Source organism: Perognathus longimembris, chromosome 14 (assembly GCF_023159225.1).
Source record: "Perognathus longimembris pacificus isolate PPM17 chromosome 14, ASM2315922v1, whole genome shotgun sequence".
NCBI lineage: Eukaryota > Metazoa > Chordata > Mammalia > Rodentia > Heteromyidae > Perognathus > Perognathus longimembris.
Window position 1 is genome coordinate 21,924,412 of NC_063174.1, and position 72,089 is coordinate 21,996,500.

A 72,089-nucleotide genomic window follows, 5' to 3' on the forward strand; every position below is an offset into this window, starting at 1 on the left:
ATAAACACATAAAACTTTTATGTCATTAAGGAATTTAGAAAAATGTCTCTTTATCTTTGAACTGAATATTTAACTGCCTTACATAATCTACTAATACCAATGAGTTCTTGATACCAAAGAAACAATGTTGAATATGATATATACAGTTATAATCTAGAATCACACATGTGAGGAATATACCAAAATGCAGGCAAATATATTATTATAAGTGTGTGGTTAGAATTCTGTGTTTAATGGAGGTACTACAAAACAAAATTTATCTCCCAAATTTGGCTCAGAATATTACTTCCTGAAGGAATATGTAGGTAAAATCTGAAGATGATATAGGTAGTTATATGGAGATGTAACAGGGTAGTTGGAGTGAGGGACACAGTAAAAGGGGTTTGTACTGTAAGAAACCAGTATAACTTCATCAAAGAGTATGAAAGGGGAGGGTAAAAAGTATGACTAGGCCAGGAGCCAGTGGCTCATGCCTGTAAACCCAACTCATTGGAAGGTGGAGATAGGGAAGATCATGGTTCCAGATCAAACCAGGTGAAAATGCTTAAAAACCTTCCATCTCAGTGAGAAAAGCAAAACAAAACAAAAAATACCCTGGGACTGGTGGCACAAACTTCTCTGCTCAGGTACAATGGAAAACTTAAATAGGGGGGCTGCTGTCCAGACTGTAAGGTTCGGGAAAGGAAAGGAAACCTGACACATGGTCCAGGAGAAAGGAGTTTATTGGGGGGAGAGAAAACTGCTAGCCCACGCAAGATGGAGGCGTGGGGAGACATGGGGGGAAGGAAGAAGAGAAAAGGAAAGAGTGAAAGGGAGCAAGAGAGAGTAAGACAGGAAAGGAAATACAGCGAAAAGGAAAGAGAATGGGGGCTTGTGTTGACCCAAATTATATAGGGAAAGGTGGGTGGTATGGCCAGTTGGATTGGATATGAGCTCAGAGATGCAGGAGGTAACTACCTCCAGGTGTGCCAGTTACCTAGGTAACACAGGTACTGAGCACAGACTTAAACAGGTTGGGGGGCATCTGCATGGAGCCTTTCTAGAGGTGGACCTTACACAGGTCAGTCTAGGGGCAAGGGAAAACAAAGTAAAAAAAGGTGAGAGGCATGGCTCAAACAGTAGAGTGCCTGCTTTGCAAGTGTGAAGCCCAGTACTGCCAAAAAACCAAACAAGAAAAACAAAGAAATAAATGTTCTTTAAAAGGCCTAAATTATGAGAAATGCTGAAATGCCTTTGAGCTGAATATTTTAACTGCCTTACATAATCTACTAATACCAATGAGTTCTTGATACCAAAGAAACAATGCTGAATATGATATATACAGTTATAATTTAGAATCACACATGTGAGGAATATACCAGAATGCAGGCAAATATATTACTATAAGTGTGTGGTTAGAATTCTGTGTTTAATGAGGGTACTACAAAACAGGGCACTGGAGACTATATAATTTATGCTGAAATAATGAAAAGCATGTTACTCATTCATTGAACGTCTTTAATGGTAATGATCATGATCAGTCTTGTGTTCTAGAACTAAGTTTTCGGTAGAAAATAGATTGAGTAGCAGGGGAGACTTTACATGATATAATAAATCTCATGTTACAAGAATTGTACTGTAGCTAAACTGACTGTAGTCTTTGTGTCTGGTAAGACTCCAACATAGTAAAGTGTAAAGTTTATTAGAAAAAAAATATGTCAGAGCAAGAGAGCATGTGGCAGAGACAAGCCATGAGAAGACAGCACTTCAGCTTGCCACCGCCATCTGGCTCTGCTTTTCCTATTACAACTGGCCTTGGGTTAAATAAGGAGAATTTGAATCCTTGAAAACAGCTCTATTATTGGTAGATTTCCTTTTTGTTTCCTGTAAGATCAGAATGCCAATGATTTAGTGCTCAATCCTTATTTCCTCATTCCTTTGTCCTTCTTCTTCATTTTTTGTAGTCCATTTGTCACCTAAGTTTTGGTTTGTCAGTTTATTCTATAGACTACAACTACGTGCGGAATGGGCCTCACCTTCCTGACTGCCTGGACACTATGATGGCTTGGGTTGGACTTTCAGATGGTAGTATCAATCCCTCTGAGGCCTTAGTGCTCACTCAGCAAAACAAGCATAACTGGTTGTTTTAGTTTCCCAGGCTGCCAGAACAAAGTAGCAAAGACTGGGTGGGTGGCTGTTAAACATCAGAATAATTTCCTCACAGTTTGGGAGGCTAGAAGTCTTAGTTTCTTTTAGGAACTCTTTCCTTGACTTATAGATGACCCTCTTCTTCCAGGGTCTTGACAGGACGAAAACACGCCTTTTGTATTATGTCTGTGTCATAATTTCTTCTTTTACTTTTTCCTTAGGTGATACTGGGGTTCAAAGTCAGGGCCTCGCCCTTGCTAGGCAGGCATTCTACCAACTTGAGCCACACGTCCAGCTTTTTCAGTTCTAGTTATTTTTCAGGTAGCGTCTCCTTTTTTTTTTTGGCCTGAGATGGGCTTTAGGCAGTGATTCTTCAACCTATGCCTCCCGCATAACTAGAACTACAGGTGCATGTTGCCATGTCCACATTATTAGTTGCTAAGTTTTTGCTCATGTGAGCTTGGAACTGTAATCCTCCCAATCTATCTCTCAAGGCATAGGCCACTGTGCCCCACCTCCTCTTCTTATAAGGAGCCTCACAGTGGGTTAAGACCTAATGACGCATTTTAATTTAACCACCTCTCTAAAGACCCCATTTCAAAATATAGTCATGTGTTAAGTTACTAGGGGTTAGGATATAAACATATGAATTTAAGGGGATACAATTCACTCTCAAACACCATAGGAAACCAAAACAATCATAAAGTCTCTGGAAATGGTCCTAGATTATATAGAAATGACTAATATTTTCCCCAAGAAACCTGCTAAACTTTAGAAAGAACAATGAGAATCTGTGCTATCTGAGCAACCACAAACTCTTATTTGTCTTCCTTTTCCCACAGCTCATTTTCGGCCAAAGCTCGGTTTCAGGAAGGTGTAAACAAGAACACAGGGCTCCCTCTATCTCAGCTTCTAATCAAGAGGCAGAGTACCTCAACAAAAAGTCAAGGCCATCAGCATTTTTATACCCATCAAATCGGATTCACATAGTCCAAATTCCTGGTGCATGTAACCCCACACACAGGATGAAAAGCTCTCCCTCAGGGGCAGCAGACTGAAACTACTCAGGCTCCATCACCCTTACCAGACACCTTGCTCAGGTGGCAAAGGTCACACTTTAGGTGAAACAAATGCAGAACACTGTTGCATCACAGTCACCAAGGTGGGACTCTAACCCACGGCCAGACAGGCAGGGTTTTATCCCGAACTCAAAGGAGATTCCAAGACACTCAGCTAATTGGGCTAGGATTTTATTATCCCCATGGTGTCTGCACTTCACCACTCGGGCAGCGAAGTGCAGCCCTGAACTTCCATATGCCTGGGTTTTTAAGGTGAAAACCACACACAGGTGGTCAAGCAAGTTAGGCAAAACAAGTAAACATAATAGTTACAGAGGATTACAATTCTGGTTAAAGAAGGTAATATTGACCAGAACATATTCCAGATTTCCCTTTTCATATCTAAGGCCAGACCACCACATTCCAGGTTTTTCTTTTTGTATCTAAGACCAGACCACATTCCAGGTTTTAGCACTCTTCCAAGGTAATTTCTCCCCACCCCCCCCCACCCTACCCTGGGCCTTTTGTGGAGAGTCATCATAGTCTGGATGTCACAACCACCAGAGCCTGCTGCTCCCCCCAGAGCCCAGGGCAGTAGTTGAACTGGGTCCAGGGATACCAGGGAGGCTATCCACAAAAAATGGAGAACTCTGCACTCTCACCAAAAGAACTGACTGTATTTGAAACAGAGCATGAGAGATGTGTCAAGAAGCTAATCTATAAGCTATCTAGTTCACCAGAATCAATCAATCAATCAATCAATCAAACAAACAAACAGGAAAGGAGACTGCTAAGATGAACCCCTCACGGGTGAAAAGAAGAAAAAAAGTCAAGGGCTGACCTAACAAACTATCTCTATCTGAATTGTATTGGGTCAGACAGCAGAGCATAACAGGAAGCAAAACAAACAACAAAAATGAAAGAAAAACTGAGCAATTAATCAGCATTCAGCCCAACAGAACAGCCAGATGTGATACCAAAGGAGGCAGATAGCTTAACAAGGACATCCAGAAAAGAGATTGCTGGAGACATACAGTCCTGCTGACACCCTTATCAGCCTGATGACTTGTGGGCAGGTCCAAGGCTCACTAGAAGTGACAGAAGTGGCTTTTCACTTGGAGAGAAATGAATTTAACTAAAATAGCCAAGTCACTAAACAATCAAGCAACAACAACAAAATGCTGAGGTGGGGGAGGGGTGAGGGGGCACCAGTATACAGTTGTTACAAAATTACTTAAATTGTCTGGATTTCAACAAAAAAATATGAGTCATGCATAGAAACAGGAAGTATAACCCACACAACACAGGAAGACAAGAAGCAAGCAACAGAAATTACCTGTGAAAGGGCCAAGATGTCAGATTTAATAGACACTTCAAAGCATTTATTATAAATACATTCAAGGAATGTAAATAAATCATTATTAGAGTTTAAATATGTTAGTCACAAAGGACTATGTACAGCATGATTCAATTATAGGAAAAATTCAGAGAATACAAAAACCAGAGATACAGAAAATAACTAGTTTTTTTGCCTAGGGCTAACAAGAGTGGAATTGACTATGGGGTTTCTTTTGGGGAGTGATGATAATGTTCTAAATTTGATTGTGGTGATAGTTGCATATCTCTGTGAATATATTAAAGACCATTACATCGTATATTTAAAATAGTAACTGCATGATATGTGAATTATATAGATACACATACATATATATATAATTATATTAAAAAATAAACACTACAGACTCCAGACAGGAAAAAAAGTCTATGTGAATAGTATGACAGTAGAATAAAGATATGGATTTGAGATCAGTTTAAGAGAGAATCAGTCTAGTTTGAATAATTCAAATTTAATATCATTTCCTTGAGAGCTTTCATAGCAAAAAACTAGTGAAGTTAAGTCATAAGCAGCTCTTTACCCTAAACCTAAAGAAATATATCAAAACAAGGGGGAAAAAAGTTATCGGAGGAAGGTCTAGGATGAATATTCAGTCACACTGTGGTAGTAAAATCACACCAGTTAAAATATTAAAATACTTCCAAGATGGTCGGTAAATAGATGCCTTCTGGAACCATCTCTATCTTCCTACTTCAGGAAACCCCCAGCTGCCATGGACATCCTGGCATCTCTGGCCAACCCCTACTTCCTTCTACAGAGACTTCTTCAGAAAATAAAAGGCTGGTTTCTGGCATGGGTGGCCATTAGGATACTGTTGGGGGCACTATGGCCTATAGTTGTTGTAACTGCTGATCCTTTGAAAAGGGAAAGCTGCTATGATCATCTTTCTAGCAGCTAGTGGTGGGCACAGATTTGTCCCCATACAAGCTAACCATTATACAATTCTACCTCAAGTTTCTGGAATTTTTTTTGAGTTTTCTTCTCCACAGTATACAAGTGAATTTTAGTAACAGTTTGTTACTCTGAGTAACTGAAAATGATTAAACGTTAAAGTTTGTATTGCGAGATGGATCTTTTCCAGTATATATAATCTATAATATATATTATTTTAATATATTTAAAAATTTCACTTTTGGAAGTTTACTAGAGAATTAAAAATCATATATAGGATCCTCATCATATTTCTAGTGCCCACCATTGACTCCTAACCTTATTCCTGTAGTCATTTATCAAATGTGTATTAGTACATACGACTTGCAATTGTGATGGTCATGGAGATGTACTGCTCAAGATTGCTGGGAGCTTGCTGTCGTCCAGAGCTGCCACTGTCAGTGCTGAAGTTTTAATCTTCCCCCCAGCTGCTGCCTTCCCCTTGAGCCAATGGCTAAGCGACAGATGTATGAGGGCCAGATTTTCCTACCTGATATCGGATTCCTCAAATGTGTAATTCTGACTCCTGCTACAACATTATAAGGACAGTGATCTAAGCTCCTCTCAGCCTCTTTCTTGTTCCATGGGTGTCAGACTGATAATTTAGTCTGAATGATCCCCTGCCTGCTCCTAACCTTCATTTCTGATTTTATGTAAGTCCTTCTCCCAATAAATCCCTTATTTTTTTATTTTGTTTTTGTTTTTTTGCCAGTTCTGGGGCTGGTATTCAGGGCCTGAGCACTGTCCTGGCTTCTTTCTGCTGCTCAAAGCTAGCACTCTACCACTTGAGTCACAATGCTACTTCCAGTTTTTTCTATATAAGTGGTGCTGAGGAATCAAACCCAGTGCATCATGCTACCACTAGGCAATATTTCCAGCCCTCCCCCCACCACATAAATCTCTTATGTATCTCATTCTATTCTAACTAGAAAACTAGCAGAGGGGAGAATCAAGAAGTGTGTGTGTGTGTGTGTGTGTGTGTGTGTGTGTGTGTGTGTGTGTGTTATCTAAGCTGCCTATTAGATTTCCAAAAGCTGACCAGCAGAGTTAGTATATGTTGGTAGTTCCCAGAAGGGTCAGACCTGTAATGACAGTCATTAATTAATGACTTTCCAGGTCAGGATTAAATTAATTGGAGGAATACGGTGATATGAAGAGAAATGGAGGACCAGTATATCATCCTGAGACATGACAATGTCTGGAAATCAGGGAGAGACAACCAGTCAAGAAATCTGAGAAAGAGCAGCTAATGAGGAAGGAGAAAAATACAGAGCTGTCATGTAAGGCAAGACAGCAAAGCCTTTCAAGAGATTTGTGGCAACTGTAGAATGCTGTATCCTTACAAGGATACAGCCATTTTGTGGAGTGGAGGGAAGTGGGTCAATTAGAGGGAGTTGGGAGGAGAAGGTGAGGTAAGGACAATGGCAATTACTTTCATTTAGTGATGGGGTAGTTCACATTTTGGTTTGAATTTCTACTTAAAATCAGCAAAATTGGCAAACATGTCTTACAAGCCTGTATGCATTGTTCTATTTTGAAATTATACTTCTACTAGGATTTCTGTACCTGCTGTGTTTTTTAAAAAAGAAAGATAAAGTGCACAAAACACAGTTAAAATGTATGTCCTGATGGGTTTTTAACTATTTGTTCACTCAGTTAATCACTGTTCATGCCAAGATACAAGAAATGAGTACCCATAAGATTCTTGGTGCACCGTCTATAAACCTTCTGAGCTGAACCATTCATTCATTATTTGGCCTAACAAACCATTAACACAATCCATTAAGGGCGGGGGGGGGGGGCAGGGGTACTGGGGCTTGAACTCCAGAACTGAGTGCTCTCCCCTAGATGTTTCAATCCAGTTTGGTTCACAACCATTGAGTCACACTTTCACTTTCGGCCTTTTGGTGGTTAATTGGAGATAAGAGTCTCAGACTTCCCTGGCTTCCAACTGGGATCCTCAGATCCCACTGAAGCATGTCTTCCATAAAATTTATTACAGAAAATTTCAAATAAATGTTTTCTGAAAGACACAGGAAACTTTTAGGATAAATATAAACTTACCAACTGGATCGGACAGAAGTACAAATGCAAAACGCTTGGCACCAAAATACAGGCAGAGACCCCCAAAGCCCCGCCCCTTTCTGGGCCACGCCCCCTTCCGCACCACGCCCCTTTCCGCGTTTTTCGTGCGCTCCGATTGCTCGGCTCCGCCGACTGAGGAGGCATCCTTTGTGGCCTGCGCCAGCGCGCTTCTCCCTTCGCTCCAGCATCCACTGGGCCCAGACGTGCGCAATGAGTTTGCTCCCTAGGAGCATGCGCAGAGCGGCGAACGAGGCCGGAAGCGGGAGCTTCTGCGGGGAGGTGGGGCTGCCGCGCGGTCTGAGGGGTGGGCGAGCCGCCGACATGTCGCTCCCGGGCCGTCTCGTAGTTCCCCTGATAGTCTCAGTGCTGTTGCTCTGTGGGGCTCCGTGGGCCTACGGACGGCGGAGCGACGTGCGCATCATCACGGACGAGAACTGGACGGAGTTGCTGGAAGGGGAGTGGATGGTGGAATTGTGAGTACGGGGTGGCTGTGGTCGGCGCGGGCCGGGCTCCAGGCCGCGGGCCTGCTCCCCTGAGCTCACCCCAGCTTCCCGTCCCTCAGGCCGGTGCCCCTGGGACTGCCCCTCCAGTCACGGAGCGGGCGCCCGGCACCTCGTCCCCACCTGCACAGGGTCCCCCGTCCCCGTTAGCGTCCAGTTCCAAGTCCTCCCTGGAGTTTCGGGCCGCGGTGCCCGCGGTGAGTGCGCCCCAAGAAGTGCGAGCCGCCTCCAGTCCCCCAACTTCCTCCATGGATTTGCGGGTGGGGTGGGTGTGCACCCGTTACCATTCACAGTGTCGTATATAATTAATTTTACAGTGATCTCTTCGCAGATAGGTTTGTCGACTTAATTTCCGCCAGACTTTTCAGAAGCGAAGATTTAATAAAATCTTCCCGCGCCTTTGGTCTATCTTTAAGAAATACGTCGGCCCATTTGCAGTGTTAGCATTTGGAGCTAGTTGTGTATTTTATGAATTGGGTACTTTAAAAAAATTGTGCCTGGTTGAAATTGGTTTGCTTTTCAATCTTCTGTTTCTTTGTTTTCTCCCCGCTATTTGCTTTCTTTTTCTTTTGTCCGTCGGGTGTGTGCCCTTTGCAGTGTGGAGAATAGCTTTGAATTGTTACTCGTGGGCCATTGCAAGTGATATTGTATTAAGAGATTAAATGAATATATTAGCATAATTATGATAAGCTCTTTAAGAGCACCAGATCATCATTTCCTTTTCGAGCAAGAAAAGCATGTGTCTTGTTTGACAATCTACTGTCTTTCTACTGTGGGAGGAAATATATAGTATAGTATATATGTAGATGTAGTAAAAGCACCATTATTGGATATTAACTGTGTACTGGACACTGTCAAGCACCCTTACATTATTGCATATCCTATAAATTCTCCCTGTATATTAGTTATTTCCTCCCTTTTACAGATGGGAGAAATAGATGTCTAAATACTTAACTGACCTGTTCGGATATTACTATACTGGCTCTCTTTGGGCTTGCACTGTAAGCATGCAATTATTGTGTGATATAACACACCCTTTAACAAGGCTTAGGTATTTTCTTGTATTGTAGGTACAGTTGGGCAAATGTAAGTAGACATTCTCCAAGGAAGAACTCAGAAGATTAAATGGGAACTCCTGAGTAATTAACCTCCCCTCCATACTTAGCACATATAGATAGAAGAAGTAAGATAGAAGAAAATGCTTATTATTATGCATATAGTCTGCAACTCCTGAAATAAGTTTACATGTTGTGTTGAAGGGGCTAGGAAGAGGAAATAAAAATTAGTAACAGCATTTTTTTCCCCAGTCATGGGGCTTGAGTTTAGGGCCTGGGTGCTGTCTCTGAGCTCTTTGACCCAAGGGTAGAGCTCCACCACTTTGAATCACAGCTCCACTTCCGCTTTCTGATGCCTACTTTCAGTTTTCTGATGGTTAATTGGAGTTAAGACTCTCAGGGAGTTTCCTGCTTGGGCTGGCTTTGAACTTCCATCCTCCTATCTCAGCCTCCTGAGTTGTCAGGATTACAGGTGTGAGCAATCAACGCCAGGCAGTGGCAGCATTTTTTTCAGTCGTGTGTTACTTGTATTTAGATTGTGCCCATAAAGTATGTAGTTAAAAACAATATGTTAAGGAATTGTGACTATAAATGTATATATAAGTACAGAGAAATATTATTCATTTTAAGTTCTTTCAGTCAAACTAAATGCAGCATTCATGTACTAAGGGGAGTAAAACTAACAATCCAAATTAGACCATCTAACCTAAAATTGTAATCCAGGATATTTTTCTTTTTCCGTGGCTACAGATTCTGACTTGTAAAGAAGTTTTTAAAACACTAAGAAACAATTTGAAAAGAAAGGATATAGTATCCCTAATCATCTGTTTTATTTATTTTGGTTTTTTTGCCAGCCATGGGCCTTGAACTCAGGGCCTAAGCACTGTCCCTGGCTTTTTTACTCAAGGCTAGCACTCTGCCACTTGAGCCACAGTGCCACTTCTGTGTATGTGGGGCTGAGGAATCCAACCCAGGGCTTCATGTATACGAGGAAAGCACTCTTGCCACTAGGCCATATCCCCAGCCCTAATCTGTTTTAAATTACCAATAAGTTCTTTTTAGAAGAATCTATTTCTGCTTAGTTTTATTAGAGATATGTTTTCATTGTAATACAACTTGCTGTTAAGGAATTTGACTTGCAATACAAGTTTGTCTTGTTTTACATGCCTTTTTTTAGTACAGACACTTTTTTTATTTGTTTATTAATTGAACACAAATTTTTTTACAAGGTGTTGTGCAAAAAGGGTACAGTTACATAGTAGAGCAGTGTGTACATTTCTTGTGGTATCTTACATCCTGTTTTTCTATCCCTTCTCTAGGTCAGATAGACATATATACAATATACAATGTATCAAGAACATATACAGTGTTCACAGACTTGGTCTCTACTGTCTCTCCGTCTCCCTTTGTTAACAGTCATATATCAGGGAGATCATGCCCCTTTGTTTTCTGTGTTCTAGGCTTGTCTCACTCAACATTATTTGTTCGAGTTCTGACCATTTCCCTGCGAATAACAATATTTCACCATTCCTAATCGCTATGTAGTATTCCATTGTGTATAAGTACCATATTTTTTGGATCCATTCGTCTGTGGAGGGGCATCTGGGTTGTTTCCATATTTTGGCTATTGTGAATTGTGCCGCGATAAACATGGAGGTACAAATGTCTTTTTGATATCTTGGGTTTTGCTGTTTAGGATAGATGCCTAGGAGTGGTATGGCTGGGTCATAGGGTAGGTCTATATTGAGCTTTTTGAGAAACCTCCATACTGTTCTCCAAAGTGGTTGTACTAATTTGCACTCCCACCAACAATGGAGAAGGGTTCCTCTTTCCCCACAGCCCCTCCAGCATTTGTTGTTTCCTGAGTTCAGAGTATAGGCCATTCTAACTGGGGTGAGGTGGTATCTCAGGGTTGTTTTTATTTGCATTTCCTTTACTAGCAGGGATGTTGAGCATTTCCTCATGTGTTTCTTTGCCATTTTTATATCTTCTCTTGTGAAGTCTCTCTTTAGCTCTTTTGCCCATTTCCTAATAGGTTTATTGGGCTTGGAGGGGCTTAGTTTTTTGAGTTCTCTGTAGATGACAGAGGCCTTTGTCTGTTGCTGTGCTGGTAAATATCCTTTCCCATATCGTTGGCTGTCTTTCTATTTTGGTGGCTATGTCCTTAGCTGTGCAGAAACTTTTTAATTTGTGGTAGTCCCATTTGTTGAGTCTTTCCCCTATTTGTTGTGCCCCTGGGACTCTATTCAGGAACAGACACATTTTTTGTGTGTGATTTAGCAGGTATAGACTTCATTCTTTCTGGTCCCATGTGCTATGCAAATTATAAGATAATATAAAATAAAGTGGAAAAATAAAATCCAAAGAAGAAATTAGGACCTGGGAAGATAACAAATTTCAGTGAAGTAATTAGAATGCTAGTATGATTGACATAGAATTTTTAAGCTTAAGGTCTTGAAAACTGGTCCAAAGTTTTGTTTGGGGGTTAGGTTATGAAATAATATTCTTACATTTAAAAATTTTACATTTTTAGCTGTTCTTTGTATGAATAGTCTTCCGTCATAAGTCAACTTTGTCTTGTGGCAATCTTTCTCAGAAGCAATGGTTGCTTTAAGTTGAACATTTTATTTATCAAACCCCTGGCACCTTATATTTTTCTAGTACCTTGATGGAAATAGAAAAATAAAATTGGTGCTGATACTGATGGTTCATGCCTATAATCCTAGCTACTCAGCAGGCTAAAATATGAGGATTGTGATTTAGCAACAGCTCGGTAGACAAATCCTAGAAACTTACCTTCTAATTAACCAGCAAAAAACAAAACTATAGAGGTGTGGCTCAAGTAATAGAGATCCAGCCATTAACAGGAAGAACCCACTGAGAGTGCAAGCCTTCTAGCCTCAGTATGAGCACACTGATACACAATAAAAAATAAAGTAGGTGAACTCCAAAAGAGTCTTGATTTTTTTGGTGTCCATATCCTTTTTTTTTTTTTCTCAGTTCTGGGACTTGAACTCAGGGCCTAAGCACTGTCCCAGAACTTATTTTTCTGAAGGCTAGCACTCTATCATTTGAGCTACATACCTCACTTCCAGCCTTTTCTGTTTATGTGGTACTGAAGAATGGAACTCAGGGCTTTATGCATGCTATGCCAGCACTCAATCACTAAGCCACATTCCCAGCCCTGGTGTCTATATCTTAATAGAAAAATCTGTGGAAAACTTGTATCTGTAAGTTTTCTCTAAATTACTTTTTTGAAGTTAACATCATATTTCTTGATATCCAGATCATTAAACCACTTGCAACTTTTTTCATCTGCATAAAATTACTATTATTTTCAGTGCTTTTATGTAAAAAGTTCTCCATGAATTGTTTACAGTATTCTTTACTATTTTATATTTTATTCTAAGTTAAATGAACATTAGAGGACTTAACTTTTTTTTTATAACTATATTTCTTAGCTATGCTCCGTGGTGTCCTGCTTGTCAAAATCTTCAACCAGAATGGGAAAGTTTTGCTGAATGGGGAGAAGATCTTGAGGTTAATGTTGGAAAAGTAGATGTCACAGAGCAGACAGGTACTGTAAATATGGTTGGTTCTGCTTCCTTGACAGTTCTGTTTGTATTTACCTTATTTGCTACATTGCATGGATTTTACTTTCATTAGGTTTTTGTAAACATAATGGTCTGTAGCTAGTAAAGCTAATATGCAATTCGTTAAGCCTATCACATTCCTGATGGACACCTAGTATGCATTGGCTGCGAAAAGTAGATTCCTTAGTAGTTGTATACTGCTCATTTCTTGTATGTGTTGCTGTAAGAGACTGGGGAAATATTATCCTCCCCCCATTCTTACCCATGTAACTTTGTGTGTGTGTGTGTGTGTGTGTGTGTGTGTGTGTGTGTGTGTGTGTGTGTTTTCTGCCCCAGACCAGCTTAAAGATACCTTTGAGAAGTCCCAGAAAATGGTGGTTCAAATGGACTTTGACTAAAACATCATTTCTGTCCACACTCATCTTCAGAATAAGGACTGTATGGTTGAGTTTCCTTATAGAGTTAAGATCACATTCTATAATGATGAGAATTGAATCTTTAGATATGAATTTCAGATTTATTAATACCTATGAGTTGAAGATATTTAAGTCTTCTTAATTACAAAGCTTTCAGGGTGTGGGGTCAAGTACACTATTGACTTAGTTCCTTGCACAAGTGGTTTACTTTGCCCTTAAGGCTGTTTCTTTCTCAGACTAGTCAGTTTTGTTCTTGGTAGTTATAGTAAAACTGGGTTCCTGACAGCCTTCTCCCAAGTGGCAGTAGTAACTACTGTGCTTACCACTTTTTTTTTTTTTTGGCCAGTCCTGGGCCTTGGACTCAGGGCCTGAGCACTGTCCCTGGCTTCTTCCCGCTCAAGGCTAGCACTCTGCCACTTGAGCCACAGCGCCGCTTCTGGCCGTTTTCTGTATATGTGGTGCTGGGGAATCGAACCTAGGGCCTCGTGTATCCGAGGCAGGCACTTTTGCCACTAGGCTATATCCCCAGCCCTGTGCTTACCTCTTGCAACATTTGTGGTTATTTAATTTAATCCTTAACTTTGTGAGCTATCCCCATTTTGTAGTTAGGAAAACTGAAGTATCAAGAGATTAATCCTCTGTCATCAGTACCACCCAGTAATATAACTAATCAAGTGCTTATATATGTCTACAAATGTCTTCAATAGTTTGGTTTTACAAACTTATAAATTAGTATGCATGCAGTGTTTTTTTAAAGTTATTTTTAAATGTATAGTCATTATTACAAAGTCCAACTCTTAGCTATTTTCATGTTCTCGTTAGCATTTTAATAATTCATAATAAACTTTTAAGTAGTCAATGATTGATCCATATAAAACCTGCTGTGTATTCATTTGTAGGACTGAGTGGACGATTTATCATAACTGCTCTTCCTAGTATTTATCAGTAAGTATTTGAAGATTCAGTTACAGGAATGGATGTAGCATAATATAATTAGAATAGCTGGTCAAACTTGAATCATGTTGAAGAGCTGAAGTAATCTCAGTAATAGTCTTAGAAAGCGTGTTTTGCTCTTAGTGGTTTGCACCTTTTTATGGGTAAGTAATATCCAGGTCGCAGGGTATATGAGGGCTGTATGATGGGGCGAACATATGTTTCTCACAAACATATGTTTTTTGTCAGTTGCTTTCCCTGTTAGAGATTTGCAGTTGGTTTAGAAGTTGGTGCTCGTGTGAAATGGTGTGATTGATCCCTTTGAGTATAGTAAAGTCTGTGAGCCCAGGGTGGTAGTGAGTCCTATAGTACTGAGTGCAGGGGAGAAATAACTGTGAGGTAGTACAGTTTGTAGAACACATGGGTTTAAGTAAGTAGAGTTTTCAAGAGTGCAGGGTAAGCATCCCATTCTGAGAACCAGCTCATAAACAGTAGGAATGCAGTAGATACATTCAAAAAGTGGGTAAGAAGGTACTGTTGCACTTGTAGATTCAGTTGTGTAAGTCCGATTGAACAAGATTATATAGTAATACCTACTGCATCAACTCATTTAGTTTGTCTTAATCTTCTACACTGGAGATAGGAACTGTCAAATCTGTCGTTTCTTCTGTACATTAATGTAAGTAGCTAGTAGGCTTAAGACCAGGATGTTTCTCATTTAAAGTTACAAAACCCAAGTCAGCTTTTGGTTACATCTATATCTTGCTTTCCTTCTACTCTATGTGTGTGGTATGTGCATGCATGTGCATGTATGTGCATGGGTATGTGTGTGTCAGTTCTGAGGTTTGAACTCAGGGGCTGGGTGCTGTCCCTGAACTTTTTTTGTTCAAAGCTAGCTAGCACTTTGACACTTGAGCCTCAGCTCCACTTTTACCTTTTTCATTGTTTAATGCCTCTGAACTTGTCCGTAACTTCTTGCCCTTATTATTTTCAAGTTTTTTTTTTATATATCTTTCCTTAAACTCTCCCTTTTGAAATCTTAGTCATCCACTCATGAACAACTCAACTGTCACTCTTCAATTTATTTATTTATTTTTGCCGGTTCTGGGGCTTGAACTCTGGGGTCAGGGCACTGTCCCTGGGCTCCTTTTGTTCAAGGCTAGTGTTCTACAACTTGAGCCACAGAGCCACTTCCAGCTTATTCTGTGATTAATTAGAGATAAGAATCTCATAGCCTTTTACTGCCCAGGCTGGCTTCGAACTGTGATCCTCAGATCTCGCCTCCAGAGTAGCTAGCATTACCGGTGTGAGCCACTGGGCCTGGCTGAATATTTGTTTTTGAATAGAGGCTTCCTTGTCTTTTTCTAGATGGATCTCCCACCCTGCTGTAGGTAGTAGGGAGTTATTGACTTTGTATACTTGCAAGATGTGGGAGCTAAGAAGCATTTGTAACTGTGATAGAACTCATATACTGGAAATGGAAAAGAGGTGTGGATGGAGGGGAGAACGCAGAGTTAATTGAGTAGATACACTGAAATGCCTGGGAGGGAAGAGTGGCACCAGGTGGCTGGCAGTTTAAAGTAGGATAGCTGAGATGATAGGATTATAACTGAAAGTACCAGAAAAGTACCATAAAAGCTTAAAAGCAGCTTAAAAATATCTAGTAATTATCAAGAATTATTCTAGTAACTTTTCAAATCGTCATTCCATGAGTATGCTATAACATATAAGGCTTGAGGGATTTACTATACTAGTTAGATTATTTGAAGGGATAGAGTACAATCAGGCTCATGATGGTAGTTTGGGCCTTGATATGTTTATAGTTTGGGTCAAGATGGTAATAGTAGATAACACATTCTTGGGCAGTAACATTAGGTGAAGAAATAGTAAACATGTTAATTAATATTTTATTCTTATTTTCTTTAGTTGTAAAGATGGTGAATTTAGGCGCTATCAGGGTCCAAGGACTAAGAAGGACTTCATAAACTTTATAAGTGAGAAGGAGTGGAAGAATATTGAACCTGTTTCCTCATGGTTTGGTCCAGGTTCTGTTCTGTAAGTATGAGGGATTTTTTATTTTCTTATTTTACTTCAAAATTAATTAGAATAGATAATTGTATCTCATGTTAATACAGTATGGGTACTAAGTTGTTTCTTGGGTTCTTAAGTTATAGTCAGGGTTTTATCTGTTCTAAATCACACAGATACTTTTATGTTTGTTAAACTAGGACAAAGCCGTCTATAAAATTAGCTTGAATGCTTTTTAAGGAATTAGAGTCATTAAAAACTTAATTTTCCAGAGACTGAACAAAGTAGTGGGTATGCTTTCAGAAATGAGCCTAAGAATTTCCTTATCCGTACTCTCTTTAGACCTCAATTTGTATGTAGAGTGATTGAATTATTATGTTTGGCTGGTTATTCCACCTGTTTGATAACTTGGATTAATAGTCTGTCTGAATAGTAACTAATGGCATGATTAACCACTAGGCTTACAGATAGGGTAGGATTGGGAATGGCCAGCATGTCTTTTGCTACTCAGCTTGCATATAAGACCTACCTGGTTGAGAGTTTGGGGAATTTGGAGTTTTACTGAGGTTTTATCCTCGTGTAAGGAATTATTCCTATCCCCTCACTATACTTGTCCTTGGAAGATGGAGAGCATAAATATAAAGTAAAAAAAGAAAGCACTTTGGCTACTAGGAGTGAGGGAAAGATTATCCCGATATGCTATTTTAAAGTAAGTATCTTGTTCATTTGTGACTGACAAAACCTGAGCTGTCAAAACTCACCTACTGAACATCCCATGTCTAGCTATAGAACCTCATTTTTTTTTTTTTTTTTGGCCTGTCCTGGGCCTGAATTGAGGGCCTGAGCTCTGTCCTTGAGCCTCTCTATGCTCAAGGCTAGCGCTTTACTATTTGAGCCACAGCACCACTTCTGGCCTTTTCTTTTTATGTGCTACTGAGGAATCAAACCCAGGGGCTTCATGCATGCAAGGCAAGCACTCTACCACTAAGCCACATTTCCAGCAACCCCCCCTCCTCTGCCCCCCCACTTGACTTTTAAAAAGCAGTAGCATCATGATTAAAGTAGACTTTCTGTGTTGAGCTTAAGAAAAACCCAATTTTTGTTCTTTAATGTCTAGTAAATTAATCTTAACATTTTCTTTTTTTTTTTGGCCAGTCCTGGGCCTTGGACTCAGGGCCTGAGCACCATCCCTGGCTTCTTCCCGCTCAAGGCTAGCACTCTGCCACCTGAGCCACAGCGCCCCTTCTGGCCGTTTTCCATATATGTGGTGCTGGGGAATTGAACCGAGAGCTTCATGTGTAGGAGGCAAGCACTCTTGCCACTAGGCCATATTCCCAGCCCCTTAACATTTTCTGATAGCAAGTGGTTGCTTCAAAGTTTCTCTTGAGTCCTCAGATTAGTAGCTTATCCTTTTTTAATAGGTAGACTAAATAAGGAACATTCCAGTGTCAGATCAGCAGGGTCACCCACCCACTGTGATTGGCAATCAGCTCTTGTAAAGAAAAACCTGTTGGTAATGCCATTTGTGCTTACTAGAGGAGAAATGGTTAGAAACTCCAAAACATCTTATTTATAGAACATTTTTTTTTTTTTTTTTGGCCAGTCCTGGGCCTTGGACTCAGGGCCTGAGCACTGTCCCTGGCTTCTTTTTGCTCAAGGCTAGCACTCCGCCACTTGAGCCACAGCGCCGCTTCTGGCCGTTTTCTGTATATGTGGTGCTGGGGAATCAAACCTAGGGCCTCGTGTATCCGAGGCAGGCACTCTTGCCACTAGGCTATATCCCCAGCCCTTATAGAACATAAACTATATCTGCATTTGATTGTGTGAAAGTTAATTTTTACTTATGTAGTGACTCAGCATTTATTTCCTTCAATCATTTGTATATCACTGAAAGATACTAAATTAATACTGTTGGAAATTACAGTTAAAAAATGGTTTTGTACATGTACTAGAACTTGAATTCAGGTCCTTGCTTCTCTTTTTTGTCACAGCTGGAACTCTAGCACTTTTTTTTTCTCACAGCTGGCACTGCAGTTCTAGTTTTTGCTGGTTCATTGGCGATAAGTCTTAGGGATTTCTCTGCCCTGCTTGGCTTTAATCCCTTACTCTCAGACCTCAGCCTCCTGAATAGCTAGGATTAGAGATGTGAGCCTTCAATGCCCACCCAATAGGAAGGGCAGATGTTAAGGACCAGACTTAAGGCTTCCAATATATTAAATATAGACAAGTGCTCTACTACCTCAAGAGATAATTTTTGTGTGTGTGTGTGCTAGTCCTGGGGCTTGAACTCAGAGCCTGTGTGCCGTTCCTGAACTTTTTCTGCTCAAGGCTAGGACTCTGCTTACCACTTGAGTCACAGCTCCACTTCCAGCTTTTTGGTGCTTAATTGGAGATAAAAGTGTCAAGGACTTTTCTGCCTGATCTGGATTTGAAACTCTATCCTCAGATTTTAGCCTCCTGAGTAGATAGGATTACAGGCATGAGCTACTGGCACTCGACTTCTGAGCTTTTTCTGTGCAAGGCTAGATCTCTTCCACTTGACCCACAGTTCTACTTCTGGCTGTTTTTGGTAGTTTATTGGAGATAAGAATCTCACTAACTTTTCTGCCTGGACTGCTTTTGAAGTGTGTTCCTCAGATATCAGCCTCCTGAGTAGTTAGGCTACATACAGACTTGATCCACTGGTAACCCAGGAGGTAATTCTTAATTGGGAAGGTGAACAACTTGTTCCATTAAGCTCCCTTCTCTGCTCAGGTTTTGGAGGATTTCCAGGGTGAGTTTTGCTATTAGCAACCAACGTATAGAGCTTGTTACTCAGTTATTGAAAATTTATCCAATGAGGGCTGGGGATATAGCCTAGTGGCAAGAGTGCCTGCCTCGGATACACGAGGCCCTAGGTTCGATTCCCCAGCACCACATATACAGAAAACGGCCAGAAGCGGCGCTGTGGCTCAAGTGGCAGAGTGCTAGCCTTGAGCGGGAAGAAGCCAGGGACAGTGCTCAGGCCCTGAGTCTAAGGCCCAGGACTGGCAAAAAAAAAAATTTATCCGATGAAAGTTAAAAAGAATGTCAAAGTAGTAAGAGGAAAGGAAAAGAAGCTATGATTATGAGACCAGATGGTGGAGGCAATTCAAGAACTTACTTTTCATGAGCAAGCCTTATTAGAGGCATGTAGTCAGTATTATATCATAGTCTTGATTAAAGCTAGCAGCAAAATTTGTCATGTTGGAAAAATTATAGAGCAGAAAATAGAATATATAGATATAGACATTGCAAAATTGTATATCTTACTCAGCTTTTCACTAATCTCTTTTTATTTTAGGATGAGTAGTATGTCAGCACTTTTCCGGCTATCCATGTACATCAGGGTATGGATTTAAATATTTCTTTTCTCTTAAGCATTTTAACACTGTTATTTTTTTTAATAGACACATTTTGAGTTTTTATTTTCTTTTGATTTTAGACTTGCCACAACTATTTTATTGAAGACCTTGGATTACCAGTTTGGGGCTCATACACAGTTTTTGCTTTAGTGACTCTCCTTTCAGGACTATTATTAGGACTTGTAAGTACTTAATTTTAGAGTATTAGGAAGAAAAATATAATGTAATAATATAGGTAGATTGTATATTTTTGATGTTGTTCAGGGCCTGGGCATTGTACTCAAGGCTAGTGTTCTACCACTTAAATCACATCTCCACTTCCAACATTTTAGTAGTTAATTGGAGATAAAAGTCTCATGGACTTTCTTGCCTGGGCTGCCTTTGAACTTCAGTCCTCAGATTTTATTCTTCTTAGTAGCTTGCATTATAGACTTGAGCCTCTGGTGCCTGGCTGTATCCACATGTTGTATATTTGCATTTCTGTTTATTTTTGCAGTGTATGATATTTGTAGCAGATTGTCTTTGTCCTTCAAAAAGGCATAAATCACAGCCATACTCTTCAAGTAAGTATATTTGATTTTCTTTTCCTTTGTGGTTCTGGGAACTAAACTGTGGGCCTTGTGCATGCTAGGTATGAGCTGCATCCCCAACCCTAATTTTTTTTTTTTTGTAATTCATAATCTCATTCAGTTGTGTAAAGGCAGCCACACACTTAAGTATTATTACAGCTTAGGTTACTAAGTGTGAGTAGTCATCTGTCAGCTATAGCATAAAGGAAGGGGGAGGAAATAGATAATTCATGTGAGAATTGTATCCAGTGGTTTTTGGAACATTGTTAGTTCCTTTACTCATACAATGTGGATAATTTTATTATAGATAGCTTGTAGATAATAACATTGGTAATCACTATTTGAAAATTTCCTATTACTCATGGATTTGTTTTAATATAACTGAGTTAAAAATTTTAAAAATAGAATGCATTCTGCTTTTGAAGAAATTCAGTAGCAAAATGGTCATATTTGAATATTATTTATTACTTGTAACTTATTTTCAATTTTTATTGGGTTTTTTGGCTAAGATTTTGGGAAAAGCAATTCCTATACTTTTTTTTTTTTTTTGCCAGTCCTGGGGCTTGAACTTAGGACCTACGCACTGTCCTTGACCTTCTTTTGCTCAAGGCTAGCACTCTACCTGTTGAGCCACAGCGCCACTTTGGCTTTTTTTTTCTGATTATGTGATGCTGAGGAATTGAAACCCAGGGCTTCATGTGTGCTAGACAGGCACTCTACCACTAAGCCACATTCCCACCCCGCAATTCCTATACTTGATTTAGGATTGGCTGGGCTGCAAAATGAATGCATATAATTAGAAGCATTTGTTACTTGTCTAAAGGCTTACTTTCTTTTTTTTTTTTTGGCCAGTCCCGGGCCTTGGACTCAGGGCCTGAGCACACTGTCCCTGGCTTCTTCCCGCTCAAGGCTAGCACTCTGCCACTTGAGCCACAGCGCCGCTTCTGGCCGTTTTCTGTATATGTGGTGCTGGGGAATCGAACCTAGGGCCTCGTGTATCCGAGGCAGGCACTCTTGCCACTAGGCTATATCCCCAGCCTAGGCTTACTTTCTTGAACAGTTACTGTAAGTCGATTTCTTGATCTTGACACAATTGCCCTTTTTTGCTACATGAATTTTACTTGTGATAGACTGTCCTTTCATATTGTTGAGTGTTCCAGAGTATCTCACTAGTTGCCAGTAACATCATTCTGCTCACATGTAACAGCTAAAGATGCCTCCTGACATTGTTAAGTGTTGCTTGGGGGATAAAATCATCTTGGTGGAAAACAACTGAGATAAACCAGAGTACTCACTAAAACCACATGATATAGAAGGGGCCAAGTTCTATGAACCCAACATAAAGAGGGATGCCAGACATACCAAACAATAGGTTATCAAAGACTGGGAGTGTCTTCCTATATTTTGCTCTTATTAATTCTTCCCCCACACTCTGACTCTTGGTTTTCTGGGATTTGCAGCATTCTGGGATCATTGGCTACAATAAAGCTTTTTGGCCCAGTTCTATCTCCTGTGTCTCAATAACATAGTGTGAGCCAAATTTAGGTTAGCTAGGAACTGGCCCAGCAAAGAACATAGGATATACATTTGTGTACTCCTAATGTTTATACATTTCATTGCTTATAATTAATACCCTAATAGATGATATAGACTAGCATGAGGAAGAAAAAGCACATTTATGAGACTAGGAAACAGACAGATAGACAAGAATATAACTAACTGTAAATTTATGATTCTAGTTTTCCTAAGGACCCAAACAGTATAGTGTTGAAGTTTTAGTATATTTACAGGCCAAAAGATTAATTAAAATTAATATGAAATCTATTTAGTGCAGAATGCTTTCTTGTTCACAGCATTAATGATGACTCACTAGCTCATAGTAATTTTGTGACTAGGTGTATAATTTAAGCCTGTAGCTCATGTCTATAACTTTATGGTGGTTGTCGATTGAAGATGGATTGAAGTGCTGTCTTTCTATGGCTGCCATGTAATGTACTCATTTTTTTTTCTGCCCTTTCCCCCAAAAAAGAATTTGTAACACAGATCTTCAACTAATTTTTTTTATAAAATGTATCCTGAACTAGTATGAAAACATAATGTCCACTTTTTTCCCTTAATTTATTCCTTTACAATTTATTTCCAAACAAAACATTCAAGAAGTTAATGGGCAAATGAATCATTTTTATCTTGATGTTATTATGAAGCTGATCTAATACATTAACAAAAACACATTTGTGGTGTTTATCTTTAAGGAAAACCATTACCAGAATTTTCTCAACCTTTGAAAAAAGTGGAGGAAGAACAAGAGGCTGATGAAGAAGATGTTTCAGAAGAAGAAGTGGAAAATAAAGAAGGAACAAACAAAGACTTTGCCCAGAATACAATAAGACAACGTTCTGTGGGTTCTTCTTTGGCCACAGATAAATCCTAGTTCATCTTTATATGTAACACTTGGTAGGATTTTGACAAAACAAAAAATTGGTCATTTGTTTTGAAAACTGCTTGTATATTATGGGGCTCAGTCTAAATTGAACAGTTTTCATTCAGAAAATAAAGTGGATATAAAAGTTTGAATATGATTTAAGAATATTACCTAACAGTGGATTAAACATTTAGTTTTGGAAAATCTGGTGCCAAGCAATAAGATTTGTGTATATTTGTTTCAAATATGAAATGAAATATTGTATTTCCGAAGACTTGCATTATTGGGATATTTAAAATTACTTTAGAGAAAAAGATTTCTCATTTGATCCAATTTTTCTCAGTTTCACTGTGTGAAAAAATATATATATTTCCCATAAATGGGAACTCTGCCCAGTGTCTCAAAAACTGTTTGATAACTGTGATCTTTTAGAAGTATAGTTCAAAATTTCTTCTTGGTTTTAGATAATGGAACTAATAAAGAGTACCTTGTTTTAATTACAATTTTCTTTTCTACATGATGTTACATGCTACTGTTTGAGGATGGTTTTTTAAGTCCATCATGTTCTTTTGAACCTGTGAGGATTGATTGCCTTCATTGGTTTTGTGTGTGTGTGTGTGATTTTTCATGATTACACTTTTAAAATTGGGTGATATGAAGAATATCACTTATATTTGTTGTTGGTAAGCAGTTCTTTAAGTTGAAGTCTGTTGAGTGAACCATCAAGTTGAGCTATTTACTGATATACAATTTTGGTTCCCCATTCCAGATTTTACACAATCATTGAGCCTTTTCTTCATGTTTTCTTAGCTTTTTGTTTAATGTAAAGATGTACATTCCTAATTTTTTTATATGATGTAGAAAATCTGTTTCTGGAAGTTGAAAGCTAACTGTGATATGAGATGAAGTTTGTGTTCTGCTCAGGAAACAAGCATCTGTGTTTTCAGTGTATCCTCATACACATCATTCTTAATCTGTTCAGTATATGCTTACTGTTTTAAAATTACATATTCTTGTTTTTGAGAGACAGATTTACTGTTTTATTGTTAATGACTGCTAGTTGTGGTATTTCATGGTGAAATCAGCACACTGGGTGACATAATTTTTACCTTATAGCCAGGGGACGATGTAATAACTTCAGAGAAGGAGGAAACCATGCAATACATTCAGAATAAGTTTTTCATTATGTAATAGGTGATTTTTGTGATATTTCCCTCCTAATAAATCGTCAGATTTTTGGTACATAATGTACAAATTTTCTTCAAATGCCTTCTGTTCAGAATATTAAGTATTCTGCCATTGGTAAGTTTGGATGTGTAATCTGTGATGCCTTGGAAAGCCCTTCTCTGATAATGAAGACAAGTATGACTTCAGGTTGTATATTTAAAAGTATACTTGGTATCCAGCTGCTCTGGAGGCATATCTGAGAATTGTATTGAAGGCCAGACCAGGCAGGAAAGTCCAACTGTACACTTCCTCCAATCAGCTACTCAGAAAAAGCCAGAAGTGAAGCTGTGGCTCAAGTTGTAGAACACTAGCCTTGAGTTAGAAAAGCTCAGGCCAAGTTCCAGCCCCAGAACTGGCACACACACAAGTCTGACATGATTGTGGGAGTAATGCTCCTTAGTCCAACACTGTTTTAGTTTGTCATTGTCAGGTTTTTTATTAGAATATACTACAAAAAATTTCCTGAGCAGCTACAGTCTTGATATTTCCATAAACAGTATCTTCAGTTATTACATATTATCACTGTAGACACAAGTGCTTTATTTTGTCTTGAGAAAAAGGCTTAGAGAAGCTAGGATTATTTACAGATGATTTTGGGGTGAGTTCGATGCATTACCAGTACCATTCTGTCTTTCTGGCCTATCCACTGGCCATAATCATTTTCACTGAAGTAAGAAGTGGTCTTTGGTGGAGAATGTGGTCTTCTACCATACAATAATTTTTCCCAGACTTGAAAAAAACACCCATGGTTCCTTGTACTTCTCAGAGTTCCTGTTAGATTTTTGTTAAGTTTTTCTGTATTGATTCATGTAGTCCTTAGGACTATGAATATCTTTCAGGACAATTTAAAGAGCAGCTATACTAAAATATAGGAATTCAGTTTTGCCTCCATATTGTCCTTTTTTCCAGTATCAGTACAGAAAATTCAGTCTATTTTGGCTTAAAAAAGAATTCTATCAGGATAAGGCAACAAATGCTTTCCTAAATTTATGTAGTATATCTATTGAGAGTTAACGTACTTTTGATATTACTGCATAAAGAAATCAATTAAGGTAAATGATGCTTCCAAAAGCTTTTTTTCTCTCATGTTGTGTCTTAGAAGGTGTATTTACACATTCAGGTATAGTAAACATTTTTTAAACAAATTTTTAATTCAATTTGCAGTTTAGTAGAACATCCTAATTTAATACCATGTCTTTTTTTTGCGGGGGGGGGGGGGCAGCCTTGGGGCTTGAAGTCAGGACCTGAGTAATGTCCCTGGCTTATTTTTGTTCAAGGCTACCACTCTACCACTTGAGCCACAACGCCACTTCTGCCTTTTTCTATATATGTGGTGCTGAGGAATCGAACCCAGGGCTTCATATATGCAAGGCAAGTACTCTACCACTAAGCCATATTCCCAGCCCCGATACCATGTCTTCTAAGGTAGAGTTTTTGCAATAAGCTGCTTTTGATTTGGATTGTTGGTAAGAATATTTGGTATTAGGTAAGTGATGGTGACTATAATCCTAAAGGCAGATTTTTAAGTTGGACATCCTTGCAGACAGGTTATTGTGTAACAGGCAGCTTTTGTATTTGAAGCTTCTGGTGATGCTGGAAATGAAACTTAGCCTCATGCATGCTGAACAAGTGCTCTACCACTGTGGTAGAGTGCCAACCTTGACATTTTTTTATTTTTATTTTTTGCCAGTCCTGGGCCTTGGTCTCAGGGCCTGAGCACTGTCCCTGGCTTCTTTTTTGCTCAAGGCTAGCACTCTGCCACTTGCGCCACAGTGCCACTTCTGGCCATTTTCTATATATGTGGTGCTGGAGAATCGAACCCAGGGCTTCATGTATACGAGGCAAGCACTCTTGGCACTAGGCCATATCTCCAGCCCTTGACATTCCTTTAAAAAATTGTTTTTATTATTTACTACAAATGATGACCATACCAATATTATCACCAATAATGAACTAAACTTGTATCTCCTTTTTGCCCACTTCCCTGTGTGGTGTGTTACATTTAGCTGCATTTTCATAGTGATATCACAGTTCAGCTTTCTATATTGGAAAATTAAGATTAAATAATCAGATTTATCTAAAACAATATAATGGAGTTATGCCAAATTTGTGAATATAGAAGTATATTTGAGTATAACTTAAACAGCTTGAATATTTTTAATAGTGTCAGTAATACAACTGGTAGGTTATCAATAGTTGGAGTATATACTTAGGAAAATTAAATTTATACCTGGGTTAAGAAACTAAAACCTGGTGCTGGTGGCTCACACCTGTAATCATAGCTACTTAGGAGGCTGAGATCTGAGGATCATGGATTTTGTTTTGAAGCCAGCCAGGGCAGGAAAATCCAGGAGAAATCTTATCTCCAATAAACTACTCAGAAAAACTGAAACGTGACATTGTGGCTCAAGTGGTAGAATGCTAGCCATGAGTTTAAGTCCCCAGACCACCAAAAACAAAACAAAAAACCAAACTTAAACCGGTGCCTACAGCTTCCCCAGAACAAAGTACATCTTTTTTGGTAGAAGTAAATCACCTGCCCCGCCTCATTCCCCCAAACACTAATATAATCAGCTGTTCACTAAGATTATTTTGTTAGCTAAAAATTCTTAAGTCTTCACAGGTTTAGTTCCTCTCCCACAAACTATAGTGTATCTTGCCACTCTAGTGGTTAAAAATTGTGTTTTGTAACAGTTTTCTTGTGTCTGTTGGTTTACCAAGAGGCAACAAGTTGTCATCTGTGGTCTCTATTTGTAAAATTTCTTTCTTTTTTTTTTTTTTGCCAGTCCTAGGCCTTGGACTCAGGGCCTGAGCACTGTCCCTGGCTTCTTTTTACTCAAGGCTAGCATTCTGCCACTTGAGCCACAGTGCCACTTCTGGACATTTTCTATATATGTGGTGCTTGGGAATTGAACCGAGGGCTTCATGTATATGAGGCAAGCACTCTTGCCACTAGGCCATATTCCCAGCTCCTATTTGTAAAATTTCTAAGGTTCCTTTTTTGTGTGTGTGTGACAGTACTGGGGCTTCAACTCAAGGCTTTATACTTTTTGCTTAGCATTTTTGCTCAGGGCTGGCACTACCACTTGAGCCACACTTCTACTTCTGACTTTTTTTTTTTTTTTTTCCCAGTCCTGGGGTTTGAACTCAGGGTCTGGGCATCCTTCCTGAGCTTCTTTTGTGAAAGGCTGGCTCTCTACCACTTGAACTACAGCGCCACTTCCGGCTTTTTCTGTGTGTGTGGTACTGAAGAATTGAACCCAGGGCTACATTGCATGCTAGGCAAGCACTCGACCTCTACCGCTACCTGTATTCCCAGCCCCTGAATTTTTTTTTTTCAAGTTAAGGAGATGAGTCTCTTGGATTTGTCTGCTTAGGTTGGCTTCAAACCAGGATCCTCATACCTCAGTCTCCTAAAGTGGCTAGAATTAGAAGCATGAGCCATCTGGTGGTTCCTTTTAACAATAGCACTGATTCCTTGAGGCTTGAGATCTCACAAGAGTAGTGTGATGTAGACTTGTGCACAGGGCTGGGAATATGGCCTAGTGGTAAAGTGCTCGTCTCATATACATGAAGCCCTGGGTTCAATTCCTCAGCACCACGTATTTAGAAAAAGCCGGAAGTGGCGCTGTGGCTCAAGTGCAGAGTGCTAGCCTTGAGCAAAAAGAAGCCAGGGACAGTGCTCAGGCCTTGAGTTCACTCCCCAAGACTGGCAAAAACAAACAAAAACAGACTTGTGCACATTGAGTCTCATGTTTATAAAAATTTACATGGCCATAACTCCTGTCTTTAGTGGACTGATAATTAAGGAAAAAGAAAAGGGATAATCTTGTCCTTTCATAGTGAACACTTGTGTCACTATACTACTGTTCCCTCCTCCATAGTAGAAGCCAAATTTTAAGTCTCCCCCTGCATCCATAGTGATTGTATCCTTGCTCAGCAGGGTTGAGTGTTAAGACTCATGCTAGCCCAATTCAATGGCATGGTCAATGGACTTGATGTATAATTTGAGCCAATGATGTGTTGGGACTTCTTCAAACTGAGCTCAAAGAATGTGACAAAATTTTGTGGTTATCCCACAGAATGGGGATGAAGCCAGTAATACAGGAGAGCAGACCCAAGAGTACACACCTGGGAGTACACACCTGATCTGTGAACATCTTACTTGAGGTAATTTCCCTTACTATAGCCATTTTGAGTAAGGCTTTCCAGTTCCTAGAAACTAAAGTGTGAGTATTATGAATGGCATCCATTTAGTTTACCCCATGTCTGTTTGATGATCTAAGAATATTGTCTTTTTTTGACTAATGGGAGATAAGAGTCTCATGGACTTTCCTTCTTAAGCTGACTTGGAATGTGACCCTCAGATTTCACTTCTCAAGTAGCTAGGATTTTAAACGTGTGCCACTGGAACCCAGCTATAACTTGTATAACTTTTGAAGTGTGATATTGCAAACTGGCCTAGAGTATTTTGTTGTGGTTTTCAAACTTCTTTTATTGACTTGTTCATACTTTGATACCTTGTTGCTGGGGAAGCTAAATTATAAGTTACAGTAATATATTACCTTTAAGTATTTTTCAGTTCAGTGTTTATAAATGAGCTCAGGGTATTAAATGGTCTCAGTTTTTAAGCTGATTTTTAATCTGAGGGTATGCAAACTGAATTTTACCCTTTGATATGAATTTACAGAGAAAATATGGCACACACATGCAAACATGCTGTTATCCATTAAATATGTGTTAAATATGTCTTGTTCCCATTGTTAAACAGAACCCAAGCCTTTGGTCTACAAGGACTATTGGCTTTAGAGGTTTGTCACATGGCAGTTTGTACTACCTTACTACTAATGCTGGATCCTTTATGAGCCTGTTGAGTGTTCCTGTGTATCCCAGGGGAGTCATTAAACCCAAAGGGAATATCTTTTTATTTTATTTTATTTTTTTATTATCAAACTGAATTACAGGGAGGTTACAGTTTCATACCTTAGGCCTTGGATACATTTCTTGTACTGTTTGTTACTTCGTCCCTCATTCCCCCTCCCCCCTCCCCCTTTCCCTTCCCCTCACCCATAAGTTGTTCAGTTCATTTACACCAAACAGTTTTGCAAGTATTGCTTTTGTAGTTTGTCTTTTTTTATCCTGTGTCTCTCGAATTTGGTATTCTCTTTTCAATTTCCTAGTTCTAACACCAGTATACACAGTTTCCAATATACTCAGATAAGATACAGAGATAGTGTAGGTACAACCACAGGAGGGTGATACAAGAACATCATCATTAATTGAAGCTACAGTTACACATGGCACGTTGAAAGTAGTTACAACTGTGATATAACAATTGTTTCCATAACATGGAGTTCATTTCACTTAGCATCATCTCATGTGTTCACAAGGGTATAGCTATTGGGCTCTTGTGATCCTCTGCTGTGACTTGCCTACACCTGTGCTAATTATTCCCTATAAGGGAGACCATAGAGTCCATGTTTCTTTGGGTCTGGCTCACTTCACTTAGTATAAGTTTTTCCAAGTCCTTTCATTTCCTTACAAATGGGGCAATGTCATTCTTTCTGATAGAAGCATAGAATTCCATTGTGTATATGTACCACATTTTCCTGATCCATTCGTCTACTAAAGGGCATCTAGGTTGGTTCCATATTCTTGCTATGACAAATTGTGCTGCGATGAACATTGTTGTGCTGGTGGCTTTAGTGTGATTTTGTTTGTGGTCTTTTGGATAGATACCCAAAAGTGGGGCTGCTGGGTCATAGGGGAGTTCTATGTTTAGCCTTCTGAGGAATCTCCATACTGCTTGCCAGAGTGGCTGAACCAGTTTATATTCCCACCAGCAATGAAGTAGGGTTCCAAAGGGAATATCTTTGGCCAAAGAACCTTGAGAATCACAGAGAGATTTGCTGAGTTTTAGAATTTCTTTTATTTGGGAAGCGATACTTAATAAAAGGCAATATGGGAGGAATGCATACATTTCATGTAAAACTTCCCTAGTGATCCATGCTGAGAGTGACAGATTATCCTCATGCAATCTGCATCCAGACTTTGTCCAAATGTCTTTTCTGAATTCAGATCTAATTGTTGACATTCTGTAATAGCCTTTTGAATATCTCAGGGTTTTATGGTTGTTAGAATCTTAGCAGGGTGCTTGTCTTATACAGTGATAAGCAAGGACATTTTGTTGACTATTTATATCATCCTTTTTGGGATATATTATGACCTTTATATTAACCACTCCCTAAGGAAATATTAGGGTGTGTATATATATGTATATGTGTGTATATATGTATGTATGGTCTTTAATCTGGTGACTTATTTTGGCTGATTTCTTGCTGAGATAAAGAACCCAAGCATATTTGCTATAACTGTGTATATAACTCCATTTTTTTAAAACTAACCAACAATCTCTGGTTGAGTGTAACAACTTCAGCTATCTCGGCAAATTTTGCCTCCTGTCCTATTCTCAAAGTGAAGTGAGGTGTGATATAATGTATCCATCCTGACATTTGACAGAATGAACAAGTTTAAGTTTGTTTTTTAAAATCAATTTGGGGTGTAGATCATCATTTCTGAATATTAGTCAAAGCTACGAGCTTCTCCTTTTCCAGGTAGTGAAAGAAGAGCAGTAGCAGCACCTAATGTATAACACTGACTTCCTAGGTGGTAAGCCCACTCACTTGTGAGGTCTTCTCATTGCAACAAGCAGCCAAGATCCTGCAACATAAAACACCACTAACTTTAAAGGTGACCTTAAAACAAGGTCTGCATAAGTAATTTAGTGGCTTTAGCTATTGCCCTTACAAGTTAAGATGGCTTTGCTGAAAGTAAAAAGATGGTTATAAGCCCTTGGCTTCTAATTATTCCTGGAAATTGAATCATAACATTGAAAACTTGTTAATATATTCAATGTACAAACAGACAAAAAATTTGTGATAATTAAGAAAGCCCAGAATGAGATGTTGAAGATCTAAACTCCATGCTATAGCATAAAAACCAGGCAGGATGATAGGTAAGTGAATGACTTGTATCTGGGTTCCAGTGACAACTTACAAAACTAGTGCAGGTCTTAGGATGACAAGAACTTTCATTTACAGAAGACATCAATCCTTTCACATTTATTGTGGCTACTTATAAACTTGGAATTTCTATTATTCTGTTGTGTTTTCAGGTATCCTGATTTTTATACATGCATTCTCCTTTTCATTTTGGTTGCTAGAAAATTTTCTTTCAATTTTAATAATATATATTATAAATAGAGCCTACATATGCTGTATTTTTCTCTTCCATTGAAAATGATGCTATTTTAAGGTTCTCTTAAAAGTTCTTACAAGCATGTTTAAACTAACAAATTTTAAAGTTAATCGTGATTTTTACTTGTCTTTCAAATGATGTAGTATTGCTTTTTAATCCCACCATTTAGGTATTACTATTATTTTTGTTGCCTTCTTTAGTCAACACTAGCTTATATTTTCATTTGTTTTTCTCACTTTGGTATTTTTTATCAAGGACCTTTTTTTGAGTTCATCTTATTTCTTCATAGAGCAGGTCCAGCAAAGTGTAGAATCCAGTAATAAATTAATATCTTTTAAGGTCTGTTTTTCCCTGGGACTGCTGTTAGGATCTCCTTTTTGTAACTCTTTGGTGTTTAGGTATAAATCTGTTTGCTAATGCTTCTTAGAATTCTTGAAGATATTTTATTCTGATGGAGTTTTGTCTTTTTACCAGTGTTGGAAAGTTTTTAATCATTATATCTTTGTATATTATTTCTTCCTTGTAGTCTTTGGAGTCTTCTGATGCTCTTCATGATAAAAATTCCCCCTTGTGGGCTCTCTCTCGACTTCCCCTCGCTTGGGGGGGAAGGGGCTTGTCCGCCCCTTCCTGGGTGGCCCTTTGTCGCTCTCACGTGAGAGCGATGGCCACAGGTAGCCTCGTCTCTCTCGAATTCCCCTCGCTTGGGGGGGAAGGGGCTTGTCCGCCCCTTCCTGGGTGGTCCATTACGGCTCACGAGGGAGAGATGGCCACGGGTAGCCTCAGTGGCGTGTGGTCGCAGGGTGCCCCAAAGCCGCCAAGAACGACACTGGGCGCGTGGGTCCCTGGAGAAAACCTCTAGGGCTTCTGTTTATTCAAATGAGGAACCTCCCAGATATACTCCAAAGGCGGGCACAAGAGAGGGGCCCCTGATTGGTCCCAAGGAGCTGTCCCTCAAGTGATGTCAGACTTCCTTCTCTTCCTGTTAAAGACAGGAAGAGGAGGGACAGGCTGAGGTCAGCTGTGGCCCCTTAAAGGTGCAGCTGACCCCAACACCCCCTGGCCTCAATTTCTGATTAATTCCCTTTTATGTTGTCCTTATTACTCTTTGCTTCATTTTGAACAGACCTATCTTCAAATTTATTAATTCTTTCTTCAAACATGCACAATAATTTTGTCACTGGATTTCGAATTAATTGATACATTTATAATTTTGAGGACATCTGCCTGCTCATACTTTAAACACTTTCTATATAATCCCTTCTATATATCATGTTTTTCTGCATTTAGTGATTGTGGTCTGTTATGGTATTTTGTGTTTTGCTGAGTGTCAGTCATGGTGGTTTTCTCTTGGGTAGGAAGGTTTGGGAGATGGGGTTCATGTTTAAATGCTTGGAGGCCTGGCTTTCAGAATTGTTCCTCTAGGTTTGCATTTATGTCTGTCAGTTATATAAAGGTGCTTTAAGTTCTCATCTTGAAGTTTTTATACCCTAGGGGTAGTACAATGTTTGCCTTTGTGCAGCGTCAGTTTGTGGATAAAAATCTACAGAGGAAAGAATATTTTTTTTTTCTTTTCCCAGCACTAAGGTGAAATGGGCACATTCCTTATTAAGGGCCTTTAACTAGATCTTCTTACCATCGTGGGAATGTAAGTGGGTTTCATATAACCTCTCATTGTAGTTTCTAGGGATTTTCTCCAGTGCCTCTGTTTGTGGAAAGACCAGTAAACTAACAGACTCTTCTCCAGGGGCTAGTTGTCAGTTCTTGGCCTTAGTTAGCTACCTCACTAGATTACAATATCTTTTTTCCTTCTTTCCTTCCTTCCTTCCTTCCTTCCTTCCTTCCTTCCTTCCTTCCTTCCTTCCTTCCTTCCTTCCTTCTTTCCGTCCTTCCTTCCTTTCAATTCTTGCCTATAAGGAGGTCTCAAATGCCTAGTCATATGTTTAAAGAGATTTTTTAAAAAATGATTCAGGACTTTTAATCCTTGAAACTACTGAAGGACAGAGTAGGAAAGACACTAGAACTTATAGGCACAGGAAGGAACTTCCTGAATAGAGTCCCAGGGGCACAACAAATAGGAGAAAGACTCGACAAATGGGACTACTACAAATTAAAAAGTTTCTGCACAGCTAAGGACATAGCCACCAAAATAGAAAGACAGCCAACGATATGGGAAAGGATATTTACCAGCACAGCAACAGACAAAGGCCTGATATCGGTCATCTACAGAGAACTCAAAAAACTAAGCCCCTCCAAGCCCAATAAACCTATTAGGAAATGGGCAAAAGAGCTAAAGAGAGACTTCACAAGAGAAGATATAAAAATGGCAAAGAAACATATGAGGAAATGCTCAACATCCCTGCTAGTAAAGGAAATGCAAATAAAAACAACCCTGAGATACCACCTCACCCCAGTTAGAATGGCCTATACTCTGAACTCAGGAAACAACAAATGCTGGAGGGGCTGTGGGGAAAGAGGAACCCTTCTCCATTGTTGGTGGGAGTGCAAATTAGTACAACCACTTTGGAGAACAGTATGGAGGTTTCTCAAAAAGCTCAATATAGACCTACCCTATGACCCAGCCATACCACTCCTAGGCATCTATCCTAAACAGCAAAATCCAAGATATCAAAAAGGCATTTGTACTACCATGTTTATCGCGGCACAATTCACAATAGCTAAAATATGGAAACAACCCAGATGCCCCTCCACAGACGAATGGATCCAAAAAATATGGTACTTATACACAATGGAATACTACATAGCGATTAGGAATGGTGAAATATTGTTATTTGCAGGGAAATGGTCGGAACTCGAACAAATAATGTTGAGTGAGACAAGCCTAGAACACAGAAAACAAAGGGGCATGATCTCCCTGATATATGACTGTTAACAAAGGGAGACGGAGAGACAGTAGAGACCAAGTCTGTGAATACTGTATATGTTCTTGATACATTGTATATTGCATATATGTCAACCTGACCTAGACAAGGGATAGAAAAACAGGTTGTAAGATATCATAAGAAATGTACACACTGCCCTACTATGTAACTGCACCCTCTTTGCACAACACCTTGTAAAAAAATTTATGTCCAATTAATAAAAAAAAAAATTTAAAATAAAAAAAAATGATTCAGGACTTTTAGATATTATCTCAGGAGTTTTCCTCATTATCCCTGTTACTAAAATGCCTGAAATGGAAGTATTCTTTTGGTATCATTTGTTTGTGCTTCAAAACCTCTTTCTTAGTACTTTAGTAATGTTTTGAGAAAGTTAAATATTAGCAAACCCCTTTTATTGTAGAAGATAATTCAAATATTACTTGAGACCCTCTTTATACTGAAGCACAAGGATGTCCTCATTCACAAATACCAAATTGTGTTTAAATATGTAGTGTATCCTAACATGAAATAGGATGCTTTTGTTCCTCCCCTTCCTATCACATCTTATTTCTAAGGCCCCGAGGCCTGGAAGCTGAGGATGCACATCTCTATGCCATTTCAGTCTTAATTTCTACTCATTGTAGTGAAAATTAAAAGTGCTCTGACATAAATATAAAATTGTAGATGTTGTGGTTTTTGCTTCTGGATATACTTTCTAAAATAATGCCACTATCATATTCCAGAGTGGATGAAAAAGTGTTGCCTTTTACAATTGTGAAGGTTAGAGAATGATCTTTTCATGGGGCAGAGAGAAATTACAGAGAAAATGTTTGACACCTAGCCTCTTAAAATCGTATTTAAGTAAAAAAAAATGTTTTGTAGAGGATATAATATTTAAGTTGGTAAAAATAAATTTTCCTTTATCTTGGAAAAAGGGACATTTTTAATTAGTTGTATGCTTCACACAGGACTGATTCTAAGAAAGTCTTAGTCAATATGATAAAATGAAAATGCCATTTATGAACTAGCCTCATAGGGCTTGGGCCTCCTGAAATTAGGCAAAGTTTTACATATATATTTATATTTATGTACTGTTCTGGCCCAGTGTTCCTTGGTCTTTGAGTTGCCTTTGGCCAGATACATTTGTTCAGTGTTCAAACTGTGTAACTGTATGTGAAGATCTTGGCCTTACTCAAATGGAGCTTACCACAATCTTACTTCATAATTCCTGCTTATGCTTCTTCAGGAAAATGGCTATGGAAAAACTTTACCACAAACGAAATCAGTAGTAGCTCAGTGGTGGAGCACTTGTCACTCATGCAGAGTTCTCAACCTTACTCTAGCTGCATAGGAGAAAAAAAAGAGAGAAAGAGTTATAGGAAGACTAAAATAGCAGCAAAATTGTGTGTAAAATATAGAACATGACTGTAAGTGGTATAAATTGTTAGGGTACTCTTTTGTTGAAAATTTAGTAGCAATGGGATTAAATTTATTTTTATTGAAAAAGTTAAGTTTTGATTTTTCTCCCTCCAAAAAAGAAAAATAGGCCAAATACTTTCTATCTGATATTTTGCATGGGAAATCTCTCTTTGGAACAAAGCAAAACTGTAGGACTTGCCTTTCTTGCCTAAAATGCTTCCTTTTCTCTTTTAGGTCTAAATGCTTTCTTTGTTGTTGGTCATGGGGCTTGAACTCTGGGCCTGGGTACTGTCCCTGAGCTCTTCAGCTCAAGGCTAGCACTCTACTACTTGAGCCACAGTGCCACTTTGATTTTCTGGTTGTTAATTGGAGGTAAGAGTCTCACAGGCTTTCCTGCCCCGGTTGGCTTTGAACAGAGATCATCAGATCTCAGCCTTCTGAGTAGCTAGGATTACAGGCATGAGCCACTGGCAGCCAGCTAAATGCTTTCATTTTAGTTTGTCTTTGTTACTGACTATTCTTTAAGAGGTTCTGTATACAAGAGGTCTTTGATTTAGGCCTTTGGCAATTTTGATTTCCATATGGCAAAAAGAAAACTCAAGTTGATTTAGTTCTGAATTCTCTCTCTGTGTATGCAGAATATCCTCTTGACTGTGCTCTCAAGGAATAGCTTCCAATCTCTTTACTCTGAAGTAGATTGGTTAGGGGATAAAATTCTCTTCATGACTACTTTGTGAATTTAGTAAAATACTCCCACTAATTGGTATTTATTTCTTAAGGTATTCTTAAATTATCCCTTAGGATAAGCTTATATCCCTACCTTAGCTTGAGACCCCCTTAAATTTCCTCTACAGACTCCTTCCCCAAAGTAGTTTATTTTCTGTATTGTATATAAAAACAGGATATTCTATAATACTGAAAATAACAAACTGAAATAAAGTAATATCAAAAGAAAAGAAAATCTTTTAAAAATCTTGGCTTTATTTCTATTTGGAAAGTCAGTCTCCTGTTAGGTCCTCTCTCTGAGGGCTACATGCAGATGCCCCCACCTCATTAAGTCTCCACCCAGTTACCTGGGTAACCTGCAGACCTGGAGGCAGTTACCTCCCCTTTCCCTGAGGTCACCTCCTAATCCACCTGGCCACACCCCTTGCCCCTGCCCTAAATAAAGCAGGGCTGGGTGGGGGTCTCTCTCTCTCTCTCTCTCTCTCCCTTCTCTCCGGCCATGGATCATCTTGGCCACAGGCCAGCAGTTCGGTAATAAACTTTCTCTCCTGCCTGAATACCGCGTGGCGTTCTCCTTTACCGGCTACCTACTTTAAAAACCTAACATATATGGTACCGTGACTCGGTTGGGGCTTAAGAGTCAGGACAGGCGGAATTCCCATCTATTTTTCTTCTTTTTCTGGGAGCATCCCCAGTCCTGATGGCCCTTTTTCCACGAACCGAACTGCTGCGAGACGCCACGTGGCACTTTTCACTAATATCATTGCTGACCTCCATATCCACATCCACACCACTTGTCTACCCTGGTGAGTGAAACTGCTGCTGCTCCGATTCCCTGCTGTTCCTTCCGCTGCCGCTTCTGCCCGGTAAGCTCTCATCCACTCACTAGGTGCCTCCCTCCCGTGCTTTTTGGGTTTTGCATCACAGTCACACCCCAGCCGGTACACTGCTAGCACGCCTCTTGACAGTGCAATGAGGCCTGCTCGAAATATTCAAACAGATACAGTTTTTGCCACTGCAATGGTAAATGGTCAGAAGTCACTTATATTCAGGCTCTCTTTCTCTCTTTTCCTCTCTTTCTCTTCCTTTTTCTCCCTCTCTCGTCTGCCTGTTTACTTGCTTACTTTATAAAAACTCCAAGTCGTACCATCCTGATAACGTGCCTTGCTCACAAAGCTGCCTCTTTTCACAGACCTCCGATACTGAGGCTTGACCACCAATGTGCTTTGTCAGCAAAGATATCTAAAAGTTCTTTTCTCTAGCATTGACCACATGGTGGATATTGGGCTTAACAGGCACCAGCTCAGGCGCCATTATGCCATGCCATGTGTTCTCTATTAGTGTGTTTGTGTCCTCCTGCCACCCCCCTCAACATGGCATCCCACTGGACTTTGTCAAAATATGATTTCTCCATTTTATAATCTGAAAATTGTTGTTTGCTAGCAAAATTGTTTTTCTAACCGACCACGTGGTTTTAAAATATTGGGCAAAAAAAAATGTCATTTACTATTGGAATTCCAAAAGACTCTACTGCTGAAATTCATTTTTGCATGCTGTAAAACCTATGTGCACAGTGTGTATGTGTAAATGTCATTTGTTAGTATGTCCATCTAGCTGTATATCTGTGCTAAAACTCATCACATCTACTGAGTTTTGTCATTGCAGAATTCTGGCAAGTATTTGGTCAGTTCTTGACAAGGTACAGGTAAGCTCTAGTCCCCTTGGTCTCCTTGTTGTTTTAATTGGAAATCAAAAAGGGCTTTTGTGGCAAAGACTCCTTGGATTGCAGTTCGAAGCCAGCCAGGGCTGAAAATCTCTCTCAAACTCCATCTCCCAACTAACCAGCGAAGAGCCAAGCTGGAAGCATGGCTGAAGAGACTTATCTCTTACCAGCCAAATGCCAGAAGTGGAGCTCAAGTGGTAGAGAACTAGCCTCGAGCAGAAGTGCTCAGGGACAGTGCCCAGGCCCTGAGTTCAAATCCTGTGAATGCCATCGGGGACAAGCCATCCCAGCAACAAGCACCTAGATCCCTGGGACTCAGCCAGTTCAGGGAACAAGGATCATGGAGAGGAGTAAGAGGAGAATTATGTCAGATCCTAAATGGAGTCACTTTGTCTCGCCCTTTCAAAATTAATCAGAGCCGGGGGATCAAGAGATAGTAGCTTGTCCATCTAATGTCCATGCCTGAGTATAAGAACTGTCCAGGTAATCCAATTTTTAATTTTGTGCCCTAAACCCTTCCTTTTGCCTTAGTATTTTTTTTTGTCCAGCCCCTGCCTCATGAGACTTCTTCCAGGCTTCATTCAAGGACTGGCATCTACCACCAAGGGACCCTGCTGCTCGCCTTCTCCAGGAGAGGCCACATTTCTGCCTTTTACCCCTAATGCCAACGCCTCTTGCCAGCAGAAAGCAGCCAGAGAGAGTCTACGTCCTTTTTCATAACTATTAAAAGGCTGGAATGTTAGGTCCTCTCCCTGAGGGCTACATGCAGATGCCCCCACCTCATTAAGTCTCCACCCAGTTACCTGGGTAACCTGCAGACCTGGAGGCAGTTACCTCCCCTTTCCCTGAGGTCACCTCCTAATCCACCTGGCCACACCCCTTGCCCCTGCCCTAAATAAAGCAGGGCTGGGTGGGGGTCTCTCTCTCTCTCTCTCTCTCCCTTCTCTCGGGCCATGGATCATCTTGGCCACAGGCCAGCAGTTCGGTAATAAACTTTCTTTTTTTTTTATTTATTTTTATTTTTTTAATAAACTTTCTTTCCTGCCTGAATACCGCGTGGCGTTCTCCTTTACCGGTTACCTACTTTAAAAACCTAACATCTCCCTCCCTCCCTTCTTTTATCTTCAACGTTTAAATATTAAACCAAGAATTTAAAGTTTGTCTTTAAATTTTCTCAATGAGAAAGCTTAGAGCTTTTTAAAAGGAATAGACATCACTCTGGTGATTTCCCTTCCCCCCCACCCCCACCCCAAATTAAAACTTTCTATATCCTTGGTGGCTCTGAGTCAGAGCTTAATTTTTTATTCTTGTGGATAATTGGTTATCTTTTTCTTTTTTGGTTGGTTGTGGGGCTCGAACTCTGGGCCTGGGCACTGTCACTGAGCTCTTCAGCTCAAAGCTAGTGCTCTATGACTTGGGCCACAGCACCACTTCCAGTTTTCTGGTGGTTAATTGGAGGTAAGAGTCCTATGGACTTAACTGCCTGGGCTGGCTTTGAACCTCTATACTCAGGTCTCAGCCTCCTGAATAGCTAGGATTTCAGGCATGAGAACCGGTGCCTGGCTTTCTCTCTGCCTGCCTGCCTGCCTCCTTCCTTTCCTCCCTCCCTTTCTTCCTTTCTTTCTTTCTCTCTCCCTCTCTCTGTAATTTATTTTCTTTTGTATTCTTTTAAATTTACACTGGAGTTCTTAACCCATGAACAGAAATGGATGATACTTAACCATTGGCTTCTTTTGTGAACTTAATAGGACCAGCTTGATTATGAGCTCATAGTATGCACTCAGTAACTACTTAATGACTTGAAAGTTTTTGTTCTATCTTGAAAGTAGAAATAGCACATTTTAATTCACATTTTTCTCAGATCTGCTAAACAGACAAATGGGCTTTTTAAAAATTTTATGGTATTATAAATAAAATATTGTGCTGATATTGTGGGGTCAGTATCCAAAATTCTTCATACATAAATTATATATCAAAATATGAAGAGCTTAACTCTATTAGTAAAAAGATGTTTCACATGATTACTCCTTCTAAAAATGTGACAAATAGAAACATTTACCCTATGAAGTCATTTTATTTTGAAATATTTACAGTCTTACAGTAAGGATCTGTTAAAAGAATACCCAGTTCCTATATGCCAGGAACCTGGCTTTCTCTCATATTAGCATTTAGTCAGCATTGACATTGTAGTATTAACTACCCTACAAGGTTTATTCAAATTTTAAGCTTTCCATGAATATCTTTCTATTCCAGGATCTAACAAGAATCCCACAATGCTTTTAGTCTCTGCTTATGTCTAATTTTCTTTGTGTTTTATGATCTTGATGCTGTTGAAGAGTACATAGTGTACATTCCATTATCATTTCATGACTTGAAAGTTTTTTTATGTCTGTTTAAATAGAAATAGCATACATAGGGGCTTGGAATGTGGCTTAGTGGTAGAGTGCTTGCCTAGCCTACACAAAGCCCTGGGTTCAATTCCTCAGCACCACATAAACAGAAAAAGCTCGAAGTGGCACTGTGGCTCAAGAGGTAGAGTTCTAGCCTTGAACAAAAAAAGAAGCCAGAGACAGTGCTCAGGCCCTGAGTCCCAAGCCCCAGGACTGAAAGAAAGAAAGAAAGAAAGAAAGAAAGAAAGAAAGAAAGAGAGAGAGAGAGAGAAAGAGAGAGAGAGAGAAAGAAAGGAAAGAAAGAATGAAATAGCATACATAAAAATTGTTATTCCTGTTTTCCCCCTGATAAGCTAAACAGACAAATAATTTCTGTTTTATTTTATGGTTGGTTATGTCATAGACTGACCCTTTACTGGAGTTTGTCTGATGATTTGTTTACTTATTTTATCACCCATTTATAGTTCTTTGCAGTCATTACTAAAGGTATTTGCCTAATGATGATTTTCTAATGTGTGTCAATCTCATATACAGAAAATGGTATCTTGTTGGTGTTTTCACTTACATATTTCTGTCTACAATGTTTTCCATATACATAAGGGCCATTGACATATTTTCCAGTGAACTGCATACTTATATTGGATTTTTGGTATTTTCTTCCCTGCTGGTCAAAAGGTCCTTATATATTAAGGATTTGTTTGATGTTAATAATTCACTCCTTCTGTTAGTCGTCTTTTGCCATTGTTTAAAGTAGGTATTTTTGTCTGCATTGTATTTTAATTCTTATATAATCAAATTATTAATCTTTTATTGCTTCTCTACCTTAAGTCTTTGATCTACACAGAGACAAAAGAACAATTTACTTCTTTATTTTGTAACACTTTTTTGTTGTATAGTTGCACTTAAACCTCTGGGAATTTTTTTTTTTTGTGGCATGAAATACATGTCTAATTTTCTTTTTCTCCAATGGCCTCTTACTTGTCCTGATGCCCTTTGTAAAAAGTCTACCTTAGCTCCAGTGACTTGAAATGTCACTTCTATCATATACTAAATTATGTGGAATCACCACTAATGATCTCTGTGTGTGTGTGTGTGTGTGTGTGTGTGTGTGTGCCAGTCCTGGGTCTTGAACTCAGAACCTGAGCACTATCCCTCAGCTTTTTTGCTCAAGGCTAGAATTCTGCCAACTGGAGCCACAGCTCCAATTCTGACTTTTTGGTGTTTAATTGGAGACAGAGTCTTGCAGATTTTCTGGCTTTGAACCATGATCTTCAGATCTCAGATTCCTGAGTGGCTAGGATTATAGGTTAGAGCCACTAGTGCCCAGCATCATCCATCTATATTATACATAAATAGTAGGGCCACATGTTAGGTAGGAAGAAAAGAACTATCCTATGGATTATCACTACCATAAAGAGAAGTAAACCCTCAAAACACACACACACACACACACACACACACACACACACACACACCACACATGGAATAACAATATATAGTTTTGCTCCTTTGTTGCATTTGACTATGTCATGGTGTGCTTTTTTCATAGTACATGGAAAGCACTGGAGGAATTTATGCTATCTGTTCATTGCCTGTGGCTACAAACAATGTTCTGTGTTGGTGTTTGTTCTTCTAAGAGAATAGTTAATTATTGCACCAGTAATCTTGAAAGCTAGAGAAATTTGCCTTCTGGCTATGTATTTATAAAACACAGCTACCCAAATTGAACCCACAGCTAAGCTACATTACTCCTTTTGTCCAAATGTTATCAGTGTCTGTTCTATTGTAAAATCATTAGTCTGAAATGAAGCATCCTAAAATTAGTCTCAGAGCTACTTTGGAACCACTGAATTGAAAGCTTTAAGAGTGGCCTCATGAGCCCTGACTTTATTAAGGTTATTGTCCTTGGTTCCTGTACTTGTTTCTGTAAGTCAGCTGCTGGATCTAGGTTGCCAAATTGTAATTCTATGATTACTGCCAGACTAGACTCATTAGAGGTGCGAGGCATTTTATCTTTCCTGTGCTCCTGAATGTAGAAAACAGAATTGTCTGGCAACAAGGATATCTTGCCTACATTTCAGAAAAACTGAAACAGTCTAGACATCATCTTTCTGAAATGATTTTACACTAATGTGAAGAGGAATGTGAAGAATAAGCAATGGTTTGGTCAGAGATACAGATTAATAGAAGCGAATGCCATGTGGCATCTTGAGGTCAGTCTTGGAAATATTTGGCTTTGTTTACAAAACCACCTTGACCAATCTTGGGTTTCAAATTTCATAGTGTATGGGAAGTTTTTGCTTTTATTTTTTTCTTAATACTGACTTAGGTGCTTATTTTACAAACATGTTATCCATACTATTGGCCACTAGAGGGAGCAAGAATGCTACAGCTGTTAAATTGTAAATCTTGAAAAACAAATCTTTTCTGCCTCTCCTCCTTAACCCAAAAAGAAATTAGCTTCAGCAGATGGGGCTGTTTCCTTGAAAATAGACTGTCTTTTCACTCCCTCATCTCTCCAGCTACCCTAGTCTCTACCTTTGCCTGCCATTAAGATAGAGAGGTAAATGATACTCCTTTTTCCCTATTTTTATCTCCCCCAAGATAATATCATCAAAAACTAAACCCAAAGTCATTTTGAGTAGCTAAAGAGCCCACATTCTAGGTGGTTTGAAAGTCACTATATCACAAGGCCCTTTGATAACAAGTCTGAGTTGCTAACTAATGTCTTGTTGATCATCAGTCTTATGTTCACCAGAATTTTCCTCACTATGGCCATTCCCAAATAAGTACCTGTAACTCTATCAGGAATAAAGGCCCAAAGAGCAGTATATATATTTCTCCCCTTCTCTGGGATATTGCTAAATTCAAGATGAGTTTGTGATGTCCATGCCTGGATCTTGAATGTTCTGCTTAGCCTGAGAGTTTGTCTTGAGTTAGATTTTCAGTGTGTGTGTGTGTGTGTGTGTGTGTGTTACTCTCTTGGGTTGGGATTTTTCTCTGTTATCCTTACTTGGGTTGGCCTGTGGAAGCTGTTGGCCCTGGTACATTATCTGCTTGGACCGAAGCTTTCTATGTGTTGGGCTTTAAGGTCCCATCTGTATGCTGCTGACTCCTGAAGTTTTATCCTCATCTCTGACCTTCTGAGTGATCTACTTGATATTACTACTTGGATGTCTCATCTAGGTTAAACACAGAATCCTTAATGCTCAGGCCCGAAGTTCAAGCCCTACTACTAGCACAAAAAAAGAAAAAAACAAAACTAGAATTTTTTGCTTTTTCCCCACTCAGCCTGTTTCCTTCCTAGGATTCCCCATTCCACTAAAATGGACTGTCACCTGTCTATCTGTTACTTAGATGTTATTCTTGGCACTTATGTTTTCTTCAGCGCTGCATCATTTAACCAATACATTAGCCAGCTTGGTGAGTTCTATCTATTAAATATTTCCAAAACCTGCCTCCTTCTGCTCTCTATTTTCTACTCTCCTTCTATGGAGAGCAAGCTGTTCTTCCCTCACCCAGAAAGTTCAAATGGTTTCCTAACAAGTGTAATGATGTGACTATATTTTAGATAAATGTAATGTGCTCTTTTTCTTTTCCTGAATATGGCTGTCTCCAAGATGACATAAAGAATGTAAGCAAAAAGAAAGGTAAAATTTGGTTTCTGGTATTTAGAATGGGATTCTAGAAAAAGACCATCAACTGTCTTTACAGGGAGAAAAATGAGTTTTAGTTTTATTTACATGGCAAGGATTAGCCTAAAAGATTACAAATTTCTTACATAACATATAGAATGTTTATCATATTAATGCTCAGTGATAAGGCTGGGTCTCGGAAGATAAGGGCTATGATAATGAAGCCTGATCTCTAGCCTGACTAGATTTCTGGAGGTGGAAGACTGAGAGAAGAGAGACAGATGGAGGGGATAGATAGCCATTTGTATATTCTAATCTTCTCTCTGGATTACAGCCGAGAGAGAGAGAGAGAGAGAGAGAGAGAGAGAGAGAGAGAGAGAGAGAGAGAAGGGAAGAGAGAGACAGAGAGGAACCTACTAAATACATGGAGGAAAACAAGGCAGGGAAACTCCTCCCCAACTTCTAGTCTGAGACATGAGAAAGAGGTCACGTGGAAGCTCCTGAAGGAACCTTCTTGGCCAACCTGGAGATGACCAGTTGTAATAACTTGGAGATGTGGTCAAGGAGTGTGAGTCTCATTAGTATCCCCAAGCAGCACTGAGAGCCAGCAGGGCCTGTGGGGGCTGTTGGGGTGGGGAAATAGAGGGATGTGCGATCCTGAAAAGCCAGTGAGAGCTAAGTGGATGAGGCAGTTGGGATCTCCAGGATCCCACTGAGAGGAGAGGGAGGACAGACCAAATGTACTCCAGCTGCAGGCTGCAGCCCTCTGCCCTGATGATACCACTGAGGACTACAAAGAGGGCAAGACACGCTGGGAGACAAAGGAACCAGGAGATCAGAAATACTTTTCCCCTAAATCTGCAAGATCACACACATTTCTTTACTCCCGTTACTCTGTCCTACAGGCAGAGTGGCATCAAAATTTAGAGACTACACACATTTAAGTCAAGAGGAAAATTTAAATTGTAATAGTCTAAAAGTGATTTTCTGTCCCTTTGGCTTCTGTATTATGGAGGATGTAGTGAACAAAAGTAGACAAAATGGAAGTCTCATTTCTGCATATTGATTTCTCACAGAAGGAATGAGTTCATTGCATCCTGGACTGGTTGCTTCCTCTCTCTGCATTTACTGCTCTTATGGTACACCTTCCACGTAGCAGGCCGACAACCCTTAGAAGTGTGAGAATCTAACTGGATCTCCCATTCCAACCTTGTAAGGGCATCTTATTGCAGGGAAAGAAATAACAGCTGCTTGCTGATATTGTCTTGCCTCTCTGCCCTCATTCTTTGTGAAACACCAACACAATGGTCCTTCCTTTCCTTGAACAAGCACTGTGATTTTCCTCCTCAAGTCGTTGTACTTGCTGTTGATACTAATGCCTTCCTTATGTTCGTCCAGATCCTTTTTCCTCCCTTTCCCACCTGTCCTGTGTGCCAGTAGGCGGTAGTAAGGAATGGTCCTTGGTCAATGGTCAATGAGTTCTCTTGCCTCTTGACTTCCTGTTGGAATTGGCAACTGGCAGATCAGAGAGAGAGATTGGATAGGGGGAGAAGAAAATTATTTATTGCTCGCTCCTGTTCGTCCTAGCTAGTTGCCTGGAATTGGGGGGAATTCTTTTACCAAAGGCCACAGCTCTTAACAGGAACCCCTCCATCTTTGGTTATATCTCTTCCTTTTGCTCCTGCATGCAAGGGGTGCTGTGGTTCCCTTACCCACACCTGTGGTAGCCTAGGTTTGCTAGTGTTATTTAACTCTCTGTACTTGTATACAGGCCCTTTGAATGTCTTCTGCTTCCTACAAGAAAGACCTCACCTGTCAACCTGCACCTTTTGCAGGATCCTGTTGATTCTCTTCATGTCCTTATCTTTTCAGAGAGACCATTCTTGTCTACCCATCATCTCACTGCCCACCCATGTCCTGTTCTCTGCCCTTAACTTTTTGTTTATTCTAAATTATTAATTGTAGTAAACACAGTTAACATTAGATCTACCCTCTTAACACAATTTTGGTGTATAATACAGAATTGTTTTATGGTAGATACAATGTTGTATATCAGATCTCTAGAATATACATATCTGATGTAACTAAAATGTTATACTCACTACATAGCACCTCATTTTCTCCTCCCTCATTCTCTGCAATCCCCATTCTACTCTGCTTCAGTATGTTTGGTTATTCTAGGTGCCTCATGTACATAGAAGTCACTGTAGAACTCAGAAAGCTCTCCATACTGCTCTTCAGTTCCTTGGTTTATAGAGCTTATAAAACCAAGTACTTTGGCACATCTAGGGTACAGCCAAGGTGATAGCCACTGGACAAGTCCTGCCTAGTTCCATAAACTGAGAGAGATAATTATATTGTTTTACATTTCTTGAATGATTAGCACAAAACTGACAGTCTCCAAACACATTTTATGTTTGAACCAATAGATGATTTCTCTCATTTCTTTGAAGTGTTTCTCAGCAGCAATTGGGGGTCTTCAAAACTTGGCATTTGAGGGGCTGGGAATATGGCCTAGTGGCAAGAGTGCTTGCCTTGTATACATGAAGCCCTAGGTTCAATTCCTCAGCACCATGTATATAGGAAACGGCCAGAAGTGGCAATGGTTCAAGTGGTAGAGTGCTAGCCTTGAGCACAAGGAAGCCAGGGACAGTGCTCAGGCCCTGAATTCAAGGCCCAGGACTGGCAAAAACAAAACAAAACTTGGCATTTGAAAGTGAGTATTAGTTTTTGTTTTATAAAGTAGGAAATGCAGTTGAAAAGATGAGAAAACTTATCCGATCTCAATGGCTCTGAGAGTACACTCTTTCTTCCCTTAAGCCTTTTGTAACTCAACAGTTCATCCTGTGAAGCAATTTTACCTTTGAGTGCCCCCTCCCATCAGGTTCCAGATCTTTTCTTTGGGTCTTCTTGTTTCTCTCCTTACTTCTAAATCTTATATCTGAAAAGAAGTAACCTTAAGTTTGGCACTGCTGGGCAGGCCTTGTCTTCAGAATTCCTGTCCAGCTTATCTTCTAGTTGTTACTCTTAAAGTATCAAGTGGTTGTGGACCAAAGTGATGTGTTCACTGGCCCATGTCATGTGCATGTTTAAATTGTACAGACATAGAGAAACATTGCAGCTAGAATTCCATTATATATATTTATCTTCCATTAATATCATGCCACATGCTGAAGGTAGCCAGAACTAAACCCCATCTTTCCACTGTGCTCTCACCAAGTTTTTCTTATTTTATCTTTGCTATAATCTCATGAGATATATGGATCATCACCATTCCTATTTTATAGGAAGAGGCTGAAGCCAATGTAAGTTCTCAACAATTGTGGGAAAAACTGGTAGTCAACCTCGAATCCCTTTTAACATGTCATATATTTGTGAAAATAGGTTAGGAGCATTTTAGTGGCATACAGACTCAACAGTATCACCAATTTCACATGCTTAAAATAACATATTTCATTCATGCCAAAATATTGGCTAAAACTTGGAGTAAGAATGATCTGCTGTTTATTAACTTGGGATGATTTCAATTTTGTTGTCATTGTCAATGGAGAAATGAAGATGCAGATGAAGGTATAGAGTACATTCTGTGCTTACTAAATAACAGTTAACCATATTGTCTACTGCCTTGCAGTTTGGCTTGGCCAAGCAGTGGGAGTTTCAGATTTGCATGTGGGAAGAGTGTGGTCAGGGGGTTCGTTCCCCACCCCTGCCATTTCCATCTTGCTTAGCCATGATTTAAGTAGATTTTCACAGCTCCTGAGGGTACCCCTCTTTCACAGCTACCCTGCTGTAGCGGGGTCCCAATGGTGTTCCCTCCTCAGGTTTCAGGGTGCTGACTACTTGTCATTCTCAGTAGCTGGCTCTCTTACCTTTTCCTTTCTCACATCTTCTGTGTTCATATTATTAACAAAAGTATTTCAGAGGAGTCTACTGGGGATTGAACTCAGGGCCTTGCATTATGAAGGTAGGCACTCTGCCACTTAGCCATGCCCACAGACACCCCCCCCCCTCCACACACACACCTTTTTTTTTTTTTTTTTTTGCTTTAGTTATCTTTCAGATAGGCTCTTGAGTTTTTGTCTGGGTGCTGGCCTGGACTGTGGTTCTGCCTATCCCTCCTGCATAGTTTGGGAGACATCCCACCGTACTGGTTTGTGTTGGTTGAGATGAGTCTGATTGACTTTTTGCCCAGGTTGGCATCAAACTTCATTCCTGATCACTGCCTCCCTAGTAGCTGAGATTGCAAAAGTATGCCACCATCCAGACTCCCACTGTGCTCCTTCCTAAACTGGTATTGTTCAGCTTCTGAACTACCCATATCTTCCCTGCGATTTGTATAGGCTTGTGTCTTTGCAAATGATGACCCCCTTTGTTAGTAGATCCCTGGGTGGTCTGCCAATGCAGGGTGCTACAGTGAGCCTGCAAGGCTGTAGATGGGAGGAGGGCAGCTCTTCGTATTAGAGTCCCCTCAGCAACAGCCCTTTCCCTGAGGTAGCAGAATGTTCTAGGCCCCAGCATATTTCTGGTTTTCCCAGAGCAATCCTTGGCACTGCACTGGTAGCAGCTGGCAGCACCTCTCACACGGAGGCCTGAGTCCCTGGTCTGTGGTTTCCTTCAGGCCTGGGCAGCACCCTAGAGCTAGTTTGGTATTTTTTTCTACTTATTTTTCTGTTCTTTATTTTTGTTCTTTGTACCTTTTTCCTGTGTTTAGATTCTTAACCCTTTTCTCTTTTTTACTATGGTATAAATCATATAACAAAATGCACTGTTTTAATCATTTTTAACCTCACCATTCAGTAAAATGAGGTGGTGTGCACCTCATCCCCAGAATCTTTTCTTTTTATATCTGTGGTACCATTTTTAGGGCTTGAATTCAGGGTCTAGATGCTGTCCTTGAGCTTCTGTGCTCAAGGCTAGTGCTTTACCACTTGAGCCACAGCTCCGCGTTGGAGATAAGAGTCTCACAGGCTTTCCTGACTGAGCTAGTTTTGAACCACAATTCTCAGATCTCAGCCTCCTGAGTAGCTAGGATCACAAGTGTGAGCCACTGGCACCAGGCTCTAGCATCTTTTCAGCTTGTAAAACCCTGTATACCTCAACAGCTCCCATTTCTATCCTTTAGCCTCCACTGACCACCAATTTTTACTAATCTGATTACTCGTCTAAAGATCACAAACTCTTTTAAACAGATTGCTTTTTAAAATTCTTAAAATTAAAAAAATCATCTTTATGTAGTTGTACAGAAGAGTTGCCATTCAACAAAGCAGCTTAGGAATACAATATATCTTGATCAATATTGCCTCTTTCATCATTCTTGCCCATCCTTTTTCTATTCACCCCTTTTCTTACTCTTCTTAATTTTGTAAGACATGCATTCTTGACTGTGTTCTCCCCTTCTTCTCTTCATTTGCCTACTCCTTTCCCATTGACCCCACCCCACCACTTTTGAGAACCTACTTCTTGATGTTTATTTTGCTGAATTTTGACTTTGCCTTTCTAAAGAATTAACATATTCGAGATCTCCCTTGAATCTACCATATTTCAATTAATATACTTGTATAACTTGTATACCACCCAATACATTCACATAAGTTTGTGAGTTAAATCTAGCTTCCACATATAAAGTAAAACATTCATCCTTTGTCTCTCTGGGCCTGACTTGCTTCACTTAACTGACTGTTTAGATTTAATTTGTACTATTAAAAGAATGACTTGGTGTCGTTTCTGTGTTGTTGATTGGACTCTGACTGGCCTGGCTCTCAAAGTAGTCCCATCTTTAACTAATTATCAAATAAACACTTTTAATGTGCCATTTGATTCATCTGATTCCTGCTGTGACTCTGATTGATACACTAGCTTATGGAATAATTGAGGGAGGATCAGACAAAGATCAAGGTAACAACACAAATGAAAATGTCTTTGAACTAAAAAGTACTGTATATTATTACTATCACTATTGGTAGCAATATTCCAAATGAGACCATGTCCCAGCCTCCTTCTCAGTGTCGCTTGAAGCACTAACATGTAGAGGAGAGGAAAAACAAATGAGAAAAGGGATGCAACTTCAGAGTTTCAACAGACCCTTTGTGGCTTTAGGCCCAAGGGTCAGAAAGAAAAGCCAAGACTGGAACTCCATCCTCTTTCCCAAGAGAGGATGTGGGGATATAATAATAATAAAAAAAGCCTCATAGTCATCTAAAGTTAATGTGTGCAAGAATCCAGGCTGTCTGTGTCCTTAAATGATACAGAGACTTTGGCTCCACAGAGACACAGCTCTGATCCTATTTGTCTGTCCCCAGTGTTTCAGTGACACTCCAACATCCTGACTGAAAATAAAAATAAGCTTGCTCTTTCAGAACAGGAAGAAATTTGAAAATCCCCAACTTATAAATGCCAGAAACTCTTTGCTGGTATAGCCTCAGGAGAGATTTCCATGGCAGGGTGAGGTCCCTGATTTCTTTAAGAGGAGCATTCCCTCACAAGGGAGAGGAAGAATGAAGGGGGGCTCCAGCACTCCCCCCAGGAGTGCAGTCCAAGACTGAGAGGGAAGAACTTACTCCAGGTAAAACGCCCAGCGAGGAAGGCCTTGGATGACTTTAATAGTTGCCTTGGCTGGCACATGTTTTAGGAAATACCAAAATCCGTGCCTGGAAATCAAAAGATCACTTCTCAGATGAGGAGTTTATTCAGAGCTTTTAATTCTAATTTTTTTTGTATGTGTATAGTTGATATACAGAGGGGTTACAGTTACATGAATCAGGTACAATCACTACAATTCTTTTTGAGCCTTTCCATCTCTCCCCTCCCATCACTCTCTTCCATTCTTTCCCTCCCATCCTCACCCGTAAGATATCTAGTTCATTTTCCACTTAGTGTCATCCTGTTCCTCCTTTTATGTGTCCTCCCTTACCCTACCAAGCGAACAGGACAAGAGGAAAAGAAAATGAAAACAGCAACAATGGCAACTAAAGAATGTCTCTTTCTGGAGTTCATTTCATAGAAAATTGTTTGGTATGATTATCTGTCCATAGTTATTAAGCCACCACTCCTATGCATAGCCTCCTTTGGCTTCTGTATGTTAATGATTAGGGTCCTGTATAATTATGTCCCTCAGTGGACAAATGGATCAAGAAAATGTGGTATATATACACAATGCAATTCTACTCATCCATCAGAAAGAATGATTTTGTACCATTTATAAGGAAATGGAAAGATTTGGAAAATACTATATTAAGTGAAGTAAGCCAGAGCCAAAGAAATATAGGCTACATGTTTCTCTTATTTAGGAACTAGAATGTGCCTATAAATCTACAAGTAAACACACTGAGTGACTAAAATAAATAAGCCTTCACAGCTTTTGATCAAGGAACCCTCATTACCTTTGATAGGACATTGCTTTCTCCTAGAACTGGTTTGGTCACTTTGTACTTGGGTAGAACTAAGTATGAGACAAAGCTCATCTCTATGAATTTTTGAGTTGCAGACATGTCTCTTCTCTGCCCAGGAACTGTATAAATCCTAATAAATTATTTATACATGGGGATCCAGAACATGTTTTTCTTTTGGAACCTTAACTATCATCTGAATCACAAGATGAAGTATTCTCTCCCTGACTCTTTCCTCACCCCCAAACTAAATCAGTGGAGGACAAGACCATAGATTCCATCTCCAAGTCTCTATCAGCACACTGCCCAGTGTGCTGTATGCATTATAATTTACTGAGTAGTCACTAAACTGAAGTTGGTTTCAACTTTTAGGAATCCACAATAAATTCTGTCCCTGAAGACTTGTTTATGATGAGAGGGAGCTCAGTAACCATATCTTTTACTTTTGGGATAGCTGTTCTCAAAGGGGCCTTGGAATAACAGATTAAAACAGGTTTAAGGGGCTGAATAATGGTACTTTTTCTTTCCAAGCTTCATCATCTGCACAACTGTAATCTCCTACTTTTTCAACTAATAAGTAAAGTTGCTATGGAAAATCATGATAAAGTGAGAGGAAGGAATTTGATCATGAACTCAAAGTTTGATAGGTGAAATAAGAGTCAGTCACTTATTTTTACTTTCAGGTTATTAGAAGAGAAAAAGACAAATTGAAGGAGGGAAAACAGAAGTAGTGGAAACGTTGTTATGAAGGTCATAGTACAGAAACAGGCTATGCTGTCAGTAGATAAGAAAGGCAGTTCTGAGTCCCTTGCTTTTAGACAGTCATGGAAAAAAGAGAAACTTTTATGAGGAGAGAAGACAATTCATTTTTACCATTGTCCAGATTTTAGTTGGAATTATCTTTCTCTTAGTTATGATCACTGGTTTGCTAGAACATTAAGTCAGGGGTAGGAAGTTGAAGTTGAAACCCTATTTAAGTGATTCCACAGTCCCACATCTCTGGGGATTAAGTGGTGGTAGCCAGACTCAGGGGAGATCCAGTTGTTAATAATGTCAAAGCTTTGTCACAGCAGTTTCCCTGTCATCACTTCCACTGAACTAAATGTGCTGTTAGTACTGTAGATGTTGTTGAGTTCAATCACCATTTCAAATGTTCTCAAAAAGATTACATATGACTCCCCATTGACATAAGAAATTACCTCACACACAAAAAGGCACAGAAACAGAGCAGCAGGACTTTGATATCACTGAAATAGATATGCACCACCAGAGGAGTGAACATAATTATCCTGTTTTCGTAAAATAATAACCAAAGTGCTTTCTGGAAGTTAAGAGAGGAACAATCCCTCAAGTAGAAGACATTGTTATGGAGATGCACAAATGGGTTGGCCATCACAAGTCCAACTGGGTGAAATCTTAGTGGCCTATAAGATAAGAAGCATCTTAGGACCAATAGTAAATGGTACTAATGCAATCTTATAATAATCTGGGAGCCACTACCATTTTTACAGAAAAATAACCACAGGCCTAGTGTCCCATTTGCTGAGGGCCTCCCTCCCTCATTTGAGATTCAGTGCAGAGTTGGCACATGGTCAGACACTGCCCAAATGCCTGGATAGCAGGAGATAGAGGCAGGCTAGGAGTATGGAGGGCAAAGAATATGTCATGTTCTCATCCTAGACATGAACTTGCGACAGATAAAGGATTAAAAACAACAACAGAGTTCTTAAAAAACATTGGGCTTGGGGTTGCTTTTAATAAAACAGTAAGAACAGTCTATTTTTCCCTGAGTCTAGCAGTGCCAGTCCCACAACAAATATAAAATGTTTAAAAGTAAATTTGACTAGTAAATATTTAATTGTCTTCAAGATTATACCTTTAAATTTACCAACTATGATTATTTCATGAGCATCTTAAATTTTTACATAATTAATTATTAATATCCCTAAGATAACAAAATTACTTCAGGTTAATAAAAACACCAGGAATTAAATATTGCATATACCTACATTGCTGTCAAAGCTCTATAAACAAACAGAACATGAATAAGAAGAATATTTACATACTTGTCTCCTTAGTCATCCCACTCATCCTCATCTTGGCTTTCCTCAGATGTGGATAAAATGTTCTAGATACGTCAGAGTTTTAATTTTCCTTCATGTTTATGGTTCTTAAACTGGGACTCATGGATAGAGTCCCAAGAATGGTCTCTAGGAAACCCTGAAATCATATGAAAAATCTTGGTCAGTATGTCTTATTTGGTGGTATTTGGTGGAGCAGGATAGCTTCTGATCATCACAGATTTATCTAAAGTGTTTGAGAGGGACCAACGGCCCCTCTCATAAAAGGGGCACTTTAGGTGAATGTTTAGCCTTAGCAGGAAGTCAGGTATACACACAGAGGCACTTGAGAAGGAGTTGTGTAAGTGGCAAGATACCTAGGAAATGGCTTTGTGATTCTATCTTGGTTTTTGGATTTGAAAGCCAATCTGTCCCTGCTTTCCATCAAAATAAACAATAGAAAAGCCATTGCATTCTTGTGTCACCCAGGCTTAACCTGACACTTTAAACTTTGTTTCTAAATGACAAAATCCAGGTCCCTTCCCTTTGGCTTTCCTCTCCCTCTGACTGAGATAAGGATAAGATTTTGTGAGGTCTGCAGGGCAGCTTCTCAACCACTTGCCCTGGCTGGTGACTGTTACACTGCGATTGAAAATGTAGGAAGGCCATGTTGAATGCATTATAATTTGGTTCCCTGGGATTCCTCTGCTTTACAGGCCTGGCTGGCCTAAGTTGATGCTCAGTCTCGGAACAGCCTAGGTTAAGAGGTGATTTGGAGTGAAGGTCTCAAGAGCTGAACAAGCATCAGAAATTAGTTGGTGAGCATCTTTAAACAGATTCCTTGGGTCACACCCAGGAGTTCTGACTTTAGGTTTAGGGTGGAGGCCTGAAATTGTGTTTTTTTTTCTAACCAGGATCTCCAGATGTTTTGAGGAAAGGGCTTTGGTATTGCAAATATTGAGAAGTTGGATGAAGAAAAGGATGACTGGGTCTCAAACATTCTGTTCTTCATGTGTTGAATCTGTTGGGTCTGGGTCCTCTTTATCTTCTGAGAGTAGTTTTAGAGAAGAGCCCTGGGCCGACTTCTACAGGAGCAGTGGTGCCCTGGGTTCTGGTCCCATGGTACACTTTCAGTAGCTAGGAAGCCCTGCTTGTTAAGTTGGCCCAACCTCTGCACATTTCTTCTCAGCCAAGGAACGTATCTCCTTAAAGGGCATTGATTTAGGTTGCTTATCTAGGCCAAATCTACAACCAAGCCCTTCACTTCACATTGAGGACCCGCAGAAGACAGGGTCCACAGCTCCAGCTTCTGTAGCTTTCTAGACAGGAGGAAGCAGAGTGGCATTGTGGGAGAGCTCTCACCTGGGAGATCTAAGTCGTTTTTTTCATTCCTATAGTCATTCATTTATTCAGCAAACATCTCATTGCTTACCATGTACTAAGTACTGGCTTAGATGCTGTGATTCAAGGAAGAATGAGACGTAGTCCATGCCCTTCTGAAGCCTTCAGGCTGAAAGACATTCAGAAATAACTCTGAAGTTTCTACAGGAGAGGTGATTAGGATTGCAGCCTGGTCTTAAGAGCAGAGGGAGTGGCATGAAGATTTGTCCTGAAGGTGATTTCACATTGCAAAATGAATTGTCTTCTCTCATATTATCTCTTTATTTGGGGAGAACGATAAAGAAAAGCTGATGGAAATTGTTGAGTGATCCAAGATGCCTTTCCATCCCCAAGACAACATTAAGCCCCTTGGTGCCAACATCAGAGAGTAAATGAATCATTATATAATCCATTTAATTAATTGATTAATTAATTGTGTAGTGATAATTGTGTAAATGCTAAAATGTATCTAATATGATGATAGCTCTTTAAGGACACCCAGTCCTGGGTAGCACATGAGGCAAATAGCTTAAACTGAGATCTGAATAATATGTCAAAATAAGTGTGGAAGGAGAAGTAGCTAGTTGAGACAAGACCAGGCTGAAATCTAGATAAACTAAAAGAGAACATCATAGTGTGGTTAAGAAAGGAGCAAGTTAGAATGTTACTGGGTTTTTCTTTCTCATTGTGGGTGAGAGATCATATTTACTAATTTCCACATCTATAAACTAGGAGACAGAGTTGATTTGACAAGGCTGCAATAAGGATTAAAAGTTGGTTAGCAAAGTGTAGCTTTATTAAACCAAAATTATGACGAGTGTCCAGTGCCTGATATTTTCAATTTTACTCCTCGAAAATGAGGGAATGGTTTTGGCAGAAGCCTTGGTGAGACCTTCCTTAGCTCTTCAGAAGGCTTTCTGTAGTAGCAGGAAGGCATGTCTGTTCAGCTGCATCAGCTCCTGGTCCTGTGCCATCCTTTCTAGAGGCTTCTGTGGGCTCAGCCAGAAGCGCATATCCTTCAGTTGGCTGTCCAGCTTCTGGGAAGTTGCAGTCTTCCTAGTTGCTGGGTGTGCCATCTCTTTCATTTTACTCTTGTAATTTCTCTATTTTTGGCCAATTTGTGTTGTTGGTTTTCTGGGAAAAGTATATTTGAGATCCACAAGTCTTGTTTAGATAAATATGCATCATTATAGCTTACTAAATCCATAGTAGACATTGATGAATCAACATGGCATTTGGTGGTAACATCACTAAATAGGAATTGTACTTAACATTTATTTAAATTTTGTATGTCCAATTTGCATGGTTCATAAATGGTCACGAGAGAGTTTTTGGGGAACTAAAATCTGGATGCTTTTCTTTCTTTTCTCCGCTCTCCTCATTGTCTTTCTAAAAGTTGATTAAACTTCACATGCAGATCATCTACACCTAATTCTCTATGTCTTCCAGATAATTTTTAGTTTTGCAAGAGTTTGTAAGATACTATTTTTCTCATGTACGGATACATCCTCACATTGATACTTCTCCTGCATTCAATGTCTTTAGAAAAATACAGTCTAGAGTATTTCATTAAGGAGATATAGGACAAAGAATTATCTGGAACCCTGAGACCTAATATTGCTTAGTCATGTGTTATCTATGGGACATTATGTAGGATGTATTTGTGTACCAGTAATAGGAAATTTGACCAGTGGTTCCTTGCAGTGTTGTTCCTTATCTCTTTAAACCAGAAAGCTGAAAATAAGAAGTTGCTACGTTGATTGAGCCACAGCTGAATGATGTTATAGGACCAAGTTCCCTGTATCTTTCTTTCCCATCACCCCTAGCATGTGACAATTTTACTAGCATGTAGCATCTTCTGGTGATAAAGTCCCAGACTTCATTGTCTCTTCTTAGGCAGGACAAATAGAGAAATAGAGTTGCTTTGTGTATCCCACTTTATCAAGAAAGCAAACAAAAACAAAACTGTGTCAATTCTAGGGCTTGAACTCAGGGTCTGGGTAATGGCCCTGAGCTATTTTGCTCAAAGCTCATGCTCTACCACTTGAGCCACAGCTTCACTTCTGAGTTTTGGGTAGTTTAATTAGAGATAAGGGTCTTATAGATTTTCTTGCCTAGGCTAGATTAGAATCTCGACCCTCAGAACTCAGCCTCGTAAGTAGGTAGGATTACAGGTGGGAGCCACTGGTGCCTGGCAAAGAAGATTTTAAAGAAAGTATCCTAGCATGTGCAGAACCGTCATGCAGACACTTCCAGTTGTGATGGAGATTGGGAAAATATTGAATTTTTTTTTACCTTGTAAAGTGGAAAGTAGACAGTAGGCAATGTCTGTCACAGTGTCCTTGGAATTTATGAGTTTGGGATATCAATTTCCTTATCTAGAAAATAAGGTAACTTAGCCAGAATCTAGATGACTTCTGGGGTTCCCTTTAGTTCTAAAACAGGACTTGTAGAGTTTTAATGTGCATCCGATCACCTGGAGATCTTAAATAGTCTGAGGGCATGGATACAGAGTCTGGGATTCTGTAATTATAACAGGCTCCCAGCTGCTGAACTACTTTTGATCTGTATGAACCAATGAGCCTTAGACATCTGTCTGTTTCTTAGACAAGAAGACTGAAAGCAAAGGCCATACAACGTTCTTAAGTTGCCTAGAATGCCTTTGATTTCACAGAAATTTCCTGTCCATCAACAATGTGCACATTCAACATCAGAGCTAGAGCCACGGCATTGAGGAGATGTTGGGCAGAGACTGAGAAGGGCTTTTCTAACTTGATTCTTCTAACAACTCTAGGAGGCCAGTGTTGATTGTTCTCATCTTACAAAGAATCTGAGAACCAGAAACACAGTGAGGTCAAAGTACAGAAAGCCCAAATTATCTTTGGATTTATCACATGAGGTTTTGACCAAGCATGGAAAAAATAAAACCCACAAAAATTCCCATGCACATATTATACAGTCCTGTTGTTGCAGAGAAGCTCTCAGTGAGTCAGGCGTTAGAGTACTGGGCTCTACTCATTCTAAGCATTCATAGCTCTTCATCCACTGTGTTCTCCTTAGACTGGTGCACCAATGTCAAGGGTTTACTGTATGTTCTTAAGGTCATACAGATTCCAGCCCTGATTTCAAAGCCCATGCTTCTTTTATTTCATCGTTTTTTACTTCTGTTTCCGTGTGTGTGTGTGTGTGTGTGTGTGTGTGTGTGTGTGTGTGTGTGTGTGTGCATGTGTGTGTGTATTTGTGCCAGTCTTGGGGCTTGAACTCAGGGCCTGGAAACTGTCCTTGAGATCCTTTCCTCAAGGCGAGAGCTCCAATCCCAGCCTTTTGCTGCTTAGCTGGAGATAAGAATCTCACAGACTTTCCTGCCTGGGCCGACTTGGAACCATGATCCTCAGATCTCAGCTTCCTGAGTAGCTAGGATGATAGGCATGAGCCAGGGACACGCAGCAGTATGTTGATTCTTGTGGAATCCCTCATGTGAGACACTGCAGGATGAATACAAAATAGCTCCCAGTTGAGTGACGGTTAGCTTTCTATAAGCCTGTCTGTGAAGGTTAATCTCCGTCACTTCTCCACATTCATTCATCATTTTTTGTGTCTATCAGGAGGACTCACTGCTACCTGGGTTCTGGCCTCCAGTTGAATATTACTTCAAGAGCCTTGCACTGGCTTGCACTGGTTCCCAGTGACCGCTCCCTTCCCTTTCCCCTCAGTCTGGTGTGACATATTTCTAGTTCCTGGGCGCCTGGCCATGACTATTTGGTTCTCTTAACTCTACCCACCTCTCTTGTGAATAGTTTCCTTAGCTCTCGTTCTGAAGTGTAGCTGCCTCATTTCCTCATGAGACTTTGATTTGATGACTTATTTCTTGAAAAAGTTTAGGTGATTGTAGATCCAGTCAAGCTCTATAGAAGTTAGAAGGAAGAGATTTAGGAGACCTCTGAAGTCACATCTTGGGAAGAAGTTAAGGCTTCATCAGAGTCCTGACAGGCAGGGAGAATTTAAACACAAAGAAGAAAGATTGTGCCTGAAAAGACTCAGGACAGGCATGTGTTAAAGGATATGAGGATCTTCCTGTGTTGGAGATCAGTGATAAAATAGGTTATTTAGGATGAAATAAATAAAAAGGTGAGTAATGGCAATAATGATTTTAATGCGGGCTGGGGAGGAACTCAGTGGTAAAGTTCTACTTTAGTGTTGTTCACCTGAGGCTCTGGATTAGATCTCCAGCACTGCCTCCCTCCCTCCAAAAAACTAACATCGAGTGTTGGAGTTAGCACTGTTTTGAGTGCTTTACCTTAACTTGCTCATTGTACCCTCAACATCCCCTTCATAATCTTTGTTCCTAAAAAGAAGGAAATAGAGTTACAGAGGAGTTAAGAACTAGTCCCAACCCACACAGCTCCTAAGAGGCCATGGTTTGACCCTTTGTGGTCTGGCTCAGAGCCTGTGCTTGACACACTGTGATGTGCTGAAGCATAAATTTCCCGACTGTTAACTGCTGTGGAGCAGGAATGGGCTCTGAAGAAAGAGATATGTAAGGGATGGGAGCCTAGATAAAAGGCATGGGGTAGTGCCCAGAGAATCTGCTACACTTTCTGAAGAGCCTGCGGTAGAATGTGCCAGCCTTTCATGAAATGCCTTGGGGATGGACAGTGCTCTTGGCCATGGGTGGTCATCTGTGGGAGTCTATTGGGTAGATTCATGGTATTTGGTCTATGCTTTCCTGGGTGTGTTGATGGAAGGTCTGTCTTTCCTTTCAAGTTCTTTTATCTCAGTGCCAGGGAAAAGGACCTGAGTCAGAGTGGCTGGCAGCTGGCCCTGTTACCAGCACCAGTTCTCACAAGGCCTGCTGAGAAGAGGCCTTCCTGTACCGATCTTGACTGAGCTAGAAAGTCAATGGATTTAAAGGTGGCCATTAGGTATGAACATATGGTAGTCCCTTCTTACCTTCAGGGAGTACATTCCAAGAACCTGCCCCCCACCCCAACAGATTCTACAGATAGTTACAGAATCCTGGATACACTACTTTTTCCCCCTAATTTTCCTTATGTATAAAGGATGGGAATGTTGGGCTCATGGGCCAGATGAGGCCCACAAAATCATCTTGTACGTGATTGAACAGATATGGATGCTTTTCATCTGAAGTTATCTGCAGCATATTTGCTGGTATTAGTAGTTTCGAATGGCCCACAAATGAAGTTATAATATCCAAATAACCTTTGGCATAGAAAAGGTTCTCCAGTATTTGATTTTGGTACTCTGGATACTGTGTATACATTTATCTGAATTAGGGAAGGGGAACATCAAAATGGTGAGACAAAGGACAAATCAATGCAATAGCAATACTTACAAGACAATATGTTGTAAACTAACTGTACAACTTGGGGGGGAGTTGGAAAGGAGGGAAGGTGGGAGAAAAATGAGGGAGGAAGTAACAAGTTTGACAAGAAATGTACTCACGACCTTTCTTACATATGTAACTATAACCCCTCTGTACATCATCTTAACAATAAAATTAAAAAAACAATGAACAAAAAAGCTTCTCCAACACTGACTATGGTGGTAGCAATACTTGCCTGACAGGTTGTGTGTTTCTGTGTGTATCCACATCAGGAACTAAGCAAAAGTAATAGTAACAAAAATTGTTCCCTTCAAATCCCTCCCCTCCCCTCTCTTCCCTTTCTTTCTTTCCCCTCCCTTTTCTTTGTTTCTCGTTCCATATTTCCCTCCTTTTCTCCCTTACTTACTTTCTTCTTTTCTTCCTTCTTCCCCTTTAAAGTCATAAAATGATAAGAGTAGTCTTCTTCTTTCCTTCCAGTTTCTTACTGGGAAAAGTGTCAAACATGCATCAAAGTAATAAGGAGTGACAAGTACTTTCATTGTAATCATTATCAAGACATAATGCTTGCTGTGTATGTCTTATTTTTGTCAAAACATTCTAAAGAAATCTTAGATACCATCAATTTGATCTCAAATGCATCAATCTGCATTTTTTTTTGCACGCTCTTGGGCTTGAACTCAGGACCTGGGTGCTGTCTGTGAGCTTCTTGTACTCAAGGCTTGTGCTTTATCACTTGAACCACAGCTCCACTTCTGGCTTTTTTAGTCCATAATTTATTGGGGATAGAGTCTCATGGACTTTCTTTCCCAGGCTGGCTTCAGACTGTGATCCTCAGATCTCAGCCTCCTGAGTAGCTAGGATTACAGATGTGAGCCACTGGCGCCCAACTTTCAGTCTGCATTTCTAAGAAATAATATTTTCTTAATATAATGCCATTAATAGCCCAACAAAATGAACATCTCCCCATAGCAAGTCATACTCAGACTCTATTCAAATATCCCCAACTGCCAACAACGTCTTTTTATAGTTCATTTCTTCAAATCAAAATCTAAACACAGTGAGGCATATGAGAGAGAAAAAGTAGCTATATGGGGCCCTATTTACTATTCAGGAATTTCCTTGCCTGTGCACAATGACTAAGCTCTGCCGATAAACTGCACTCTGACATTTGTGGTTTTGACCATAGGGAAATAACTCCAAATGTCCTTAGCATTTAGCAATGTCTGCTAAGGAATAAATGTGGCTCCTAGGCACTCCCCAGGCTGGGTCTGGGAGATCTTTGTTCCACTAGAGAATGAATATAGCTGAAAGCTGGCATTTGACTTCTAAGTGATATATCTTCTCTCTTCTTATTCCTCCTTTGTTACCTGATATAATTAAAAAGTAAATGAATCCTACATATAGTTATTGATTTTTTTAAACTTTTCCTAGTAAAAGTGTTAAAAATACTTTCTGTCATGCTTTCCTATCGTTTGGATGTAGTTTGTGTCCAGAAAATTTGTGTGTTGAAAGCTTGGTCCCCTTGTGGCAATGTTAAGGTGATGGGACCTTTAAGAGGCAGGGCCCACAGGAGGTTATTGGTGGCTCCTTCCACTCTCTCTTCCTCCATTGTGACACCGTTATTATGAAGTGATGCAGGTAGAGGGATGCTCGCCAGGGCCAAAGCTGTGTACTAAACAAATCTCTTTCCTTTATACTCAGCTTCGGACATGTGTAATTTTAACACACCGTTATTTCATAAGAGAAAGGAAATAGTAATGCTAAGAGGGTAAAACATAGAAGCCTCTTTCACAGGAAATATTTGAGCACTTTTTATTGACATGCCTAATTCCATGGCTCTGGATTTTTCATTTTGCCATGGACAGGGGAGTGCTTTGTCACAGTTTAGTATTCGGCAAACATTCTTCTCTCAAGATTTCTCAGAGAGTAAAGCATGTAAAATGCTAAACGTGGCATTCAGCTTTGAATAATAGTCGTGAGAAACTTTTAGTAGAAGTTAAAAGTGCAGGGATGTTACTTTTGGAACTATGGTTTAGAAAAATGGAATGGGTATAGAGTTTCATATTCTCATAGAGGCTAGGATGGGATCAAAGGATGTCTAGAATTATTATTTTCTAAATTCATTAAATTTTTGATCCAATTTCCTCTTGCTCTTAAGAATTTTTGTTAGACTTTCGTTCTCCAAGCTTACGTTCCTATTCTTGTCCTATATTGCATATCATGTTTGAGACCATGCCACTTTAGATACCATCAAGCCTTCTTCCACAGCATACCCACCAGTGCTAAGTAGATGAGTCCTTCTCTGACTTTGCTGGCCTGAGTTCAGTCCAATATATTCAACTGCCATTTGGTAGCTTCACTTGAGTGTCTCAACTGGGAACTCTGAAACTTAAGTCAAAACAAACTTTCCATAAGTTGATTTTCTTGAGAATTTTGTTATAGTTGACAGAAGGATAACACAGAGAATTGGTACCAAGGAGTAGGGCTTTCTCTGACTATATACCTGACAATGTGGGGACATTTTTGGAACTGATCTCTGAGAGAAATTTGGAAGCATTTGGAGGAGTGGACTAAGGAAAGCTTGGAATGTTGTCATGGGTGATTCTGCTATAACCTCCAAGGACTAGAATTCTGATAGGAATACTACTGTAAAGGCCTTACTGATGAGGTTGTAGATGGAAATGAGAACTCTATTGAGAGATGAACTAAAGGCTATCTTAGTTACACCCTGTCAAAGAATGTGGATGTATTTCCTTCGTGCCTGATATTAGAGGTAATGGATTGTCTCATAGATTTCAAGGCAGCACAGTATTCAGGCTTTGCTGAGCATTAGGCTGTGGCATGAAGTGTTTACTAGTTGCTTTTAGTCAAATTTGTTATGAGAATCAGAACAAAAAGATTGTAGCCCGTGTAAGAGTGTGGCCATGGAAGGTACCATGGTTAACACTGATAAAATGAAAACTGTAAGGTTCATGGGAAAGGAAACCCACCACATTGTTCAGGCAGAGGAGTTTATTGAGGGGAGAGAAGACTGCTAGCCCACTAAAGATGGAGGCGTGGGGAAACAGAGGGGAAGGAAGAACAGAAAAAGAAAGAAAGAAAGCAAGAGAGAAAAGGAAAGAGAGTCGGGACTCGTGTTGAGCCGGATTATATAGGGAAAGGTGGGAGATATGGCCAGGTGGATTGGATGTGACCTCAGAGAAGGAGGAGGTAACTGCCTCCAGGTGTGCCAGTTACCTAGGTAACACAGGTATTGGGCACAGACTTAAACAGGTGGGGGGCATCTGCATGGAGGGAGCCCTCCCGGGGGTGGACCTTACATTCCTGCCTTTTAATAATTATGAAAAAGGGCACCGACTCTCTGGCTACTTCCTGATGGAAAGGGGCGTTGATATTGGAGGTAAAAGGCGGAGATGGCCCCTCTGGGAGAAGACTAGCAGCAGCTGTCCTTGGTGGTAGACACCAGTCCTTGAATAAAGCCTGGAAGAAGTCTCAAGAGACAGGGTCTGGGAATATAGCGTAGTGGTAGAGTGCTTGCTTTGCACACATGAAGCCCTGGGTTCCATTCCTCAGCACCACATACATAGAAAAAGCCAGAAGTGGTACTGTGGCTCAAGTGGTAGAGTGCTAGCTTTGAGCAAAAAGAAGGCCAGGGACAGTGCTCAGGCCCTGAGTGAGTTCAAGGCCCAGGACTGGCAAAAAAGAAAAAAAGACTCAAGACAAGGGGGTGAATGTAGAGAGGAGATGGTATGGTGGATTCATGGCCAGCAATGGTAAAGGTGAGATGTCCCAGGTGAGTTTCCTCCCTCTTTTGACAGTCTGGTCCAAGGAGGGGGCGTCAAGGATACGTATTAACCCTCAAAAGAGGAGGGAGGAGGGGATCCAGCGACTCCTGATGCTATCCCCATCCGAGTCATGGCACTAGATGTAAGGAAGCCTGCCACATGGTTCAGGAATTTATTGAGGGGAGAGCAAACTACCAGCCCACACAAGATGGAGAAGGAAGGAAGAAGAAAGAAAGAGAGAAAAGGAAAGAGAGTGGGGACTTGTGTTAAGCCGGGTTATATAGGGAAAGGCAGAAGGTATGGCCAGGTGGATTGGATGTGACCTCAGAGAAGGAGGAGGTAATGGCCTCTAGGTATGTCAGTTACCTAGGTAACACAGGTATTGGGTGCCGATTTAAACAGGTAGGGGGGCATCTGCATGGAGCCCTCCCGGGGGTGCACCTTACAGAAACTCCTTTCCCTCAGGACAACAGGAAAGACATGTACAGAGGAATCTTGGGAGTCTGTAAGGCCCTAGCACTCAACATAGTCTTGAAGGTATAAAAATGAACATTTTTCCCTCCCAAAGACTTCCCAGGGCAAAGTGCTTGCATAGAAGATCTCCAGATCTGCCCACTCAGAACTACCTAGAGAATAATTTATCCTAGATTCATTTCCCATGCTCATCTGGAAAAGTACTCAGAGGCCTCAGCAGTCAAGTTCCAGCTAGTACTGGAATTTGAACTCAGGCCTGGGTTTTGCTCAAAGCTTATTACTCTTCCACTTGGGCCACAGCACCACTTCTGGCTTTTTTTCTGAGTAATTTATTGAGCTAAGAGTCTCACAGACTTTTCTGCTTAGGCTGGCTTAAAAGCTACCAGTACCTGGCTCTGTAACATTTTTTCACAGAGGCTCACAGCTCAGTTTTCCTACAGACTTGGAGTCTTTCACTTGGATGTCAGTGATGGTGGAACAGTTCAGACATGGGCAAGCCTGAAGGACGAAATAAATGTACATTTTGTTATGAGACAGTCCTGGGCCTTTTGCAGTTGGAGGTGGACTGCTACAATGTAGATCCTTGATGTTTCCCAACCGTCCATGTCTTCAGGGTGGGTCTATTGGGCATGGTGGAATAATTGAGAGGTTTAACCTGGAAGAAGTCCTTAGGTCTGTGCAAGTATGCCCTTGAAAGGAACTGTGGGATCCTAGGCCCTTTTCTCTTTTTCTTTTTCACATTTTGGTCAGGAGACGAGCAGTGTTGCCCTGTCACCTGTCTTCACTGTCATGTGTTTTCTTGCCACAGATCCAAAGCAGAAGACCCATCAATCTTAGATGGGAACCGTTAAAACTGTGAGCCAAAATAAACTTTCTTTACAAGTTTTATAAGTTATTATAGGTATTTTTAAAAGAAGTTACTACAAATATTTTTTATAGTGGCAGATAGCTGACTGATACTCTTCTCTAGAGCCAGGTATAGTGGCACAAACCTATAATCTTAGTCTGTTGGAAGCTGATATAGGAAGATTATGAGTTTGAGGTCATCCTGGGCTATATGGTGAGACTCTATCTCAAAACAAAGAAAAATCAATAAAAAGTAAAATAAAAAGACTATCTTACTTATCTAGACTACTAACTTCCTGAGGACAGAACCTAAACTACACTGCCAATTAATAATTAGGCAACATCTAGCATAGGTCCTGACAGAAAGTAGGTACTTGGTAAATCTCTGATGACCGAGTGAATGAATATTCTAATTAAAATGAGATTTCCTCCATCCCTGAAAAAGGACAGAAAGGAGAGACTGGATATACTTTATTAGAAATATGGCCATATTTTTGCTAGATCAGCCTAATAAGTGTTGAGAATTCAAGTCAGTATTTACCTTTATAGTTACAACAATTGACATTTCTGTGAAATAAAGTAAATCATACGTTAAGTGGGTGCTAAGGTCAGCTCTATTTTATCTGCATTGTGAAAATTGCTGAGGCTCCTATAAAACTCTTGGGAAGAGTGATTCCTCTGTCTTAGTAAAGTGTTAAATCTGTCCATTTATGAAGGACACAGACCTTTAGTACCTCCATTAAAAAAACACACAACTAAGTGCTTTGTTAGTGCTGGCTGTTGAAAAGGCTGAAATCGAATGTATGTGAAAATGGCCTCATAAATCAAATCCACACCTTTATTACAGTTTTAAAAGAGGAGAATCAACATATTTGTTGAACCGTTTCCTATAATTCCAATAAATTACAGAATTTTAAGTTTTTGTTTGTTTAGTGGAAGGGAAATGTTTTCTGAGCCCTGTCAGCCCATGGTGAGCTCCTGTTACACTCCTTAAGATACTGTCTTAATGACTCCCCCAAGCATGGCATCTTATTGCTCCTTCTCTCTTCTTTCCAGTTTAGTTATTTAGCAAGCATTAATTTAGTCTTTACTCCTACTTATGGATATACTTAATCTTCTCATCTATACTATTGCAAACAGGAGTCTAATATAATAATCAGGATAGGCAAAGGCTTTATTTTCTTCTCAACCTGCATGCCTAATGTGGCTCAGCAAGGGACTCCAGTCATTGTGTGCACTCATGGACCCAGGTTAATGAAGGTTTCATGCTGATATGTGCTTCCCAGATCAAAACAACAGTAGGGAGGCTGGGAATGTGGCTTAGTGGTAGAGTGCTCACCTTGCACGCATGAAGCCCTGGGTTCAATTCCTCAGTACCATATAAACAGATAAAAGCCAGAAGTGGTGCTGTGGCTCAAGTATTAGAGTGCTAGCCTTGAGCAAAAAGAAGCCACGGACAGTGCTCAGGCCCTGAATTCAAGCCCCAGGACTGTCAAAAAACAAAAACAGTGGGGATAAATCCTGACAAACCACAGAGCTGGCTGAGTATGTGGCACATACTCAGAGCCTCACACTCTACCTCTTGAGCCATACCTACAGTTCTCTCTCTCTCTTTCTTTCTCTCTTCTCTCTCTCTTTCTCTCTCTTTCTCTCTCTCTTTCTCTCTCTCTTTCTCTCTCTCTTCTCTCTCTCTTTCTCTCTCTCTTTCTCTCTCTCTTTCTCTCTCTCTTTCTCTCTCTTTCTTTCTTTCTTTCTTTCTTTCTTCTCTTTCTTTCTTTCTTTCTTTCTTTCTTTCTTTCTTTCTTTCTTTCTTTCTTTCTTTCTTTCTTTCTTTCTTTCTTTCTTTCTTTCTTTCTTTCTTTCTTTCTTTCTTTCTTTCTTTCTTTCTTTCTGCTTTTCATTATTTTTCACACAGGTTCTTATATTTTTGCCCAGGCCCAGCCTTGGACCATAATTCGCCCACTTATGCCTCCCACATAGCTGAGATTATAGGCGTGTACCACCACACCTAATCCCACAGCTGGAGTATAAAACATCTGCTAGTTCATGATGCATTTCATCCCACTTGTGTGTCATTGGCTAATGCAAGTCACGTGACTGTGCCTAACTACCAAAGAGACAGGCCAGGGCAAGCCTGGTGGACATTTCAGAAGTGGAGTCAGGAGCCCGGGATGCATTGCGCTGATGATTCATGCTCAGTGCTCTGCTTGGTTCAGGGACATGGGACTTGACTTTACTTGTTTCACTGAAGTTGTAGGCTAAAGCTGAGGGAGAGAACAATGGTTGCTGAAAATGAAGGAAGTCTTGCTATTGTATATTTGCACTGCCCTAGTTTCAACTTATCTTCTAAAATCTAGGAGGAAAAGCCTTAGAGATTATTTTAAAATAAAGGACCCATGTGAATACTTGCCTTTATATAGGAAATAGCTACGACTGAATATCTTGTTTTTCCACCCTGACTTAGTCACATTTTTCTTCATGATTTGAATGACTGTAGATATTGACACACAAATTTTTTTTTTTCAGACTCCATGAACCTGGAGCCAAATTACTGAAGTGAGTAATTTGGGTGATAGAATTATGAACCAAAACTGGAATGAGCTGAAATAATGGATTTACTCTAAATGACCAATATGTGGTATTTGGATTTAAAGACCAATTGCACAACCTCGGAATGGTAGAAACTTGAATAACAGCATGTATAAAAACAGTCCTTGGCTCTTTGTGACATGAATCGTACTGTTATCTAACAGTGGGATGTAGTGGCCAAATAAGCTAAGGAAATGTCAGTTTATCCACATGGGAATGCGATACAGAACAGGGATAGGATCATGGACTATTCTCAGACAACTCTCAGTTTGGCCTGTTGCTATTTGAGGGACTGGGACAGATGACCCTTCCTAGAGGAGAGAAACCCTGTGGGGATTACCACCAAAATACGAACAGTCGAGGGGCAGATGAAGTTGCTAGGTCAATTTAACCTAGAGTCTTGACTACTCAGAGACTCTGGGTGGAAGAGAGAGCAAAATTTGAAGACAAAATTGGAATAGGCTATAGAGGGACACTGATATAGACTCACTATGGGGAACAGAACCCACTGAGTTAAATCTCTTGTAGATTATGGAAAAGAGGATTTATGAGTGACTAACAATCCCAGTTTGCCCAAGATTCAGGGATTTCTAAGATGAGATTTTCAGGGCTAACACCAGAAAGAAATGACATGCAAATATGTATAAGTCACCCTATCAAAGCAGATTTCCTTTAATCTCTTCCACTTCAGGGATTCTACAATTTCTAAGAAAGAGATGTTGTTTTTTCTCAGAGAAATCTCAGGCAAAACAATGACCCTTACACATTGTTTTTTTAGTTTCCCACACAGGACTTTTGGATGGTTGTTGCCAGTTGCTCAATATCTGTGTTTTGATTTAATCCTTGCCGGAAGATTTCATGCCCTCTTTTGAAACAAATAGTCAGGTGAACATTTCCCTGTGACCTCTAAGTCATTCATTATATAAATGGATATTAAAAAATAAAAAGCTGCATCTTTCTTACAAAAATAAAAATGAATACCTGATTATTTGAATTGCTGTTATTCTTTGATAACGCATTAAGGAGGTGAACCACATAATGACATTTCACTTGTATTATGCACAATGAAAGAACCCTGTGTTCAACATGTCCTGCAGAAGCTTTGCTCCTTTATTTTAGTAATGGATTTGTGGTTCTGGAATACACCTATGAAATCAAATGGCAGCCTTGCAGATTTATTCATTCTCCTGGGATCAATGTTTGTATATTCAGGAACAAGGCTTTTAAAAAGGTTTTGTAGTTTACTCCTCAGTGATGTGCTATCTTCCCATCTAACATTGGACTCCGATGACACAATGAGATAGTAACTGAGGCCTGCCAACTTCCTGAAGCCTTCAGTGAACTAATTTCCTTCCACTAGGCCTGACTTCCAAAGGTATGTACCAGCTTCCAGCAGTGCCCTAGGTATGACTATACATGAGTTCAACATAGGGCCTTTGGAGGATGTTTAAGACCCAAAGCATAACAAAAGCCAAGACTGTATACAGTCTTGACAAGTGTGTGTGTGTGTGTGTGTGTGTGTGTGTGTGTGTGTGTGTGTGTGAACTCAAGGCTTAGGCCCTATCCTGGAGCTCTTTTGTTCAAGGCTAGCACTCTACCACTTGAACCACATGCTACTTCTAGCTTTTTTTTTGGCCAGTTCTGGGCCCTGAACTCAGGGCCTGAGCACTGTCCCTGACTTTTTGCTCAAGGCTAGCACTCTGCCACTTGAGCCACAGTGCCACTCTGGTCATTTTCTATATATGTGGTGCTGAGGCAAGCACTCTTGCCACTAGACCATATTCCCAGACCCACTTCTGGCTCTTTGTGGTTACTTGAGGTAAGAGTCTCTTAGACTTTTCCTGTGATCCTCAGATCTCAGCCTCTTGAGTATCTTAGGATTACATTTGTGAGCCACCAGGGCCCATTTAGTCTTGACACTTCTATTCCTTTAGTTGCTATTTATAAAGGAGAGGCATACAGTTATGTTAGCCTCCTGGTTATATCACTCTGTATTGTGACTATGGTAACCTCTTAAATTCTAGTTGAGAGCATAAGTAATGCCATATAAAAGGGCAGTGATGTATTCCTCCTTATCCCCCATTAAAGGTCTAATGGAAATATACTTGTTACTCTTATCTGTGTCTGTTTCACAGTCTCACTTATCTGTTAAGTTCCCACAAGTAACATTCTAGAATATAAAGTTATGTAAAGTGGTCTGTGCTTACCTTTTACAGTCTAGCACATTGAATTCTGAAGGAAATCATCAACATTTTTTTTTTTTTTGGCCAGTCCTGGGCCTTGGACTCAGGGCCTGAGCACTGTCCCTGGCTTCTTCCCGCTCAAGGCTAGCACTCTGCCACTTGAGCCACAGCGCCGCTTCTGGCCGTTTTCTGTATATGTGGTGCTGGGGAATCGAACCTAGGGCCTCGTGTATCCGAGGCAGGCACTCTTGCCACTAGGCTATATCCCCAGCCAAATTATCTTTTTTTTTTTTTTTTGGCCGGTCCTGGGCCTTGGACTCAGGGCCTGAGCACTGTCCCTGGCTTCTTCCCGCTCAAGGCTAGCACTCTGCCACTTGAGCCACAGCGCCGCTTCTGGCCGTTTTCTGTATATGTGGTGCTGGGGAATCGAACCTAGGGCCTCGTGTATCCGAGGCAGGCACTCTTGCCACTAGGCTATATCCCCAGCCCAATCATCAACATTTTTAATGAACACTGAACTTTTGATTTTGAAACTTTGAACTTTTTTTTTAATGGATCAAGCCAATGGGAAAATACTGGAAATCCATTGTTCACGCTTAGAGAAAGGTAAATAGCATACATGCTCATCTATAATAGTCAAGTTTCTATTTTGCAAGATTTCAGCCATGTGTACCCACTCATGGGGACATGGCTGCCCTCTTTTGGAGAATTGAAATTGTCCATCTGAAATTGTCCAAAGGAATAAAGGTTGATTCCCTCCCACCCCTCTCAAATAATTGTTTACCTTTTCTTTCTTAGGACCATTTTTTCCCTGCTTCCATCCTTTTATCACATTATCCTAAATACTTCATCATTTCCCATGAGTAAGGTGAGGATAACTCTGTGTCCTAGGATGGAAACCTACCCTCAAGAGAGAATTGGAAACAACGGATTGAGAAACAATTTGCTTGTGGTGATAAAAGAGTATAAAGAGATGCACGAGGATTAGGTCTGGAAACTCAATATGGTGAGAATGGTATGCTTAGTAAAGTAACTGAACCATGCCTTGTGTGCAAGAGAGCTGCTGGGACAGGAATGAAACTCCTGGATGTGTGGGAGCACTGTTCATGTCCAAGGTGCATCTCATGTTGTGCTGCCTTGTGAGAGATATGATGTGACTGCTGGTCGACCTGACACTCAAGTTGAGTGTTTTTTGTTCTTGTTTGTTTCTTTGTTTTGTATCATTTGTGCTGGTACTGGAGCTTGAACTCAAGGCCTGGTCTCTGTCCCTTAGCTACTTTGCTCAAGGATGAGCAAACAGCTTGAGCCACAGCTCTACATCTAGCTTTTTGGTGGTTAATTGGAGATGAGAGTCTCACAAACTTTTCTACTTAGGCTGGCTTTGAACTGTAATCCTCAGGTCTCAGCTTCCTGAGTAGCAAGGATTGGTCATGAGCCCTTGGCTCAAGCTAAGTGTTTTAAGTTTCTGAAAATACTTTAAAAACTGACATGACTGATAGAATTTATGTCACCCATCAAAAAAATTCTTTGTAAATACTAAAGGGCATCACTAAAAGCTCATATATCTCCAAGTTGCTGCCCAGTCTATATTGGCTGGCTTATCTTCTATACTGCTTCATCTAGCTGTTTTCATTTTGTTCATATCAAAGAAGAATGTTCCATGGGCCCTTTGTTGCTTGTTGAAAGGCTTTATAAAATAATAATGTGTATAATTTATAATTATGAATTAATTATGCTGGGAAAAACAATCCCCATATTCTGTTTGGTTTATAACTTCTTGTTCCCATCATTCATTAGATAACTGAAACAACTAAAACACACACCACCTTTTTTTATTTCTTGTGAGCTTATTTCTTGGGAGCAAGCACATATTTCACCCAGCTTTTGCATTAACCCACAAACTCAATCTAAAACTTAAGCTAGGCAATTAGTTTGAGTGTCTGACATTGTCAAAACATCTGTGATACTCCTTTTCCTTTTTTTTTTTTTTCTTTGCTGATCCCAGGGCTTGAACTCAGGACCTGGGCACTGTCCCTGAGCCTCTTTGTGCTCAAGGCTAGCATGCTACCACTTGAGCAACAGTGCCACTTCCCGTTTTTGAATAGTTAAGTGGAGACAAGCATCTCACAGACATTTTCTGCCCAGGCTGGATTTGAACCCCAATCCTCAGATCTCACTGGCCTCCTGAATAGCTAGGATTACTGGTGTGAGCCACTAACTTGATGCTCCCTTTTAAAAGACAAAACTCTTAGCGACTGCATAAAAATAGGGAACTCATTATATTTGTGTTTG

General features: G+C 40.0%; 1 protein-coding gene and 1 non-coding gene across 2 annotated transcripts; both read left to right on the top strand.

Annotated features, from left to right (window-relative positions):
* The first annotated feature begins 7,793 nt into the window (after positions 1-7,793).
* Tmx1 (thioredoxin related transmembrane protein 1) lies at positions 7,794-23,449 on the top strand. Its single transcript, XM_048362266.1, has 8 exons — positions 7,794-8,069; positions 12,613-12,728; positions 14,060-14,105; positions 16,020-16,148; positions 19,444-19,489; positions 19,585-19,686; positions 20,001-20,067; positions 22,326-23,449. Exons 1-8 carry the CDS (start codon positions 7,807-7,809, stop codon positions 22,502-22,504), a joined length of 948 nt encoding a protein of 315 aa, XP_048218223.1. The 5' UTR covers positions 7,794-7,806; the 3' UTR covers positions 22,505-23,449.
* LOC125363692 lies at positions 12,858-12,988 on the top strand. Its single transcript, XR_007213285.1, has one exon. It is a non-coding gene; the product is annotated as a small nucleolar RNA SNORA70 (small nucleolar RNA).
* Positions 23,450-72,089: the final 48,640 nt, after the last annotated feature.

Bases quoted from the DNA above. Each gene is read 5' to 3' on its own strand.
- Tmx1 (XM_048362266.1), top strand. From the start codon at position 7,807: ATGAGTTTGCTCCCTAGGAGCATGCGCAGAGCGGCGAACGAGGCCGGA. The intron at 8,070-12,612 runs GTGAGTACGGGG...TATATTTCTTAG, and splicing joins GGGGAGTGGATGGTGGAATT to CTATGCTCCGTGGTGTCCTG. The intron at 20,068-22,325 runs GTAAGTATATTT...TTTATCTTTAAG, and splicing joins ATCACAGCCATACTCTTCAA to GAAAACCATTACCAGAATTT.